This window comes from Phyllobates terribilis, unplaced genomic scaffold (genome assembly GCF_046119375.1).
Source record: "Phyllobates terribilis strain yellow unplaced genomic scaffold, ASM4611937v1 Scaffold_61__1_contigs__length_8056638, whole genome shotgun sequence".
Lineage (NCBI taxonomy): Eukaryota > Metazoa > Chordata > Amphibia > Anura > Dendrobatidae > Phyllobates > Phyllobates terribilis.
In genome coordinates, this window is record NW_027362821.1 from 4,508,362 (window position 1) to 4,580,450 (window position 72,089).

Below are 72,089 nucleotides of genomic sequence, written 5' to 3' on the forward strand. Positions count from 1 at the left end.
GCCTGTCCAGAGACTTCTGCCCGCTCACCTGGGAGCGCTCATCTGCCGCCTGTCTGTTGGTCTTCCTGGAGGCTCCGCCGTCACATGCTGTGACCACCCGTTTATCCAGAGACTCTCGCCTGCTCACCTGGGAGCTCACGTCTACCATCAGCCGCCACAGGTCGTACCAACCCTTTACCCAGAGACTGCCCCGGTCACTTGCCGTGACCATCTGCCCGTTCACCCAGAGACTGCCCTGGTCACTTGCCGTGACCATCTGCCCGTTCACCCAGAGACTGCCCCGGTCACTTGCCGTGACCATCTGCCCGTTCATCCAGAGACTGCCCCGGTCACTTGCCGTGACCTCCTGCCCGTTCTTCTAGAGACTGTCCCGGTCACCTGCTGTGACTGCCTGCCTGGTCGCCACCCGCTCCCTTACAAGGACCGCCCCCTTGTATAGTAGCTCAGAGGTTCCGCCTCCCAGACCCGTTACAGGGAATTTCTATCTGTATCAATGAAAAACAAATAATTAAATTATATTGCGAAAAAACAGACAAAAATAAATATATGAGAAATGGGAGATAAATAAGCTGCAGAACATTGCAATGGAAATACTCCGTCATTGCTGAAAAATCTTTAAGATATTTGCATCATTTATGTGCGTTCTGCGAAGATGAATCAGCGATGATAGCGCAAAATACAGAAAGGCAAATAAGTACACCGGCAAATAATAACCAGTAAAACACAAAATAAATTCAGAAAACCTGGAATGTCACCATATAGATGTCTGCTGGGAATAAACCAGTATGAATTTCATCAATAGATGTAAAACAGGTCATTGCGGAAATTCATTACCCGAAGGTTATTTAGTATTTACACGTCAGATCCAGAAGGCTTCACGCATATTAAGGTGTTTCTGTCTGTTTCCACCCCTTACAGTATAATTAACTTTTTCAAGACCAAAGAAAGAACAATGTGTGAGATCATTATTCTGTATGGACACAAAATGTTTTGATGTCCCGGAGTATGTGCTATTAGAACTGTTGATATTGGAAATCTGCTCCGGTGCTCTCTATGAATCCTACCAATTTGTATAAAACAATGTTGTCCACTATGCTGGAGGAAGGCATTTATTTGTCGGTGTTTAATAACAAAATTCAGCACTGGCTGTTACCTGATTATCCCATTTTACCCATTTTTTATGGGCTCCCCAAAACACACAAGGGTATCTCCTCTCCCCCACCCTTCGCCCTATTATCTCGGGTATGGGTTCATTGAATGAGAATTTAAGCCAATGGCTGGTGAACACTTGTATCCTCTGGTTATTCCAACACCAGGCTATGTGAAAGATACTACGTCTGTCCTGAGGGTTTTTGACAGGTTTGTGTGGCAGGAAGAATATAGGTTTGTCACCAGCAATGTTGTCAACCTGTATTCCTCCATCCCTCACGCATTGGCCGTCATTACTGTTCAACACCATTTAAATAAATATAGTGGATATTCTGTGAATTTAAAAAGGTTCATTATAACATAAAATATTAATTGTCCCACAACAATTTTATGTTTGATTCTAAATATTATTTACAAGTATTGGGAGCCCCCATGGGCTACAAATTCTCACCATCTTTGGCTATTCTGTACATGTCGTGGTGGGAAGAAATCTACATTTTTTCTGATGATAATCCATTTTTTGAGCACATTTTTTGGTTTGGTAGATATGTTGATGATGTGCTTTTGGTATGGAGAGGTGACCCCCAGTTAGTGTCACAATTTGTTTTGTATTTGAATTCTTATTCCTTAAATTTAAAATGCACTGTCAGTGAACCTTTGATTTCCACTCCATTTCTGGATATTTTCCTGACGGGGATAGTAACATCTCATAAAGTGGACACCACACTCTATGGAAAACCTTTGTCAGGCAACACATTACAGTAATGTGTCTTTCAATTCTCAACTTACTCTATACAGTTCGCAGGGATGACTCAGTATAGGTGGAGGGAAGCACTCCCGATGCCGTTCAGCGAATGTGACCCGTGCTACACAAAATATGTAACTTCCAACATAAGTGCTGATCCATCCTCTGTGGATTCTTTTATGCCTAAGTGAGACCTGCCCATATACCCCCTGTGATGACATCACGGGGGCTAGTCTCCAGCCTTCATATTTTTATTAGATATCTGTTTTTTGCAATAACTTATCGTGGGTTGATCGTAGAGGCCCGAAAGTGATCCCATATTTTCCGTTATGATTTTACCTTTCTCCAGAGACCACACACGGTATAGCTGCCGTCTTCTATTTTGTAACTTTTGCGCCACAGCTCCTTAGAGGGGCTTACAGCGACGGTTAAATATCCATATTGTTCCTTAGCGGACCCTGCCACCCAAAATATAGGCCCCATTATTATCGGACATATGGAACTTTAGTTATTTCATATCGGCTTTTGGCCGTCTGCAGGCCTTTGTTACATTCCCTTTCAAGCACTGGGAATACAACCTTCTCAGTTACCTGTAAATCTATCACAAGCCTGTGTTAATTGGGTTTGGTAGCAGCTTTTGGCCAGCATTTGCTTGCAAGGCCCTTCTCATGTGTGTGTTGATTTGTATAGAGGTCACTGGCCAAAGTGTCAGCTCTTCTCCCATGGACAATTAATATAGGGGAGGAGGGAAGAGGAGTCTGAGAGAGAGACTTCTTAATATCTATGACAGGGGACAAGAAAAAGATTTTCAATATTTCCATGACAATCTGTTTTTCATTGATACAGATAGAAATGCTTGCTATACCTATAGCCTCACGATCAGGTTTTCCATCAGACTCTATGCAGACATCTCCCATTGCCATTGATCTGTTATACATTCAGCTCTTGGATATCATGGATTTGTACGTTCCATCTAATCTGATTCACCATTGCAATGCTCCACAGTAATCTCACCAGTGTTTTGTACATACTTGTTTTGTCTGTTTTACAATGATGCATCTATTTGCCTCCCGTTGATATGATAGATAATGCTCGGTATATCTGCGGCTCTATGATCCTTTGCCAGGATATTATGATTTGCACCAGATCAGATGCGGGTGTATTTCCTAACATCGGTGGTTTTCACACGAATTTCCTGCAATAAACAGTTTATATACAGGGTGGGATACAAATATGCATGAACAAGAGTATGAGGTTTAATTCTATGTTCCTTGTATGTAGTATTATTTGGCCACTGTCGTGGTAATATGTGGTCTGGTCATGGTGTGGTGGTATTTGCTCCTTGTATGTAGTATTATTTGGTCACTATGTGGTGATAATATGTGGTCTAGTCATGGTGTGTCGGTATTCTTTGTATGTGGTATTATTTGGTCACTAGGTGGTGTTAATATGTAGTCCGGCCATGGTGTGATGGTTTTTGTCCCTGTGAGAGAAAAGAATCCATTTTGAGTATGTGGTATCCATCTTGTCTTGTAACTTCTGTGTAATGGTGATCAAGTAACACTGATGGGCAGTGAGGTTTCACATTACTATTCACTTCCCTAAGGTTACTATTGGTTCATAGGTCAGAGAGAACTATTCCTTTGTCTCTGACCCTATTTAAAGTGCCACATGTGTTAATAAAGCAGAAGTCTTTCCTAGTACACCATTATAAGGCTGTGCTGTATTGATTTCCTCGAGATCTCGAAAATATAATTTTAATATTTGGAGTTCGGAAGGCATAGAAGAGAGCGTATTTCGCTCACAGAATTTGGTGCCGAAAAGTCCCGGGACTAGACGCGCATTATACCATCCGGATCAAGAGTGAGGAGGACCCTCCAGTAAAAGTGAATTCAAACGCTGCAGCATAGGGTAAGAAGCTTATTCTTACAATTGTATTTCACTTTTACTGCGAGCTGGTCACCTCCAATCCGGGTGAGTTATTTTTGCAATAGTCTAGTCCAAGAACTGGGAAGAGTTACCTATGCCTTCTTGAACTGTGTGCATGTGATCTGATCAGTGTATGACTGTGATATAGTGGTACTTGTACTTAGAGGATTGCTGTGTTGCTGAATCTTGTTTGGCTGATGAGACTGATCATCTCACCAGAGGGGTATCTTATGGACCATTTCCGGGCTGTATTGTAGTATTTGTGGCTTTGTGACAGACTACTATACAGAATAATAGGATATGTGGCTGTGTGCCTGCCTATTGGACCCTTGGCTTTGTGCCTATTGTTGATATTGTGCTAGCACTGATTTTGAGGCAAGTATGGGAAACTTGTTGAGTAAATGAAGACAGAAACCCAATGGAAAGACAGCAAAAAGTAGAATGTGCAGATAATGTGAAGGCAAGGATGCCATAACGGATAGTAAAAGAGTGTTGAAATGACTGAAATTCCCCACAGGGGGGGTCTGGTCTGTATGTGTTCAGGGAGAAGGCTGAGCAGGTAAAGAATGTTAGCTCTGGAAGTAATTAGTGCAGAAAGTGTGAGAAAAGCACTATAAGTAAAAGTATTGTGCAAGTGCTTTTGACAATGGACTGAACGGACTTAATGAGACAGAATTAACAGTACCTCCTCCTTATAATGGACCAGGACAGTGGACATGTACAGTATTTGGGATGGAAAAATAACTGTTCAAATTGCAAGATAACTAAATCTAAATTAAATTCCCCAAATGCTCCTAGTTATAACAAAGACTCATGTGGTAGCTGGTAGTACACCTCCTCCCCCAGAGCTAATTACATAGGATGGGGAGGGGGGAAGAGAGCAGTGAGAGGGGGGGGACTGATAGAGGATACTCTCACATACCAAGGTCCAGTGCTCCTCACACGAGGCATGGCCCCCCTCACAAGGTGATGAAACAACTGCCCTGATGAGAAGCCTGCTCCTTTTGCTAGACAAATTCAGCAGATACAGGGTATATAGAACTGAACATGGCAGGATTTAGAATTGTTAGTAGACGCAAAAGGAGGAGATGTGACTGCACATATTATAAAGCAAGAGACAGGACAGACAAAAGACTATCTGATTGACAGACCTGGAAAAGAATATTTACAGACTAATTAGAGTCAGGGGAAGACTATTGTAAGAAGTTGCAGCGTTGGGCATTGACAAACCAGAGAGGACAATCTATATCTTTAAATGACATCACTCAGGAAAAAGATGAGACTGTAGAAAAATATTTTGCCCGTTTACAGATGACTTGGACAGATATGGGATATTTACCAGGGGACACTCTTAATATACATATATTGGGAGATGCTTTTGTGGATGGGTTAAAGAAATCAATTAGAGAGGGACTTGTAAAAGCCCGCCCAGAGTGGAGGGGGAAGGACCCAAGGGATTTGTTACAAGTAGCCAAAGGGGTGGAGTAAGAGTTGATGCAAACTTGCAGAACAAAGAGAGTAAGTTTTTTTTTTTTTAACTATAGAAAAAGGTGGGGGGAGACAGGAGTGCAGCAGCCCCCACTCACATAGCAGATAGCTGGGAATGACTTTTTCCCTTCATCCTAATTATTGAAAGTCACTAGATAAAAACTATAACGACAGAAATTCAAATTTTAGAGGTTCTATTTCAATGATTAAAATGAACTCCAGGCATATTTTTACATTTTTGTTTTTTCCTTAATAGATACTGGGCAGCCGGGTCTGTATGCAACTAATGTTTTTCTTTGAGAAATCATCAAAGCATTTTATGGTGATTTACTTCGAAAATGCGTTCTTTTCCGCGCCTCTGCACCCAGACTGCCGGGATTTAGTTGTTTTTATTTATTTATTTTTCCTTGGTCATAAACAATTTTCATGGATGACAGTGCCATCACAAGGTGCTCAGAATTCACCGATAATGTCTACTTTTGCAATGTTTTCTCATTTTGAAAATTTGTTGACTCCTCCATATTTGGAGGTTGTGATGTTTTAGTTTAGAGTATGTAGTACGATTTATTACTTTGTCCTGTTCAAGTCTCATGTCAGGAGTCTATCTCACTTTTGTGATAGACCTCTAAAAAGAAACCACAGGTTTATCACCAGAAGGTAGTCTTCTTAGGACATGGCATGTCACAATACACCAGACATTTCACAGAGGAAAGAAAGGTCACAATACAGTAGGTTGCATTACCCAAAAACAGACAACTACAGAGACCAGTGGCCTACTACTCACCTCGGCTGGTTCCTGGTGCCAGGGGGGCACCCTCTTGTGTTACAGCCATTTCTGAGGTTCAAGCCATGATTGAAAAGGCCACAGAAATAGTTCTTGATTACAAAGTCACACTTTACACTCAACATGACTTTACATGGTGGCCTTAGTCAGGTAAATCCTAGGCACATTTCAATGACCCAGCTACTTCGTCTTCAATGTGCCCTCCTTATTTCCTCAAATGTAGAACGTACAGTTTTGAATCCAGTTACGCTTCTGCCATTGGATTCAAAAAGGGGGAAAAGATGGGGAAAATGAACTATTGCTAATGCAGATTTTGAGTTTTTTTGTAGATGGATCCAAATGCCAAGATGCTGGTCGGTTCTACACTGGATATGCTGTGGTCACACAACATGAGGTAATAAAAGCTGAACCACTCCCTCCTCACCTATCGGCACAGGAGGCAGAGCTGAGGGCACTCACTGAGGCGTGTAGAGCGGCAAAGGGTAAGATGGCCAAATGTGTGTGTAGATAGTAGATCTTGCCTAAGTCACATGAAAAAACCTATAAACCACAGAGAGCGTAAGGGCCCTGATGAAGGCTCTCCTGTTACCAACTAAGCTTGGCATAGTAAGAATAAAAGCTCACACTCGAGCTGACACCAATGAAGCCAGAGGAAATGCTCGTGCGGATGCCGCCGCCAAGGAAGCAGCAAAGAGGCCTAGAGTTGAGAGTCTAGCAGCGGTACAGACCGTGACCTCAGTGGCACCTGTCACTCCTGATATTCTTAAATCCCTGCAGAAACAGGCGGTTCAACAGGAAAAGAAGGAGTGGAGACGCAGGGAGCCCAGCTGACTGAGCAAGGTTTGTGGAAAAAGGGCAGTAAGCTCTGCCTGCCGTGAACTCTTTACTCAGTGACGGCCCAGGTAATCCATGGACTAACACATTTGTCAAAAACAGCTATGTGTGCTTTAGTAGACAAGGTATGAGTGGCGCCAGGCACACACAGTCTTGTATGACATGTGCCCGACACAACGTAGGGAAAGCTGTGAAGACCCCGCAGAAACACATCCCTCGTCCGCTCTACCCGTTCCAGAGATTGCAGATTGACTATATACAACTACCACGAGTAGGGGTATACGAGTTCGTGCTTGTGTGTGTTGATCTCTTTTCAGGCTGGCCTGAGGCATATCCAGTGCGGAAAGCTACAGCAAAGGTTGCTGCTCAAAAACTCATGAATGAGGTGGTATGTAGATATGGGGTTCCTGAAGTGATTGAAAGTGATAGAGGTACACATTTCACTAGAGAGATCATGAGAGAGATCTTAAAGTCTTTGGGAATTGAGCAGGGTTTACACACACCTTACCATCCACAGAGTAGTGGGAAGGTAGAAAGACAGAATGGGACATTAAAGTTAAAGATTCAGGAGGCAAAAGAGGAAACCAGCAAACCATTGACCGAATGCTTGCCTCTAACTCTTTTCTCCAAGTAGAAGAACAGGTCTCTCTCCATATGAGATACTTTTTGGTTCAGTACCTAGAACAGGGTTATATTTCTCACAGTCACTTCAGATGCAGAATGACAGCCTGACTAGCTATGTGCAAGCCTTGCATAATCGCCTAAACAGTGTGATAAACAGGTGTATTCTTCCATTCCAGACCCTGAATCAGTGTCTGGAACACATGATCTCAAGCCTGGAGACTGGGTGGTCCTAAAAAGACACGTCAAAAAAAAGTCTTGTTCCAAGATTTGATGGGCCATTCCAAGTTCTTCTGACCACATCAACATTCGGTGAAGCTTGAGGGAGAATCCACTTGGATACACGCCAGCCACTGTAAAAGAGTCACTCCACCAGCAGAATGATGACCTTTTTACCAGTTCTAATGGGGATAGTGGTGGCACTGCCTCTAGCAAAGACATTAAATGAAGTTCTGAATGGTGACTGGGATAATAAATTCATTAGACATCACCAAGTACTTTTAAAAGACATGGACACGAGTACATTACCAAAAGACTGTTGGATTTGCACTCACAGTCCTGTGAGCTGCAATACTATGCCTTATTTAGCCATTCCAGTGACTTTGAAAGAAATGTTCTATTTGCGTAACCGCACTTTTCCCACTAAGCTAGATAACAACAGGAAAGAGAGAGCTGTAGGTTTGCCTGTAGCTGCATGGGTGACAGAGCCGTGGTTGTTGTTTAACAGGAGTGGTCCGCCTCTAAGACAGACAGGAATGCCTTGGGCTTCTAGTCCTGTTGACCTCTCCTGTTATCCGGACTTCACCTCTTGCAGCTGCATCCAGATAAGATCCAGAGACGTCGCTTTCTCTACAGTATTCTGAGTGTAACGGGTCTGTACTGACATCACACAGTGTGTAGCTGAGTATTCTGAGTGTAACAGGTCTGTACTGACATCACACAGTGTGTAGCGGTCGATGCCACGCTCAATCCTGAGCTTCACTGTGTAAATGTCACCTTGGAAAGTCTGATATCAGGTATTATGTCAAATGACACTCAGTATCAGGAAGAGATGATGGACATATTAAGCTCCACCTTGTTGTCTAAATGGATTGCTAGTCTATTCAATAACACTGTTATGAGAGTTTGTACAGTGTATGTGGACATCAGGCCTACAAGTGGTTACCTAATAACTTTGCAGGGGTCTGCACACCGGCCTTCCTGACCCTATCAACCTTTATAGTGCCTCACATCAGAGTAAATGTTAAAGCAATCCCTCTACACACATTATACAGACGAGCTGCAGACAACAATCCCAGACCCAATGGTAAATCTCATCATGTAGAAAAGGGGGTTGCAAATAAGGTTGTGAGCAGCGTATTAATTTACCCATTCATAACCCAGATAGGATAAGCTGGTAGAGGCGACTGATTATCTAGATGACCAGATCTTCCAGGTGCTTGATGTCCTTAATGCATCTAATATAATACAGAAGCAGCTGATTGTAGTCACTGACAACACACCATAGTGCTGAACTACCTGACCGCTATGGAGGGATGTGTCAGATCATCGGTCCCGCATGTTGTCATTACATGGACGTTATGGGAAATCTCCAGGTTAGGACTGATATACAGAAGATAATCGAGATAAGGGATAAGTGATTACAGCAACATGACGCAAACAAGGACTCCTGGTGGGAGAAACATTTCCTTTCCTGAATCCCACTAATTGGTTCAAGGGTCTAGGTGGGGGGCTCTCAGGGATTATATATACATGTATGCAATTATTATTATTCTGCTTGTTGATATATGTAGCCGTAAAAGCGCTGATCTATGTTACATCTAAGTTACTCAGGTTTATATGTAAGGAAAACCGTGTCACAGAACCCCTGATTGTATACTATGGACCCCAGACAAGAAAAGATCCATTGTTGTGATACAATTATAGGTGTTTAGGTAGGAAACTGAGGTGAAGCAGGTAGGAAAGTCCCGAGGACACGACTAGCGCGCTCCTATATACCTACTGAGATGCCATAATTGGTCACAAAAGGGGGGAAATGTGAGAGAAAAGAATCCATTTTGAGTATGTGGTATCCATCTTGTCTTGTAACTTCTGTGTAATGGTGATCAAGTAACACTGATGGGCAGTGAGGTTTCACATTACTATTCACTCCCCTAAGGTTACTATTGGTTCATAGGTCAGAGAGAACTATTCCTTTGTCTCTGACCCTATTTAAAGTGCCACATGTGTTAATAAAGCAGAAGTCTTTCCTAGTACACCATTATAAGGCTGTGCTGTATTGATTTCCTCGAGATCTCGAAAATATAATTTTAATATTTGGAGTTCGGAAGGCATAGAAGAGAGCGTATTTCGCTCACATCCCTTTGTATGTGATATTATTTGAAAAAATGTATGTGACACATTACCTTAAAGAAAAATAAAGAAAAATATACCTAAATAGAGTACTGGATATTTTAAGAAATGTTTAATAGGTTAGAGTAGAGTAGGGCCCGGACAGAAGAGTTTACCTTGTCGTGGCGGCGGCTTACAAAATCTTTTGGCCAAACAAAAGCTGCTGCTATGTATGTGATATGGTGTTCTATGGGAACTGTTAGGCTATGTGCCCACGATGCAGAAATGAAGCAGAAAATTTCTGCAGCATTTCTGCATCTCCCTGGCAGAAAAAAACGCATGCAGATTGTGCATGCGTTTTTCCTGCAGAATACATGCGGATCCACATGCGGGTTCACATGCGTTTCCGCATGCAGATTGACAAGCACTTTCCAGGCGATAGCATCACTTGGAAAGTGAGTGCTTGACAACTAGGTCACACTGTATAAATCCATGCAAACAGCATGGATTTATACAGTGTGAACCGTAAAAATTATAACAAATAAAGCTATACTCACCTCCGAGGCCCCGGCGTGGCTGCAGCGCTGCTTCCTGGCTGGTTCCCGGCTGCCGGCATATCGCAAGACAGAGCGGTGAAGGGCCTGCGGTCACATGACTGTGACGTCACCGAAGGTCCTTCAGCGCTGCTGGCATTCAGAGAGAAGACGCCGGACAGGTGAGTATAAACTTTATTTGTTATTTTATTCTTTTTTCACAGGTACAATGGTACCCAGGTCTGGATGAGAGTCTCCTCTCCTCCAGAACTGGGTACCATCCGCACATAGAGACGCATAGAAGCCGCTTGTAAAAATGTACAGTCGCGGTTTCTGTGCGTCTCAATGCAAGTCAATGGCGGGAGTTCCGCTGCACTTCCGCAAAATTAAATGACATGCTGCGGATTTTTGTACGCAGCATAAACGCTGCGGAAAAATCCGCAGCATGTGCATAGAACATGCGGAATCCCCTTGGGGACCATGGGGTGCGGATTACCTAGCGTTTTACAAGCGTTTCCGCTGCGGAAATTCCGCAGCATAAACGCTTGAAAAACGCTATGTGGGCACACAGCCTAACGGTATGTGCACATGGTCAGGAGCTACTGTGGGTTTGACACTGCGTGCTTATGCAGAATCAAACCTGCAGCGGCCAGGTGTTACAGCATAGTGGATAGGATTTCTAGAAATCCCATGTCCACTATGGAACTCTGTGCACCTATGGAAACTGACATGCGTCGCGTCTTTCAGACCCGCAGCATGTCAATTTGTCTTGCGGGTCCACATGTGGACTTTCTACACAGAATAACATCTATGAGGAAACTCCGCATGTACAAAAAAAAAATCGCGCCACTCAATTGCATAAAATGAGGGCAGAAGCCGCACGACTATCCCGCAGCTTCGGGGCTGCAGGCGTCTCCTGAGCGTGGGCACATACCCTTAATGTGTGATTGATAAGGATGTGGTGCAGAAATGGAGTTTTTCCAAGAGTGGGCGGTGTGACTGTGGAAGGTTCGAGGAGTCGAGGTGGAGCTGGGGTGGAGCCTGGGCGGAGCCTCAAGGGTGCCCGAAATTTTTTTGCCAGCATGGGGTCTGAAATTACTGGTGGCAGCCCTGCTCATATATACATACACTCATATACTAATCTTTTATGATATTAAGGTCTTCTGGAGAGGGCTGCAGAACCCACTGTGGAGGGGACACAGCAGACAGGACTGATTTCAGCTTTCTGCCCCTGCGTGCTGTCCGATGCTGTGGACTCTCCTCCCCCACCCTCACCTCTTTGAGGAAATGATGCTGGCAAAAGAACAGCAGGAGGCAGAAGACCCCCTGTAAGTCCCTGCAGGAGGACAGACACAGCAGCCAATGAGCGCTCTCATCAGTCTGATGGGGAAGCGTTCATTGGCCAGCGGCCTCTCTCCTGCATGACATGCCCCCTTTTTCAATGCCCGCACTCTGCCCAGGGTATCAAAAATCATTACAGGTGGGAGTGGACGGGGTTAAGCAGCATCAGCCCTCAGTCAAGGGGCCCCATAGCAGCTGCGTGGTCTACTGCCTGAGCACTGCGCCCCTTCCTGCATGGGCCCCCCTCCACCTCTGGGCCCGGGTGCAGCTGCATCGGCGGTGTGTCCACCCCTGGCTGAACCCCTTGCTGCGGCTCTGAACAAATGTAATATTATTTACACACAAACGAGTGGTAAAGAAATCAGTGAGACACCTGTGGGATAAGAACGTAAGAACGCCCATTACACCCTCAGATGACTTCCCTCATGGGTACAGTGTCCGAAATGGGGTCACTTTAGGGGGTCGTATGTTCTTCACACCTCGAGGGCTTTGCTATTGGCCGCTCCGTACACCTCGTACACACGGCTCCGCTCCGTACGCCCCGTACACGCGCGGCTCAGCTCCGTACACCTCGTACACACGGCTCCGCTTCGTACGCCCCGTACACGCGCGGCTCAGCTCCGTACGTCCCGTACACGCGCGGCTCAGCCCCGTACGCCCCGTACACGCGCGGCTCAGCCCCGTACGCCCCGTACACGCGCGGCTCAGCCCCGTACGCCCCGTACACGCGCGGCTCAGCCCCGTACGCCCCGTACACGCGCGGCTCAGCTCCGTACGCCCCGTACACGCGCGGCTCAGCTCCGTACGCCCCGTACACGCGCGGCTCAGCTCCGTACGCCCCGTACACGCGCGGCTCAGCTCCGTACGCCCCGTACACGCGCGGCTCAGCTCCGTACGCCCCGTACACGCGCGGCTCAGCACCGTACGCCCCGCACACGCGCGGCTCAGCTCCGTACGCCCCGTACACGCGCGGCTCCGCTCCATACACCTAGTACACGCGTGGCTCCGCTCCGTACACCTCGTACACGCGGCTCCGCTCCGTACACCTCGTACACGCACGGCTCCGCTCTGTACACCTCGTACACTCGGGGCTCCGCTCCGTACACCTCGTACACGCGCGGCTCCGCTCCGTACACCTCGTACACACACGGCTCCGCTCCGTACACCTCGTACACACGCGGCTCCGCTCCGTACACCTCGTACACACGCGGCTCCGCTCCGTGCACCTCGTACACACGCGGCTCTGCTCCGTACACGCGGCTCCACTCCGTACACCTCGTACACGCGCGGCTCCGCTCCGTACACCTCGTACACGCGCGGCTCCGCTCCGTACACCTCGTACACGCGCGGCTCCGCTCCGTACACCTCGTACACGCGCGGCTCCGCTCCGTACACCTCGTACACGCGCGGCTCCGCTCCGTACACCTCGTACACGCGCGGCTCCGCTCCGTACACCTCGTACACACGCGGCTCCGCTCCGTACACCTCGTACACGCGCGGCTCCGCTCCGTACGCCTCGTACACACGCGTCTCTGCTCCGTACGCCTCGTACACACGGCCCTCTGCTCCGTACGCCTCGTACACGCGCGGCTCCGCTCCGTACGCCTCGCATACGCGCGGCTCCTCTCCGTATGCCTCGTACACGCGCGTCTCCGCTCCGTATACCTCGTACACGCGCGGCTCAGCTCCGTACGCTCCGTACACGCGTGGCTCAGCTCCGTACGCCCCGTACACGCGCGGCTCAGCCCCGTACGCCCCGTACACGCGCGGCTCAGCTTCGTACGCCCCGTACACGCGCGGCTCAGCTCCGTACGCCCCGTACACGCGCGGCTCAGCTCCGTACGCCCCGCACACGCGCAGCTCCGCTCCGTACGCCCCGCACATGCGCGGCTCAGCTCCGTACGCCCCGTACACACGCGGCTCCGCTCCGTACGCGCTGTACACGCGCGGCTCCGCTCCGTACACCTCGTACACGTGGCTCCACTCCGTACACCTCGTACACGCACGGCTCCGCTCTGTACACCTCGTACACGCGCGGCTCCGCTCCGTACACGCGGCTCCACTCCGTACACCTCGTACACACGCGGCTCCGCTCCGTACACCTCGTACACACGCGGCTCCGCTCCGTACACCTCGTACACACGCGGCTCCGCTCCGTACACCTCGTACACACGCGGCTCCACTCCGTACACCTCGTACACACGCGGCTCCGCTCCGTACACCTCGTACACCCGCGTCTCCGCTCCGTACGCCTCGTACACCCGCGTCTCCGCTCCGTACGCCTCGTACACACGGTCCTCTGCTCCGTACGCCTCGTACACGCGCGTCTCCGCTCCGTACGCCTCGTACACGCGCGGCTCCGCTCCGTACGCCTCGTACACGCGTGGCTCCGCTCCGTACACCTCGTACACACGCGACTCCGCTCCGTACACCTCGTACACACAAGGCTCCGCTCCGTACACCTCGTACACACAAGGCTCCGCTCCGTACACCTCGTACACACGCGGCTCCGCTCCGTACACCTCGTACACACGCGGCTCCGCTCCGTACACCTCGTACACACGCGGCTCCGCTCCGTACACCTCGTACACACGCGGCTCCGCTCCATACACCTCGTACACACGCGGCTCCGCTCCGTACACCTCGTACACACGCGGCTCCGCTCCGTACACCTCGTACAAGCGCGGCTCTGCTCCGTACACCTCGTACACACGCGGCTCCGCTCCGTACACCTCGTACACACGCGGCTCCGCTCCGTACACCTCGTACACACGCGGCTCCGCTCCGTACACCTCGTACACACGCGGCTCCGCTCCGTACACCTCGCACACACACGGCTCTGCTCCGTACGCCTCGTACACGCGCGGCTCCGCTCCGTACACCTCGTACACACGCGGCTCTGCTACATCCACACTGTAAACCCCTCCTGACCCCACACATAAACTTCAGCTCATCCAGCACCATGACAACCAGCACAGCAGAGTCCTGCATCCACTGAGGCCCCTGATCATGTGACCCCTGACTCCTCCCCTCCTGTGACCTCATCACAGCTCCTGTGCGCACAGAGCAGCCATATAGGTGGTGGCGGCTCTGCAGGTGGAGGTATGTGGAGACCCCATTACTGGGCGCAGGGGGCATTAACCCCTTCAGCACGGAGACTCTTTTGGGGTCTTGTGTTGCCCCTTTATAAGAATCATAAGGTTTTTGTTCTGTTTCCTGTAATAGATACATACGACACAACTATGGAGACAGGAAGGGAGGAAACGTATTGTTCTCATAGTACAGGACCCCTTTACTGCCCACACAGTGTAATACCCCCATTATTTCCCCTTATGCAGGATGTATGATGCCCCCCACACAGTGTATTGCCCCCATTATGCCTCTTAATACTGCATGATGCCCCCCACAGTGTAATGCCCCCATTATGCCCCTTATGCAGGCTGTATGATGCCCCCCACAGTGTAATGCCCCCATTATGCCCCTTATGCAGGATGTATGATGCCCCCATTATGCCCCTTATGCAGTGTGTATGATGCCCCCACACAGTGTAATGCCCCCATTATGCCCCTTATGCAGGATGTATGATGCCCCCACACAGTGTAATGCCCCTTATGCAGGATGTATGATGCCCCCACACAGTGTAATGTACCCACAGTACCGCCTGAGGTCATACAGTTAGAATAGGTCCTGAGGTTTTACAGCTGGAATAATCCCTCTGGAATTGGTTTTACCTTTGCCTGCTCCCCTATATGTATACCCTCGAGCATGTATATGACGCGCCCCCTGGGTCGTGGGATACTCGGTGCCCGGCCGGTCGTTGCTAGGGGAGATGTCACAGTGGCGGTGACCCGGTCCGTGACCCAGGGCGGTCAATAAAAAGGTGATAATTTACAGGGGATTTATAGTTTTTATATAAATGTTCATGACGCCACCTGTGGTATGCGGCTAAAGGGAGCCGCCGCTGCGGAGCAGGTCCTCTGGAGCTGTTGTTAATGCAGCAGAGTTGATTTAGCTCTCCACAGGTAGACCTTAGCTCCAGGGCTGTGCTGACATGTTATAGATGTTGCAATTGTGGTGCGGTGTAGTGCAGGGGGTGATGGCGCAGCAATTATTTCTCAGAGACAGCGGGGTGCAGTCTTCAGGGTTTACTCACAGTTGTTAAGTTCCTCAGGTTACACTTTCCGGATTACAACCACCCACGTCGTGCTGCGTTCACCGGACAGGGGTTCAGCAATCCCTCAGGTATTTCAAGAGTGCCTGACAGGACCCCGTTCTATATGTCCTTCTCAGCCGTCTTCCTGCGCTGGTGTGTGACCCACTACTCGGTAGCGTCAGCCCTCCCTGGGAAAAGGTGTACTCGGACGGCGGGCCGGTGTTTGTAGGGGTGGATGCAGTCACGACCTTGGCCCGGTCCGTGCCCAGGGTGCACACATTAAAAATATGGGCTTTAGTGGAAGAGTGGTTATTTGTCGACTACGCCACCTGTGGTTTCTGGTGAGGACCACCAGCGCTGCAGCAGTCCTCTAAGGCCGGTGTTTTGGCAGCCAGGATGTTATAGCTCCCCGCAGGTGGAGCTAGGCCTCAGGGCAGGGTAGAAGAAGTGCAGTTTTTGAGGAATGGTGGTCACGGTGCTGCGCAGAAATGAGAGAGAAGAGGCGGTGTATGAAGTCATCCAGGTTTTTACTCACGGTAGACTTGTTTTCAGCCACAAAGCTTCTCTTTGTTCCTCACGGCATACTGCGGCCACCAGGATGGGGCTCGGCTGCACCAGACAAGAACCCTGCACCGGAATGTTCCTCTCTCCTACCGTACTAGAACCGCCTCGTGCCCCATTAAAGTCCCGTACAGGTACTGCAATGTCCGTTGAAGGTGACTTCTAGCACTCGGACCGCCTAAGTCCTTTATTGGTGACTGGAGTGTAAACATGGCTCAAGGCTGGGGTTCCTCTGGATAGACGCAGATTAAAGGAATACAGGTGGTGACTCCGCTCCGTCCGTATTCCCCCTGGGATCCACTTCAGCCTCCGGACTTTTCTGACAGAGACATGGAGTACAAAGTCAGATAATCGGGGACCGGTACCCCCTTTTGCGGCAGGAGTCTCTCTGACCCAGTCAGAACAAGGGTAGCCGGTGGCGACTCTGCTCCGTCAGCACCCGTTGAGATCCTTTCGCCTGCGGAGCTCTTCTCCTCTGCTCCCCTCCTAGGCCCTCTTACTTGGACAGAGCTTGCTGTAACTCAATTCTGCCCAAGTCCCCAATCTCAAGGCCCGAGACCGGGCATCGCAGCCTCCTGAGGCATCTGCAGCTTGTACTGTCTGGCTCCTCCAGGGAACTGCGACCAAAGACCCTGTATTAAAGATGGACTCCATATTTATATGGATCCATTGGTGTAACCGTAAAGTGCTTCCTCCATCCTCACTAAGATTCCCCCTACTTTTGGTTCCCCCCATACTCCTCCATTCAGGACCGGGGCAGCACATTGTGCTCTAAACCCCCTTCAGAATGGGAGTGTGTAGTGTTGGATGTGTGGTGGGGTCCGGTGTGGTGCTCCATCCTTACCTCGGAGAGGAAGTACCACACCTCTTTCCATGAGGTGCAGTACACCTGTGGCGACTGAACCCTCAGGGGAGCCACACTGGCGCTCACCCTCCTTGCCCTGAGCCTCGCCAAACAATGTCCCAAGCCGGTATCCTCGGATCTTTCTGGGCAACCTGGAGTTTCCTGGATCCTATGTGGTTACCTTTTTGGCGACTTGAGTACGGATGTGGCAACTGCACCCTGAAAGTACAGAAGCCTTCAGTTTCTAGTTGAACTTTGTAATTGTCACTAGTTAGGGGCTGGTCCCCTCTGCGGCTCAATCCCTCCACCGCCTGGCAGATTCGGGTGTACGGGTGGCCTCCAGCACTGCCCGTACCCCTGGGATCCCTTCCTCGTTCCTGGAGCCTTCCTCCGGCTCCTCTCCTACTCAGTCTGTCCTGGGCCTCTCTCTAGGCCCTCCTCCTGAGCCGAGCACCTGCAGAGCTCCTGCTCCCAACTCTTCCTCTCAGACTGCTCTGACTGACTGACCTGTCCTTTCAAGATGGCTTCACTCTATATACTGTCCTAACAAGTGCTCATCTGAACTTCTTCCTCCACCCACACCCACTACATGGTTCCCCCTACTTTGGTCCCCCCCCACTCCAGCCAGGGACAGGGCTCAGCAGGAAGCGCGACGCATCTTGCCCCTCCTGCTGGTCTGGAGTAGTGTAGTGTTGGATGCAAGTGTTTGGGTCCTGGGCAGCACTCTATCCTTACCTGAGAGTGAGATACCACACCTCTGGGTGAGATGCAGTACCTCTGTGGCAACTGAACTCGCAGGGGCCCCACATATACATCCATGTAGGGGAGCAGGCCTTACTAGATATCGAGGCTTTATACAGTAATATACCGCATGAGGATGGTATCAGAGGAGTAAGACATTTATTGAAATCGAGATCAATGGAGTGTAGCAGACATAATGACTTCATGGAGGATCTTCTAAAATTCACTCTTACTCATTACGTATTGCTTTTTGACAGGAAGTACTTCCACACGCTCAGGGGTACTGCTAACCTATTCCTGGGCTGGTGGGAGGAATCCACAATATTCAGGGATGATAATAAGTCATGACATCCATATATTGGGGTATGATACAAATATATTGACTACATTTTTATCATCTGGTCAGGGACGAGTGAACAATGTTTTGAATTTGTCAGGGAACTCAATATCCATAGAGTGGGCCTGAGATTTATATCAGAGTTTAATTATTACCAGTTGCCGTTCTTGGATGTACTAATCAAGAAAGATTGGGATGGGACCCTAAGAACACACATCTACCATAAACCTTCAAGCACTAATAAACTATTGAAGTGGGATAACCACCAACCCATCTCCATAAAAAGAGGAATACCCAGGGGCCAATTTTTATGGTTGAGAGGGTACTGCTCTAATGTCACAGATTTTAATATACAGGCAATAGACCTGAACATCAGATTCAGGGAAAAAGGGTACTCATGGAACATTTTGGATTTCACGTCGTTTGCAGAAAAATGGGAGAGCCAAACGCTCCTCCATACCAATCCATGAGACCAAGAAAAATATTGGACTACACGAGTAAGAAAAACTTATGACAGAGTGACTGTATCTTTCATATCCTCAGAAAACACTGGGATATACTTGTGACTATCCCGGACCTGAGGGTGCTGTGGGATCTATTCCTACAATAACTTTCAGAAAGGGTTGGTCCATTAGGGACCATTTAGTGCATAATTTCTATAAAAAACCTGCACCCAAGGGGACTTGGCTAGATAGAGGAATCTGCGGTTTCTTTAGATTTGAACGACATTGTACATGTAATTGGATGAGACCATGTAAATGTTTCTTGAGCTCCTCCATGGTTGAAATCTTTTTTCCAGTGGGATTATTCGAACTGTAAAACCTCAGGACTAGTATATATGGTCACATGCACCTGCCCCCTAGATTATGTAGGCAAGATCAAGAGGGAGTCTAGGAGGAGGTTGGGGGGCATTTGGGTGATATATGCCATGGTTGGGAAACCCCATTAGCGAGAGACATGAACAGTGTACATTGCGGTGAAACCGGAGACATCTCCTTTTGTATCATTGTGGTTGTTAAACCCAATGTGAGAGGAGAAGATCACAATAGATGTATCCTCAAAAAAGAAAGTGAGTGGATTGTTAGGGGCCAGTGAATCCAGTCTAAGGGACTCAATGAGAAAATTTCCTATGCCTGTTTAGTGTGAATACAGACCCATTCTGGATTATATTTTTGGATTGTATACTCTACCCATTGCTACTTGGTTCCCTGTGAATGGGGTTTACATATTGTTGTACTTCATCGAGATATCTGAGCTTCTATATCTGAATTATTACTTATCAATTATATTCCACTTATACTATTTCATAATTAACAAGTGTGGTGATCCTTGTGTATCTCTAATTGTGCAATAGAGGGGAAATTTGACCATTTAGGAATATACTGAGGGCCATCATCCCATATTTTTTGTAGTGATAAAGTAGATCTACATGCTTATTGCATGATGGGAGAATGTGCAATATTTGTTTTTAGTTTCCCATGACGCTGATCTCAGAGATAGAAAAATCTTATGTTGGTGGAATGCAATCCAAAACCATTATGCTCTCTGGTGTGGAACGCATGCTTCCGAGACTGTGATGCACTCCGGCATGGAACGCACATATCCGGGCACGTTTGTGCTTTCTGCCCGCCCGTTGTTTTGTGCTGAATTGTGGGGAATACTTGAGAATTTATTTTTGTTCTGTCTTTAGTTGATCCCACTGATACATCAGATTAGTCCTCAGAGAATTATAATTAGAGGAACCCGTGGACACATTAGGATATGTGAAGCTGACCTCCGCTCTCCTCTATTTCCTTTGAATTTATTGTGTGACCTGTATTTCAAAACAGTAGCTCTTGGTTTGTTTCATTTCCATGTGTAAATTGAATTTGACTCGTAGTCTTTGATATCTCTTTCAAACTTAGTTTTTTTTATGTCTGAGATCCATCCTCCAGACTTTGTAAATTCTTTTGCATATTTTGTTTGAGTTTTGTATCCATAAAGGCTTCTACACTAGGCGGAATACTTTCAACTAGTTATTTTCAAGAAACAAATATCAAACGCAATGTGACTTGGTTATCCTATAAGTTTTTTTTTTAAATGTGGACATACACCCTGTAAAACATGCAACTATGTTTATAAAACCGACACATTTGAAGAAAACCTAACGGGACAACAATTTGCAATACACAATTTCATCAATTGTAACACTATAGGGGTCATCTATTTAATAGTGTATAGAGAGTTAACTACAATATGTGGGATGCACGTCAGGTCCGCAAAAAACTATATTAGCAGACAATTATCCAACGCCATCAATCCCACAACATTAAACGTGTCTGTGGTTTCAAGACACTTTTTTCACAAAAACAACGCGGGTGCTCGGGTTCAACATATTGCGGATCGGATAGACAGATTGCTGGGTGGAGCTGGGGAAAACCCACTGTTCATGGTACGCATTGGTACTAATGACAAAGTTAGAGGGAGGTGGAAGGTCCTTAAAAATGAGTACAGGGAAGCTGAAGACCAGGATCTCAAAGGTGGTGTTTTCACAAATACTGCCGGTGCCACCTGCGTCACTAGAAACACGTCGGGAGCTTAGAGAGATAAATCAGTGGCTTAGAAATTAGTGCAGGAAGGAAGGGTTTGGGCTCATGGAGAACTGTGCCGATTTCGCGGTTGGCTACAGGCTCTACGGTAGGGATGGGTTGCATCTCAATAGGAGAAGATGCAGCTTTGCTGGGGGAAAAAATGGTCAGACGGATGGGGGAGCTTTTAAACTAAGATCTAGGGGGAGGGTAGTCATGCTTATAAGGGGTTAGATAGACTAGACAGAGTGGGAGAGTAGGGGCTATGGAGGATCTAGGGGGAGCTGGGATAAGCAAGGAAAGTAAGGAGTTGAGTAGGAAATTTGCTAATTGTATTAAATGTCTACTAGCAAATGCAAGAAGTCTTGCAAACAAAATGGCTGAACTGGAGACTCTTATGTCGGTCAGAGAATACGATGTGGTGGGTATTACAGAAACCTGGCTGGATGAAAGCCATGACTGGGTGACAAATATAGAGGGATACACTACATTTAGAAAGGACAAGAAAGAGAAAAAAGGTGGAGGTCTGTGTATTTTCGTAAGATCCAACTTAAAATCTGTGCTCAATGACAACATTGGTGGGAGCTGCGACAATGTAGAGTCAATTTGGGTAAATGTACATGGGGATGGCAATAATGGAAAGCTGCTAAGAGGAGTTTGTTACAAGCCTCCTAATATAGCTGAACTTCTAGAGGACGAAATGTTGGAACAAATTAAAAATGCAGCAAATAATAATAGGGTCCTTATTATGGGGGATTTTAACTATCCAGATTTTCATTGGGACATAGAATCTTTTGTGCTAAAAGCTGCAAATTCTTATCCACAGTTCAGAACAATTACCTCTCTCAGTTGGTAGATGAACCAACCAGGGGAGGTAATCTGCTGGATCTGGTGCTGTCAAATAGACCAGATACAATTTCAGATCTAGAGGTCTGGGAGCATTTGGGAAACAGCGACCATAATATGATAAGTTTCAATGTAATATTTAATAAAACATTTCAAAACGAAAATGCTAAAACCTGGAACTTTAGGAAAGCTGATTTCAACAAATTAAGGGAAGAACTTAATTGTGTAGACTGGGACCATATCATGGTAACTGGGAATACCAAATGTAAATGGGTGATGTTTAAGGAAATACTACTAGATTCCTGTAGAAAATTTATACCCTGGAATAAAAAGGAACCAGGAATAAAAAGAAACCATTATGGATAAATAAGACAGTACAAAGTTTAATAAGACAAAAACAAAGGGCATTCAAAATCTTGAAGGCCGAGAATACAGAAATAGCATTTCAGTAGTATAAAGACCTAAATAAGAAATGTAAAAAGAAATCAACCTAGCAAAATTATCTACAGAGAAACAAATTGACAGAGACATTAAATTCCCAAAAATTTTATGCATACATCAATGCCAAAAAGAGTAAATCAGATGGTATTGGCCCCTTAAAAGACAATAATAACAAGATAATTATAGAGGACAAAGAAAAGGCTGAGATATTAAGCAGACACTTTTCATACGTGTTTACCAACAAACAGTCTGTTTCAGGGTTCTTTCAAGAGGGCAAAAATCAAAGTTCACCTCCTAATATAAATAGTTTAACACAAAAAGAAGTACGCCTGCGTCTGAGAAAATTAAACATTGTCAAATCCCCTGGACCAGATGGTATTCATCCACGGATACTGAGGGAATTGAGCTCAGTAATTGACAAACCGCTGCATCTCTTATTCTTAGACACTCTTGTAACAGGGGTAGTGCCACAGGATTGGAGGATAGCAAATGTACCGATATTTAAGAAAGGTAAGAAGGTGGATCCAGGTAACTACCATCCAGTAAGTCTGACATCAGTAGTGTGCATAGTTTTTGAGGGCATCATAAGAGATGACCTGCAGAGATATATTGCAGAGAATAATATAATAAATGATAATCAGCACGGATTCATGAAAAATAGGTAGTGTCTAACCAACATGTTGGGGTTCTATGAGGGGATAAGTGCAAATCTAGATGTTGGTAATGTGGCTGATGTGATTTACCTGGACTTTACAAAGGCATTTGATACTGTACCACATAGCAGCCTTATACTGAAGCTACAGAAGCAATGACTTGGGGGAACTATATGTAGATGGGTAAGGAATTGGCTAAATGATAGGAAACAAAGAGTCGTCATAAATGGTACATTCTCTAAATAGGACATAGTCAGCAGTGGGGTGCTACAGGGATCTGTGCTAGGACCAATTCTTTTTAACCTCTTTATTAATGACCTTGGGAATGGGATTGTAAGTAAAGTGCCAGTTTTTGCTGACGATACCAAACTATGTAGGATATTAAAATCTGATCTTGACATTACGATATTGCAGAACGATCTGGATAAGATGACTGAATGGGCAAACACTTGGCAGATTAAGTTTAAATGTAGATAAATGTAGAGTAATGCACATAAGATGGAGTAATCCTATTGCTGCATATACATTAAGTGGGAGTATACTCAGGACTACAGAACAGGAGAAGGATTTGGGTATTCTGGTTACAAGTAAGTTGAGAAGCAGTGCTCAATGTCAAGCAGCAAAATCAAACAAGATTTTAGGGTGTATAAAAAGAGAAATAAAATCCTGCAATCCCAACGTATTGTTACTAGTGTTGAGCATTCCGATACTGTAATATCTGGTATCGGCCGATATTCGCGGTATCGGAATTCCGATACTTAATTCCGATACTTTTACAATATCGGATACTGGAATCGGAAGTTCCCATAATGCCTGCGCTCTGTAGTGTCTGTGAAGGATGACAAGCTGGGTGGCAGCGCTCAGCTGCGATCCAGCCTGTCATCAGAATGCCATCCCAGCGGGGGAGAATTCTCCTGATTGTTTAAAAGCCGGCGGGCGGTATAAAGCCGCCGGCTTTTAAACAATCACACAGCCCCATACTGCTTCCCCGCAGCCTCCCACCCCGATCCTCCGCTCCCCTCGCCACCTCCCATCCCGATCGTAAGTTAGGACCGGGCGGGGAGCGCAGCTCCAAGGAGCGGGGAGTGAAGGACCCGGGCGGGGAAGCCGGCAGTGAAAAGACTTCACCGCCGGCTTTCCCGTTCTGTGCTGCGCTTTCCCGCCGGTTATTTCAAATGAACAGCTGAGGTATCAGGTGATGCCGATCAGCTGTTCATTTGAAGTCGCCGCGGTGCCCTCAGAGGGTTCATGTGAGTTCATGCTTGACTGCATGAACTCACATGAACTTTCCCACGGCCGCACAGGTCAGCCTCACCTCCCAGACCCGTCATGATTAGTGTGTGTGCGGGGTGTGTGTGCGGGGTGTGTGCGCGATGTTTGTGTGGGTGTGCGGGGTGTGTGCGCGATGTTTGTGCGGGTGTGCGCGGTGTCTGTGCGATGTGTGCGGTGTGTGTGCGTGCAGGCAGACATAGGCCGATGTGACACTACTACTCCCATCGGCCTATGTCTGTCCCCCGTCCACTCCTGCCAGCAGGATCAGCTCGATGGGAGCAGTAGTTCCCATCAGCCTGATCCTGCTATTTAAATTGCCCTACTGTGTCCCCAATAAATGTTAAATACATGTCATTGGTGGCCAGTGGTTACCTAAAAGAAATTAGTTCATACATTACCTGTCCCCGCCGATCGCCACCTAAAATAAAGTAAAAAATAAAAAACTACACCTATACTCACCAAGACACCTAATTCCCCGAAGCCATCGATCTCCTGTAATAAAATATAAAATAATAAACCACAACCTTATCCTTACCCCTCCGTAGTAGTCCACGAGTGTCCCACGAAGATCTCCAGTTCAGAGCAGCCACATAGAATGTGACCGCTCTGAACCGCTGCCGCCGCTAGAATGACAGCATAAGCGGGTTCACCGGAGTTCAGGCAGCGCTGCTCCGGTTAGCTGCTTTACGGCCCTGCTGTATAGTGAGAAATTCCCACGGTACAGCAGTGCCGTAAAGGAGGTCTCCGGAGCTGCGCTGACTGAATGCACTCCGGTGACCTCAGTCAGTGGCTCCCGCTGCCGGGAGCGGACGTGTTCCCGGCAGCGTGAGCTTACAGCAGCCATGCACAGCTGTCACCATCTCCAGATGTGACAGCTGTGCATGGGAGATCAGCGCAGGAACGTGGACAGGTAACTATTATTTTTAGTAAACTAAGAATTAAATAAAATTGTGTGTTTTATTTCAAATAAATTATTTTTTTCTGGGTGTAGTGTGTGTTTTTTCTTTTTAACACTTTGTAGGTTAGTAATGGGGGTGTCTTATAGACGCCCATCATTACTAACCTGGGCTTCATGGCAGCTGGCGCTGACATGAACCCCACCACTATTACCCCCTGCCACTGCACCAGGGCAGCGTGGAAGAGCGAGGCTAAGTGCCAGAGTTGGCGCATCCTATGGATGCGCCATTTCTGGGGCGGCTGACGACTGGTGTTTCTAGCCTGGGAGGGGGCCAATATTCATGGCACCCTTCCTGGGCTATTAATATCAGCCCCCAGCTGTCTGCCTAGCCTTTGCTAGCTATTAAAATAGGGGGGACCCCACGTCATTTTTTTTGGGGGGGTCCCCCATTTTAATAGCTAGTAAAGGCTAGGTATTCAGCTGGGGGCTGATATTAGTAGCCTGGGAAGCTCCGTGGGTTTTACCCCCTTCCCAGGCTTCAAACATCTGCCCCAGCCGTCTGCTTAACCTCCGCTAGAGACTAAAATTATGGGGGATCCCACGCCATTTTTTTTTTAAATAAATCCATTATTTTAACACTAAATGACATTTGAGGAGTTAATAAAGATGCAGTCCCTAAATTATTATTTATTTTTTAATTAATTTTTCCCAAAACTTTTGACGTGGACTTCGCCATATTTTTGTATGCCAGCCAGGTACAGCATCCAGCTTCTATGAACGCGCCATTTTCCGGGGCGGCTGCGGACTGCAATTTTCAGCGGGGGGCAGAAAGCTTGGGCCTCCCTGCGCTGCAGATTCCATCCCCCAGCTGCCTAGTTGTACCTGGCTGGACACAAAAATAGGGAGAAGCTCCACGTTTTTTTTTTTTTAATTATTTCATGAAATTCATGGAATAATTAAGAAAAAAAGGGCTTCCCTATATTGTTGTGTCCAACCAGGTACAAATAGGCAGCTGGTGGTTGGGGGCAGCCCGTTCCTGCCTGCTGTACCTGGCTAGACCCAAATATAGTGCAAAGCCCCACGTCAATTTTTTTTTAATTATTTCAGGAAATTCATGAAATAATTAAAAAAAAATTATGTGGGGCTTCGCCCTATATTTGTGGGGCTTCGCCCTATATTTTACTATGTTACTATGTATAAAGGGGATATCGTATCCTTCCGATTTTAGGAATAGAAAAGGCTTATAAACCATTAAAAGGCAGAGATATGAAAAGAAAAATGTTAAATAGAGAGTCACATTGGATTTTTGAATTACAAACTAGAGCCCCACAGGGAATGAACATCAGACAGGATTTAATATTACAGTGCAATTAATTGTATTTGTTTTTGATTTTCAGTGATTTTATTGAATATCTCATGCATGAGTTGTATTTGTGTATTATTGTGACGCTGAGTCACTTTTCACAGCCAAGCTGTGAGACAGAATAGCCGAGGAGTCCGGAGTTAAAAGCCAGGAGGGTACGTCATAAACAGAAGGAAGAGGCTAAGGCTTAGTCAGGTGACGTTATGTTGGTCAGAATACCAGGAGGATAGCGGATCAGAGCAGAAGGGGTTAAACAGACGGATGGTCAGAACAAGGTCAGGCAACAGAATATCAATACACAGAACACTTAGGTACAGAGAAACAAACCTCACACTAGCTGAATGTACGTCTGGCAGAGGTCAGGGAGAAACAGCTAGTTATGTAGCCTGGCAGTCACCTGGAATGATGAACACCTGGAGATAGCCAGTGCCACTCAGTCTCAGATTGGACAGCCGAGCAGGCAATCATCACACTGACAGCTTCAGCACGCCTCTATACCAGATTGGACCACCGAGTTGTCAAAGTAACGACAGCTCCAGCATGCCCCTGTACAAGATTGGATGGCTGAGTTGTCAGTAACTGTATCCCAGACACAGTGAGGGGTGGAACCTTGACTGTACCCCCTCTTCTAAGGGAGGCCACCGGACCCCAAGGCTTCCCAGGAAACTTTAGATGGAAGGCCCTGACTAACTGATCGGCCTTCACATCTCAAGCAGAGACCTAGGATCTCTCCTCTGGTCCGTATCCCCTCCAGTGGATGAGGTATTGGAGGGAATTTCGGACCCTATGAGAATCCACCACCCTCTGAACCTCATGCTCTAAGCCATCGTCGACTGACGCTGGAGGAGGCGGGGATGAGAGAGATAATACCGAAGGGATAAACGCCTTTAATGGGGATTTATGGAAGACATTAGGGATGCGAAGGGATGGAGGAAGCTTTAATCTGAATGCCACTGGATTGACCACCTCAACGATCTCATGTGGACCAATAAACTTTGGACCCAATTTTGCAGACGGCACTTGAAGTTTAAAGTTCCTGGATGACAACCAAACCTTATCCCCGATCTTAAAAACAGGACCCACTGAACGTCTTCTATCGGCCTTCTGTTTTTGGCGAGTCTAAGTGGTCCAATATTCTTCTGAACCTCCTTCCAGACATCTCCAAGTATTTGTACGGCAACTTCCACCCCAGGACATTTAGAACTAATCCTAGAAAATTCACCGAAATGGGGATTCAATCCATAATTACAGAAAAACGGAGAGGTTCCAGTAGACTGTACTCGACTGTTAAATGCAAATTCAGCAAGAGGTAAAAACGAAGACCAGTCCTCCTGCTGAGCTGCCACAAAGCACCTTAAAATTTGTTCCAAAGATTGATTTGTCCTCTGTCTGACCGTTGGTCTCAGGGTGGTAAGCAGATGAAAAGGACAAGTTAATCCTGACCTTATTACAAAAAGCTCTCCAGAACTTGAAGACAAATTGTACTCCCCTATCAGACAAAATGTTAAGAGGGATACCACGTAACTTACAATATGAGAAATAAACAACTTGGAGAGTGTCTCTGCATTAGGTAATCCTGACAAAGGAACAAAATGAGCTTGTTTGCTGAATCGGTCAACTACCACCCAGATAGCAATTTTCCCACCAGACAGAGGCAAATCCATGATGAAATCCATGGACAAATGAGTCCATGGCCTTTCTAGAATTGTCAGTGGAGCCAATTCCCCGGACGGCCGGATGTGACTGACTTTAGCGCGTGCGCAGGCATCACAAGCAGGTACAAAATCTTTGATATCATTATGCATGGACAGCCACCAAAAAAGTCTGGTAATGACTTTCCATGTAGCAGTAACCCCAGGTTGACCACTTAAGACGGAATCATGAAATTCTTGTAACACACACAATCTTAGGTACACAGGCACAAATGATTTAGATCCTGGAGTGTCCGGAGAAGCCAATGACTGGGCGTTATGGATCTCCTTTTCCAATTCTGAGGTTACCATAGAAACCACAATACCCTGAGGAATAATGGAGGATGGAGGTTCTGGAGGAGAAACTGAATCGAGACTACAAGATAATGCATCAGCTTTCTTAGACCCTGGTCTGAATGTAATGCCTCTGTGGGAGTTTATCTTTTAGCTGATTCAATGTAAGCTAGATTCTTCTGATCAGTGACCACAGTAACTGGATGAACCGCTCCTCCAAAAAATGCCTCCATTCCTCAAAGGCTAATTTTACAGAAAGTAACTCACGATTCCCAACATCATAACTTGTTTCTGCCGAAAATTATTTAGACAAAAAAGCCCATGGACGCAAGTTAGTCAGAGTTTTGGACCCCTGCGACAAAACCGCCCCCACTCCGACCTCCGAAGCATCCACCTCTACAATGGATGGCTCTTTGAGATCCGGTTAGATCAGAATGGGAAGTGGCATGAAACACTCTTCATTTTTCAAAAGCCCTGATAGCACTCTGTGACCACACCTTGAGATTTGCCCCCTTACGTGTAAGGTCAGTAAGAGGTTATACAATCTGAGAAAACCTCTTGATAAATTTCCTATAATAGTTGGCGAATCCCACAAAATGCTCCAAAGGCTTGAGATCACGAAGCTGAACCCAGTCAATTATGGCCTGTACCTTCCAAGGGTCCATCTTAAACCCTTCTGCTGACAAGATGAACCCCAAGAATGAAATTTCCTGAACAGAACAAACACATTTCTCTAATTTAGCACACAAAGAGTTCTCACTTAATCTTTGTAACACAACACGGACATGTGCATTTAATAACCCAAATGGCATGACAAGTAGTGTTGAGCGAATTTGTTTGGCATTTAAAATTCGTGTTTGTGTGCAGGGTTCCGACTTTTTCGCGCCAAAAAATCAGCTCCGAAATGCTGAACAAATTCGCTCAACACTAATGACAAGGTTTTCAAACAGACGCTCAGACCTTAAAAACGCTGTTTTCCACTTATCACCCTCCCGGATGTGTATCAAATTGTAGGCCCCTCTAAGATCAAGTTTAGAGAACACCATAGCTCCCAGAAGCTGACTATATAGGTTGTGGATGAGTGGAAGTGGGTACGTATTTTTAACCATGATTTTGTTGAGTTCTCGGAAATCGAGGCAAGGATGGAGACCCCCATCTTTCTTTTTTTTACGAAGAATAAAACGGCAGCTACAGGAGAGGAGGAAGGACGGATATGACCCTTCTGTAAACTTTTGTTAGCATATTCTTGCCCATTCAGGCCCAGACAAATTGTAAAGGAGAGCTTTAGGCAATTTGGCACAAGGAATAAGATCAATAGCACAATCATAAGGATGATGGGGAGGTAGTATCTTCGCCTCTTTCTCCAAGAACACATCTCCAAAGTCCTTCAGGTACCTCGGCAGATCCTTCAGACTAGCGGAGTATATTTGTTCAGTTTTTAGACATTTCTTGCAACAATTAGGGCCTCATTTAACAATCTCCCTCTGACACCAATCAATAACAGGATTGTGAATCTGCAACCATGGAAGCCCTAGTACCAACCCAACAGGTAAATTATCCAACACAAAACATGAGAAGGATTCAAAGTGGAGTGCTTCCACTTGAAGCATTAAATCCACTGTTACCTTCTTGATTAAATTCCTAGATAATGGTGTCTTGTCAAGGGTGAAGATTTGCATGAGTTTTTCTAAACAAACTGTCCCTAACCCTAACTTCAGAACCAGTCCCAATTCAATAAAGTTAGCAACAGACCCACAGTCAATGAAAACCCATGTTGATAACACCTGTTTCTAAAAGTATAACACTGTATTTATCAGTACTTTAGAAGAAAAAGGTTCCTGGGAGTCTGGGTGACCTCCTTGGCCATCACTCACACTCAGACGTTCTCCTGATGGTTTGCTAGCTTGAGGGCAAGTAGGGCAATTCTTGATAAAATGTCCAGAGAGACCACAGTACAGGCAGAGTCCGAGATCTTATCTACGTCTACAACACGAAGACTGGCAACTTTAATCTCCAATGGCTCCACCTCCGGTAAATGGACCTGCTCCGGTGAAATATAATGGGCAGCTTGTTGTTCCTCACATCTCTCATGGATTCTACAGTCCATTTGTATGGCTTGGGTAATGGCCTCTGCCAGGGAACAATGAACTTCATGGAGGATCAGGGCATCCTTAAGGGTTTTGGAAAGGCCTTTGTGGAACTGGCACCTGAGAGCTGCATCGTTCCACAGAACTGCAGTGGACCATGGCCGGAACTCAGTACAGTAGTCCTCAGCTGCACGACCCCCTTGAGCCAGGTTCATGATCTTAGCTTCAGCGACCTGGATCCTGTTGGGTTCATCATATACCAGTCCTAAACTGTCAAAGAAGGCGTCAACAGAAAACCGTTCTGGGGCTTGTGGGGACAAGGAAAATGCCCAAGTCTGAGGGCACCCTTGCAGAAGGGACATGATTATTCCCACCTGCTGGAACTCCTCTCCTCACGATCCTACAGCTCTCCCTGAAGACCCTAAGCTGGTTTTTTTCTCCAGAAAATTTAGCAGGGAGGTCTAATACAGATTCGGGAGAGACCAACTATACATCAGAGGGTACTAACGTCACTGTCACTGCCGGCAGTGGAGGGTTATCCGAGATTTTCATTAGATTAGTTATCTGACCCTGCAACTGACATTGTGATGACTCCAGACTCTGGCATTTCTTAGCCAGATCCTGAGTCATCAGCTTCAAATTCACCATATGGTCACAGAGCGTGTGAACAGTCTCCATACAGATGAAAAAGAAAAACGTATTGACCAGACGTAATGTGACGCTGAGCCAAGTTGTGAGACAGAATAGTCTAGGGGTCCAGAGTAAAAAAACAGGAGGGTACATCATAAACAGAGGGAAGAGACAAAGGCATAGTCAGGTAACATTACGTTGGTCAGAATACCAGGATAGTGGATCAGAGCAGGAGGGGTTAAACAGATGGATGGGCAGAGCAAGGTCCAAGGTCAGGCAACAGAATATCAATACACAGAACACTTAGGCACAGAGAAACAAACCTCACACTAGCTGAATGTACGTCTGGCAGAGGTCAGGGAGAAACAGCTCAGTTATGTAGCCTGGCAGTCACCTGGAATGATGAACACCAGGAGATAGCCAGTGCCTCCCAGTCTCAGATTGGACAGCCAAGCTGTCAATCAACACACTGACAGCTTCAGCACGCCCCTGTACCAGATTGGACCACCGAGCTGTCAATCAAAGTACCGACAGCTCCAGCATGCCCCTGTACAAGATTGGACAGCTGAGCTGTCAGTAACTGCATCCCAGACACAGTGAGGGGTGGAACTGTGACAATTATCTTTTTCTTCCATACAGTACAGGGTCAAATTGTCTGAGAAGTACTCAGAAATCAGTGGACACCCAGGAAAGGGAATGATATAAAAGTATCACAGAGACTCACATGTTGTAAATCAGGAATAAGCATTGGTTTCCTATGTCGGCACTTGGTGGTATGCCATCACAACTGTTTTTATGAATTTACAATAAATGTGAGGTTTTAACAATATAGACAATGCTGGAGAATCCATCTCTCCTCCTTTCTCTACTTGAAATGTCCCTGACCAAGGCGGCTCCATGCGGTGATCTTCAGACAAGATGCATTGAATAAACAGTGAGCTGACCTCCCTCTCCATTTTCCCATTATATGCATGTTTTCCCTATAGTGACGAATATTTATTTTTGCTAAAACTATGATATTTTCACTTTAAAACTTTTATTAAACCTTTTTTATAAACTTTTTTTAAACAACTCCCATTAGTGCGATTATACAACATACAAACCTTTGATTGCTCAGGTGATGCACTGTACTACTGTAGTGCCGTGTATTATCACTGCCTGTCAGTGTAATACTAACTGCCCCATACACATGAGATAAGTGTTGGCTGAACGGTCATTTGGCAGACGGCTATCTCTCCCGACTCCCCCATACATACAAATATTCCAGCTTTCCTGTGGTCTGTATGACTGACTGCATTTGTAGGGAGGCCCCCAAATTCATTATATAGTCGACCAAAACCCCCAAAATCAGTGCTTTCATTCAACTTTTGTCTAATGTTTAAGGGTGGCGTTAAAAGGTAACTTATTGGATGCTGCCTCTGGCCCGGCCTAATAATTGCAGGCCCAGAAACCATTATTAAGCACTATTGAGCATTTGGGAAAGAAGGGGCATTGGGCCGAACTCTTGTCACACCTTCTTAGATGGCATGTTTGCTTTTTGCAGGAGCAAGTGGTTAAGCTGCCAGGGATTTTGTTGCAGCCGCATCTGTGCCATCCCTGCGGTGTACATCTATGTTCTGGTGCCCAAAAGAGTTCATATAAAAATAAAAACCAAAAACAAATGTTTAACGTGTTAAAAAATAAAAAATGTCTTCTGCTTTTTGCATGTTTTTTCTTTTTACAAGAATTGTTGGTGACAATTTTATTTTAAAACATTTTAATATCTGCTTTTTTTTTTCTTCTTGTAATATTGGAAAGCCTAAGGCCAGAAATAAACCCCATAATACACTGTACACGTAGACTTTGGTATCAAATAATTACTGTCCGCGGTGTTTGTGCAATCAAAACAAATTTTATAAAAACCTCAAACTTCTGTGTGTGAATCAGACATGAGCTGTAACTTGATAGAAGATTGCAGTCTGGGGAAGACAGGAAACATTCATACAGACAGCCGGTGGTGATGTGTTTGTGGTGCCCCTGAAGGTTCAGTCGCCACAGAGGTATTGCATCTCATCCAGAGGTGTGGTACCTCACTCTCAGGTAAGGAAGGAGTACGGCTCAGGACCCTAACACCTGCATTCACTACACCACATTTCAGAGGGCAGGGAGAGATTGCTCCTATGGGAGAGCACAGTCCCTGGTCCCTGGCTGGAGTGGGGGAAACCACAAGTAAGGGGGAACCATGTAGTGGATGGGGTGGAGGAAGTAGAAAAGAGGAGCACTTGCTGGGAGCAACATAAAAGAGGATGGAACCATCTAGAAGGGAGCAGTAGTGTCAAGTGGAGAAGTGACAGAGCAGAGGCTCTGCAGGAGCTCTGCTCCAGGGCTGGGCCTAGTCGGGAAGGTCCAAGCCTGAGTGGAAACGAAGAGAGAGGGGCAAGGGAGGCTCCAGAAGGAGAGAAGGGATCCTAGGGGTACGGGAAGTGCTGGAGGCCACCGTACGCCCGAATCTGCAGGAACGTGGAAGGATCAAGCCGCAGAGGGGACCGGCCCCTTAACTAGTGGAGAACTACAAGGCTCAACTAGAAACCGGAGGCGTCTGTACTTTTAAGGTGCAGTTGCCCACAACCACAGTTAACAAACCAGAAAAGGTAGCTACATAGGGCCCAGAGGACTGCAGGTCGCCCGCCAAGACCCGAGGCTACCGGCTTGGGACACTGACTGTGAGACGTAGGGCAGGAGGGTGAGAGCCAGCGCAGGAAGACGACTGAGGAAGGCACACAGAAAGGGGTCCTGATAAATGCTCTGGAAATATCTGAGGGTGGACCGAGCCCCACTCTGAGTAAGCACAGGACGACGAGGTCCAGTACATTGGCGCCTGTAACTTGAACTGCAACAACCGTGAGTAAAGACCCTGGGACTGCACTATACTGAGTCTGTGGTTATTATTGCACTTCAACACCCTGCACAACCACCAGCATCCACACTCTGCCCTGAAGCTAACTCTTCCTGTGGGGAGTCACACTATCCTTGCTGCAAAACCACTAGCTTCAGAGGACTGTTCCGCAGCAGCGGCCCCCCTTTAGCCGCATTCCACAGGTGGCGTAGTCGGACTCTTTATAAAACCTATATATAAATTCTCCTTGGATTGACCACCCTGGGTCATGGACCGGGTCACCGCCACTGTGACTACAACCCCCAACATCTACCGGTCCGGCACCGAGTACCCCACGGCCCAGGGGGTGCGTCATGTTCAGTGACGGTTTGTGGCTAAATATGTTTTTAGAGCCGTAGTAGAAGTTGTTTCCTCATGTAGTTATTTCTCATGTCACGTGTAATGAATATCTCCTGCAGTATTGCTAATGCCAATTCCAGTATCGGAAAATGAGACGAGAATTAGCTTTATGGAAGATAAGTCTATGAGAAACGTATTCAGCTGCAGACTCCGAGGAAGAAATTGCTTGTTGTCTGTGGCCTAAAATATAAAGGTATTATTACTAGATGTAAAGAAAAAACTAAATACTGTAAAATAATAAATCTCCTTATATGTTTCCCCTCATTATCTCCAATAGTTGTATTATACCAACAGGATTTTTATGATGTTCCATCAGCTCATCTTCTCGTCATTCAGGTACCTACAACACCGGATCCTCTCAGTGGAGATCTTCTATATAAGAATATTTTCCTGATTTATCCATCAAAGATGGATATGGATAGAGACAAGATGGCGGAGAGGATATTACACCTCACCCTAGAGATCCTCTTCCGGCTTACTGGAGAGGTGAGAGATTCTAATGGCGTCACATTACATCATTCTTATCTATGGGAATAACAGATGGACAAAACTGGAGAGGTGAGGACTCTGGAAATGTCTGTAGTGAGATTTATTAATGTGTCTCCATAACCAGGATTACACAGTAGTGAAGAAGACCTCTAGTGAGCGCTGTCAGGCCCTTGTGTCTGAGGGATGGGGAAGACCCCTGAGCCCAATCACGGGGCCTCCTCCTCAACCCCTGATGCATGAGGACATCAATGACCAGAAGATCCTAGAACTCACCTACAAGATGATTGAGCTGCTGACTGGAGAGGTGGCACTGCTGGGAATGCGGGGACATTATACAGTAACACTATGAAGGGATCGGGGGGATGACTGTATCATTGTATGTGTCAGGTTCCTATAAGGTGTCAGGATGTCGTCATCTATTTCTCCATGGAGGAGTGGGAGTATTTAGAAGGACACAAAGTTCTGTACAGGGACGTCATGATGGAGATTCCCCAGCCCCTCACATCATCAGGTAATAGACAAGACTAAATACACACGGCCTACAATTATCTGTATGAAAATAATTAATTCAGTCCCAGTATGTGTTTCCTCCAGATCGATCCAGTAAGAGGACAACACCAGAGAGATGTCACCGTCCTCTTCTTCCACAGGACTGTAAACAAGAAGACCCCAATGTTCCTCAGGATCATCAGGTAGATGGAGAGAAGGTGTCATGAGATCTCCCCTATGATGTGTAGATGGCTGTGAAGGTCTTGTGTTCAGTCTTGCTTTATCCACCAGTATTTATATTTGTGTAATGAGAACGGTGGAGATGACGGGATTAGAGCTGATCATAGATGTGACTTCTCCATCTGACTTTTATAATATTTGTTCCAGAGTGAAGATCAGACCCATATTAATACTACAGAGACATATGTGAGGGGTGATGAGCGGTGTAAAGAAGAGATTCCTACATATGACTACCCAGGTGAGTAGTAACCACTAAATGCAGAGAAGTCACAGATTCTTCTCAGTCACTGGCTGTGGCTGTTTTATCAGTGGTGTAGTCTGGCCGTATCACAATCGTGGATCACCATTTTGCAGCTTGACCACAACATTCTCCTCTGTCCGAAAATGTTCAAATTACTTTGTGAAATTGTGAAAGCCCTTTTCTATAGAACTTACAACCTGGAGGATCCACCTCCCCCTGGGCAGTGGTGTACCGCCAATGGCGGCAGACCACGCGACTGCTATGGGGCCCGTGAGCCGGGGGGCCCCATAGCAGTCGCTCCCCTTCTGTACACCCCGCGCCGCTGTTTGTTTGCCGCCACCGCCTGCCGGCACTGTGTTCAGGCATGGCCGCGCACTGTACGGCTGTGTCTTGTAGTAATGATAATGATGGCAGGGGCGACACTGCACCTTTAATTGTGCTTGTGTCTTCCCCGCCGCGGGCGGCGGCGGCAATCAAACAGCAGAGCGGGGGGTGCAGGAGAGACACCCCGATGGAGTGGGGGCCCTGTGCTGGCCCGGCCGCGTCACAACTAGGAGACATTGCCCTGTGCGCCGCCGTGTCTCCTAGCTGTGACGTCACGCAGTGCACGCCCTGCACTGCTACTTACCACCGGAGAGGAGCTGGAGGACTGGAGCCGAGCCGGGAGTGTGTGTGTGTGTGTGTGTGTTTGAGTGAGTGTGTGAGTGAGTGTGTAGGCAGATATTGTGTGATGTCTGTTTATATGTATTTTTGTGTTTCAAATGTGTTTATGCGTGTATATGTCTGTTTAGGTTTGTGTGTGTGCGTGACTGCGTGCGGCCTCCCGCTGTCTCTGGGGGGGCGCCGTGCGGCCTCCCGCTGTGTATAGATGGCGCCTTGCGGCCTCTTGCTGTGTATAGATGGCACCGTGCGGCCTCCCGCTGTGTATAGATGGCGCCGTGCAGCCTCCGGTTGTGTATAGATGGCTTCGTGCGGCCTCCTGCTGTGTATAGATGGCGCCGTGCGGCCTCCTGCTGTGTATAGATGGCGCCGTGCGGCCTCCTGCTGTGTATAGATGGCTACGTGCGGCCTCCGGCTGTGTATAGATGGCTATTTGCGGCCTCCTGCTGTGCATTGATGGCTACGTGCGGCCTCCTGCTGTGTATAGATGGCACCGTGCGGCCTCCCGCTGTGTATAGATGGCTACGAGCGGCCTCCTGCTGTGCATTGATGGCTACGTGCGGCCTCCTGCTGTGCATTGATGGCACCGTGCGGCCTCCTCCTGTGTATAGATGGCTACGTGCGGCCTCCTGCTGTGTATAGATGGCTACGTGCGGCCTCCTGCTGTGTATAGATGGCTACGTGCGGCCTCCTGCTGTGTATAGATGGCACCTTGCGGCCTCCTGCTGTGTATAGATGGCACCATGCGGCCTCCTGCTGTGTATAGATGGCACCGTGCAGCCTCCCGCTGTGTATAGAAGACTACGTGCGGCCTCCCGCTGTGTATTGATGGCACCGTGCGGCCTCCCGCTGTGTATTGATGGCACCGTGCGGCCTCCTGCTGTGTATTGATGGCACCGTGCGGCCTCCTGCTGTGTATAGATGGCTATGTGCGGCCTCCTGCTGTGTATAGATGGCTGTGTGTGGCCTCCTGCTGTGTATAGATGGCTACGTGCGGCCTCCTGCTGTGTATAGATTGCTACGTGCGGCCTCCCGCTGTGTATAGATTGCTACGTGCGGCCTCCCGCTGTGTATGGATGGCTACGTGCGGCCTCCCGCTGTGTATAGATAGTACCGTGCGGCCTCCCGCTGTGTATAGATGGCTACGTGCGGCCTCCTGCTGTGTATAGATGGCTACGTGCGGCCTCCTGCTGTGTATAGATGTCACCTTGCGGCTCCTGCTGTGTATAGAAGACTACGTGCGGCCTCCTGCTGTGTATTTATGGCACCGTGCGGCCTCCTGCTGTGTATAGATGGCTACGTACGGCCTCCTGCTGTGTATTGATGGCACCGTGCGGCCTCCTGCTGTGTATAGATGGCTACGTGCGGCCTCCTGCTGTGTATAGATGGCTACGTGCGGCCTCCTGCTGTGTATAGATGGCTACGTGCGGCCTCCTGCTGTGTATAGATGGCTACGTGCGGCCTCCTGCTGTGTATAGATGGCACCGTGCGGCCTACTGCTGTGTATAGATGACTACGTGTGCTCAATATTAAGTCATACAATTAATGTAAGGCTATGTGCCCACGATGCAGAAATGCTCTGGATTTTTTTTGAGCGTTTCTGCATCTCCCTGGCAGAAAAAAACGCATGAGAATTTTACATGCTTTTTTTCCTGCCAAAGACATGCGGATGTGAAGGTTTCTTCACATGCATTTCTGCATGCGGGTTGACAAGCGCTTTCCAAGCGATTTTAGCATCACTTGGAAAGTGCTTGACAACTTGGTCACACTATATAAATCCATGCAACCAGCAACCGGCATGGATTTATATAGTGTGACCGTAAAAGAATGGTAAAAAAATAAAAAATAAATATACCTTCTGATGGCCTGCCGACGTCAGCGGTCGCGTGACCCATCACATGACTAAATTACGTCACGGCAGGTTTTCAGACCATCGCGAGCTGCTGGCAAGCCAGGACGCATCGGATAAAGACACCGCGGGCCATCAGAAGGTAAGTATAATATTTAATGTTTATTTTATTCTTTTTTTACAGGTTCTATGGTATCCAGGTCCGGAGGAGAGTCTCCTCTTCTCCAAACCCGGGTACCATCCGCACATTGAAATGCATGGAATGTGCATCTACAGATGCAGTGATGCGGATTCCATGCGTTCCAATGCAATCAATGGTGGCGAAAACGCAGCACTTCCACAAAATAATTGGTAGTGCTGCGGATTTTTCCGCAATGATAATTCGCAGTGGAAATTTCCGCAGCATGTGCACAGCACATGCGGATTATCATTGGGGAACATGGCAGACCTTCTACCAAGCGTTTTTTAAGCGTTTCTGCAGCGGAATTGCCGCTGCGTAAACGCTTAAAAAAATGCATAGTGGGCACACAGCCTAAAAAAAATTATTATAATTAATATTCTGCCAAATTAATTTCACGTGAACTCTCACATGATCTATCTCAGGGGATCATGTGATACATCAGGTGTGTGTGTGTGTGTGGGGGGGGGAGCACGCCTTCTAAACTGCCCGGGGCCCTTGCTACACTTAATCCACCCCTGTGTGTTGGGCTCACCATACTTTGTCCTGGCAGTTGAGGTGGGGTATAGTAAGCAGGGCTGTGGAGTCGGTAAGCTAAACCTCCGACTCCTCAATTTCCATGACATCGAATCCAACTCCGACTCCCTCATACACTGCTCATGTTTAAGTGATAAATTTACTGTAGCACAGATTCTTCTCAGCTAAAAGTCTAGACTCTTAGATCAGGAATAGGACATACATTTATAGGACATTTCAGAACTTTCCCAAATTCTTATGAAAAAATATTCCCCACAAACTGTATTGAACTACTGCACCCAATTTATTATATATTTTAGGAGTCGGAGTCGGTCCATTTTATACCAACTCAGACTCCACCAAAATGGGTTCCAACTCCACAGCCCTGACAGTAGGGTCATTATACTGTGCATGTAGAGGCTAATGAGGAGGAATGCACCATGGGGGTATCATACTGTGTTTAGGGGGGGGGGGCACTTTTGTTGGCATCACATTTTATGGGGCAATGAAAGAGGGATCTAGGACTTCAGCAGGAGGAAAATTACTATATAAAGGCTGGAAAGTTGTGAGATCTGCTCTTCTGTGACCCTGACAATTATTTACTTTTTTTTTTTTGCGGGGGGGGGCCCAATTAGAACTTCTGCTATGGGGCCTCATGATTCCTATGTACGCCTCTGCCCCTGGGATTAGAAGACACTGTCCGTTACCTGCCCAAATCTGTAAGCTACAAAGCCAAATGACAGTTTACGTAGAATGTGCTGACAAGTTAGAAAATCGCTTGAAGAAAAATTCTGATGGGCCTGTAAGAGAAAGCGGAGGGTAATGATGCTGTTCCTTCCTAGATCCCTGATATCTTATTGGATGAATCTACCTTCTCTTCCTTCTGTGTTGCTGAATGTGCTCATATGGTCCCTACAAGACCAGGTCCAGTCTTTCTGGCCAAACTTCACTTTTATGATCGACAACATTAAATGTGCAGTGAGGGCCAAGTGTGAATTTCTGTCCAATAACAGCACAGTTTCCCTTTATCCTGACTTTTCAATTTCTTTTAAAACCAACTAACTTCAAACAGGATTGTGATAAACTATACAGAAAACATTACACCTGTGACATGATATATCTCTAAGCTGTGCGTGGCTCATGGCTGTAATATACATTTATTTACGCCTGCAGAAGATGTGTTGGCTCCAGCCCTGGTTTCATGGATTCACTCCACGTCATAAATTCCATTATGTTTTCAGTCCTAAGGAATTCAGATTACTGCACAATCTCTCCTGAAATGGGGGCGCTAATACTTTCTCTACTCTTCTGCTCAGGACTCATAGTATCTCCAATGGTCCACCATAAATGAGTGTGACTCCAGTTTAGTGTTGGATTTCTCCCCTCATACATACGTTGTTGTTGGGGATGTTACATGTTTTTATATTCTTTCTTTTTTTTACAGGTTCATTCTCTATGATAGTTTCATTGTGGTGGGATCGGCCGGCCTCACTTATGTGACTCTGTAACTCCCTGGTAGTCTTTCAAAAAGATCTCCATTACGTCTTCCAAATGCCCAAGATCTAAATTTAAGACACCTCAGCTCTGCAGTATTATAAAAAGTTCTCTTTGAACATCTAATATTTCTTCTTGAATCTCATCTGACTGAAAATATTGTCCCTTACGATAGTTTAGATTGCCAAGAGCCACCGAGCCCCATACTCTAATTACCCCAGAGAGGTTTCACCACTAGTTACTCATTTTTCTCTCATGAAGACTGTTGAGTTTGATCATTTCAGTAGATGTGTTATTGTGTATAGTCACAGTTTTTGACTTCAGTAATCCTCTGATTTAACCCCTTCCTGCAGCCAGTTTTGTGTTCCTAATCAGGGCCATTTTTCAAATCTGACATGTGTCACTTTATGTGGTGATAACTCTGGAATTCTTCACAAAGGATAATAGGAAACAAATGAACCTTACAAATTATTTTCCAACTTTTCAATCTGACAGTACCCTATATACGGTAGTACACTACTGTCTGGGCACATGGCAGGTTAAGAAGGGAAGGAGCGCCATTTAGCTATTAGGAATGCAGATCTTGCTGGAATAGTTTGCAGACACAATGCATTGGGGGAACTGGTCTTGGTCACCTGGAAGCTCAAAAGATGACTACCACAAACAGGCTTGCCTTATCTACCCCGTTTACATATTTCACAAATTACTTTGCTCATCACCCTTTAACCCCTCTACATGGATCTGGACTAACACAGAGACCCCTAGGCTTGGGCCACGGTGTTACCTGCTGTTCTGTGGAGTGAGAAGGGAAGAAGAATAGTCAGGTAGCCGGGTCAGAACCAGGAGGGCAGAGAACATACAAAATCAGAAGACACAAGAGTAGTCAGTAAACGGGCCGAGGTCACAACAGGAGAAAAATACACAAGCCGGGAGCTGAGCACAGAGGACTGAACCAGAGGAGAACAAGGCTGTATCTGGCAGCTTCCAGCAATATGCTTCCAGCTTTAGTAGGGTGTGGTGCTCTCCAGTTAACTGAAGCAGGGAGCAGATTACTCCAGCTGGACAACACACACACCCATACTGCCAGACTGGATGGTACTACTGGTCCCAGTGACCCTAATCATAGTGGCTGCGAAGAGCCTGCGCCTTTCAGGGCTTCTGGTTCTGACGTCTCTTCCATCACCAGCGCCGCCTGCAGAATGAATAAGGCGTCTGGTGACAGAAGCTGACGTCGCAGGAGCAGATCCCAGAGGAGATGGGACCCACCATTTGCAGAAGCCCTAATATAACAAAATTACAGAAAACCAGAGCAGTAGAAATCCCCATAAAGTGACTCCATTTTGGATATTATAACCCTCAGTGAATTAATCTATAGGAGTAGTGACTATTTTGACTCCACAGCCACTTTCCAGAAATTAGCACGCAGTGGATGATGGAGAGTGAAAATTGCAAATATATCATTTTATTACCCAACACATAGTGCCCAGATTGTGCTCCAGGGGACACACACCGTAAATTAAGTGGGTTCTTCTCACTATAGTAATGCCAAATACATGGAGGCTAAATGTGGTTTGGGCACACTGCAAGGCTCAGAAGTGAGGGGGAGATCTGACTTTGGGAGAGTGGATATTGCTGGATTGGTTTATGGAAGCCATGTTGCTTTTCAAGAGCCTTTGAGCCACTAATAATGTGGAAACCTCTGTTTTTCCACTGACCGATGATGGACCTGAGTGGGGACTTGTTATTTGTGAGATGAGTAGAAGTTTTTATTGGTATTATTTTTGCCTACATAACATTGTTTGGTGGCTTTTTATTCCATATTAGGGAGGCAGAATGAAAAAACAGTTGAACACCTCGCTCTACTGGTTCATCCTATGAGGTTTTCTATTAGACAGTCATTGTCCTGGTGAATAAGTGATTTTTTTTATATAACTTGCCTTTTTTTATGGACAGTTTAAGTAGAAATGTTCAAAAATATAAAATTCAAGGATTTTTATTAAAAAATAATAATTGGTTTTATTCTTGGCAGATGTCTGTACCAGGAGATCAGAGGGACAGCTGATATCTTCAATTTTTAAATCAGATAATTTTCAGATCCAACAGGATACAATTGAAGTGAATGACATTTCTCCAGATTTACCATCATCCCTTCACAGCAAAGATCTGTCATCTGATCCTTTGCAAAAGGTCCTGTCATCTGATTCATTACCGATTATTAAGGAAAATCAAAGTCACAAAATAAGCACTAAAAAACGAACTGCTCCTAATGCAAAGAAGCCATTTTCACGGTCAGAATATAGAAATAGTTTTCCTCCCAAAAAGTCTTTTCTTAAACCTGAAAAAATTCACACAGCAAAGAATAGATTTTCTTGTTCCAAGTGTGGGAAATGTTTTAATCAGAAATCAGATCTTGTTCGTCACCAGCGAACTCACACAGGAGAGAAGCCATTTTCCTGTTCAGAATGTGGGAAATGTTTTGTACAGAAATCATATCTTAATATACATAAGAGAACTCACACAGGGGAGAAGCCTTTTCCGTGTTCAGAATGTGGAAAATGTTTTAACCATAAATCAAATCTTATTATACATCAGAGAACTCACACAGGGGAGAAGCCTTTTCCATGTTCAGAATGTGGAAAATGTTTTAACCAGAAATCTAGTTTTCATAAGCACCAGAGAAACCACACAGAAGAGAAGCCATTTTCCTGTTCAGAATGTGGGAAATGTTTTACAGTGAAATCAGCTCTTATCAACCATCAGAGAACTCACACAGGAGAGAAGCCATTTTCCTGTTCAGAATGTGGGAAATGTTTTACAGAGAAATCAACTCTTATCAAGCATCAGAGAACTCACACAGGAGAGAAGCCATTTTCCTGTTCAGAATGTGGGAAATGTTTTACAGAGAAAACAAATCTTATCAACCATAAGAGAACTCACACAGGGGAGAAGCCTTTTCCGTGTTCAGAATGTGGAAAATGTTTTAACCAGAAATCAAATCTTATTATACATCAGAGAACTCACACAGGGGAGAAGCCTTTTCCATGTTCAGAATGTGGAAAATGTTTTAACCAGAAATCTAGTTTTCTTAAGCACCAGAGAACCCATACAGAGGAGATGCCTTTTTCATGCTCAGATTGTGGAAAATGTTTTGGACACAAATCATATCTTTATAAACATCAGAGAACTCACACAGGAGAGAAGCCATTTTCCTGTTCAGAATGTGGGAAATGTTTTACAGAGAAATCAAGTCTTATCAAACATCAGAGAACTCACACAGGGGAGATGCCATTTTCATGTTCAGAATGTGGGAAATGTTTTAACCAGAAATCGGATCTTTATAAGCACCAGAGAACCCACACAGGGGAGAATGCCGCAACTACACCCAACTAGTCTCTGTAGAGACTAGAAAGGCCCTAGCTGCACAACTAAAAACACCACCGCACACCTAACTACCTAATAAGTCATTGAGGAGTACCTCCTGAGGAACCAGAGGGGAGGCTTCAGCACACTCTCAACAAGGGGAAAGGAAAGTATGAAGTAAAATACGAAAACTCTGAGTGAGAAACAAAAACACATTCATATAGGGCAAAGAAGGCAAGCTAAGGTGAACGAAAAATAAAAGGAACAAGTATAATCTCCCAGAAACCTAACATTGTTAGAATTAAAAGGTACTTGGAGGGAAAGCAAACTGACTGGTAGGATAGTTTCACCTTTGTTGTGAAACTTATAAAATTCACCGGCACCAACTGTAAATGTAAAACCCGTCCATTTATAATGACCATGTACAAGATAAAGATTCCCAACTCACATCAGGACCACAAGATCCCAGGTACTTTCAGCTGCATCACAATGAACTTAATTATATGTACCAAATGTCCAACTGGGAGTCTGTATGTAGTGGAGACAGGGCAAAAACTTAAAACAAGAATAAATTTTCATCGCCACACAATAAAAGAAAAAAAGAATAGATCTACTCGTGGCCAAACGTTTTTACGGCCACAACTGCTTCTTCCTCTCCCATACTGATAGTTCTGCTTCACGTCACTTGTCTTATCCATTGCATTATTCCTGTGCCCTGTTGTGTATAAATATGTGACTCTTCAGATTTTGTATTATACTATGTCTACTGAAAAGATCTGAGTAGTCTCGAAAGCTTACTGACTAATGGCTAACTGAAAAGATTGTATCAACCACTGAGGACTTTCAAATGTTAATGTTTTTCTCCAAACAGCAATTTTAAGATCTCTCCACAGGTGTTCAATGGGATTTAGATCTGGATTCATTGCTAGTCAGAACTGTCCAGCACTTTGTTTCCATCCATTTTCTGGGTCATTGTCATGCTGGAAGACCCATGACCTAGCATGCAAACCCAGCTTTCTGACACTAGGCACTACATTGTGACCCAAAATCCTTTGCTAATCTTCAGATTTCATGATGCCTTGCACACAGTCAAGGTACCTGACCAAAGGCAGCAAAACAACCCAAAAACATTTTTGAAGCTCCACCATATTTGACTGTATGTGTTGTAAATTTATTGATTATGTTGCTCACCTTGGACAGAGGAACATCCGGATCTCTAAAGATGGACTTATAACTTTGAAATTATTGATATTTTTCAACAATTTTGGTTCTCAAGTCCTCAGACAGTTCTCCTTTTTCTGTTTTCTCCATGCTTAGTGTGCCACGCATATGCACACAATGCAAAGATTGAATCAACTTCTCCCTTTTTTATATGGTTTTAGTTGTGATTTTCATATTGCCCACACCTGTTACTTGCCACAGTTGCGTTTGAACAAGCTTCACATGCTTGAAACAAAGTTGTTTACCCACATTTTTGGCAAGGCCAAATCCTCGTTAGTATAGTGGTGAGTATCCTCGCCTGTCACGCAGGAGACCGGGGTTCGATTCCCCAACGGGGAGGTTTCTTATATAGAGACAATTATTTGTCACAACTTGTGCAGGAACCAACTAGAGGAACAACCCTTTTAGACTTAATATTAACTAACAGGCCAGACAGAATAACTACGGTGCAGGTGGGGGGGCACCTGGGAAATAGTGACCGCAACATTATACAATTCCACATGTGCTTCAGTAGGGTGCCCAGCAAGGGAGTCACAAAAACACTGAACTTCAGGAGGGCAAAGTTTGATCAGCTAAGATATGCCCTTCACCTTATAGACTGGGATAGTATCTTCAGTAATGGGAGCACGGATAGAAAATGGGAAATTTTCAAAACAGTCCTACATACTCACTGTAGAAGGTACGTACCTTATGGGAATAAAAGGGCTTGGAATAGGAGGAAGCCAATGTGGCTAAATAAGGAAGTCAAGAGGGCAATGAAAAACAAAAAAAGGGCTTTCGGTAAACTTAAACAAGAAGGCAGCGAGGAAGCGCTAATATCTTATAGGGAAAAAAACAAAATCTGTAAGAAACAAATAAGTAAAGCAAAAGAGGAGACAGAGAGACTAATTGCCAAGGAAAGTAAAACGAATCCCAAACTGTTCTTTAACTATATAAACAGTAAAAGGATTAAAACTGATGGAGTTGGCCCATTGAAAAATAACCTGGGTAAAATCATAGAGGGCGATGAGGGTAAAGTTAACCTACTCAATAGCTTCTCCACTGTTTTCACAAAAGAAAACAATTTATCGGAGGAAATGCAGAGTGATAAAGTAAACCCTCCGCTAAATATCACCCACCTAACCCAGGAGGAAGTTCAGAAACGCCTAAATAATATCAAAATAGACAAGTCACCAGGCCCAGATGGCATACACCCCCGGGTACTAAAAGAATTAAGTAATGTGATAGACAGACCGCTGTATCTTATATTCAAGCACTCTTTATGGACAGGGACTGTCCCACTAGACTGGCGCCAAGCAAATGTGGTACCAATATTCAAAAAGGGGTCTAAAAGTGACCCTGGGAACTATAGACCAGTCAGCTTAATGTCTGTTGTGGGTAAATTGTTTGAAAGATTTCTTAGAGATGCTATTGTAGAATATCTTAATGATAATAACTGTCTAACTCCATATTAACATGGATTCATGAGGGATCGCTCCTGCCAAACAAACCTGATCGCCTTCTACGAGGAGGTGAGCTCACAGCTGGACCGGGGAGAGTCTGTGGATGTTGTATACCTTGACTTCTCCAAAGCGTTTGATACCGTGCCACACAAAAGGTTGGTATATAAAATGAGAATGCTTGGTCTGGGGGATAATGTGTGCAAGTGGGTAAATAGCTGGCTGAGTGATAGAAAGCAGAGGGTGGTTATCAATGGCGTAAGCTCAGGGTGTGTCAGAGTTACTAGCGGGGTGCCTCAAGGGTCTGTCTTGGGCCCTATATTATTTAATATATTTATTAATGATCTAGTGGAAGGGTTGCATAGTAAAATAGCAATATTTGCAGATGATACTAAACTTTGTAAAGTAGTTAATACAGATGAGGATAGGGCACAGCTACAGGAGGATTTAGATAAATTGGGGAGTTGAGCCAAAAAATGGCAAATGGGGTTCAATGCCGATAAATTTAAGGTCATGCACATGGGAAAGAAAAACAGCAGTCACCCATACATATTAAATGGGAAACCGTTGGGGAAATCTGACATGGAGAAGGACCTGGGCGTCTTGGTTAATAGCAAATTAAATTGGAGTGCCCAGTGTCAGGCAGCAGCTGCGAAGGCAAATAGAGTCATGGCATGCATCAGAAGAGTAATAGGGGCATATGATGAGAACATTGTTCTTCCTCTGTATAAAGCGCTGGTAAGCCCGCACTTAGAATATTGTGCACAGTTCTGGGCTCCGGTGCTCAGGAAAGACATATTGGAGCTAGAGAGGGTACAAAGGAGGACGACTAAGGGAATGGAGGGACTAGAATACCCAGAGAGGTTGTCAAAATTAGGCCTATTTACGTTGGAAAAGAGAAGGCTTAGGGGAGACCTCATAAACATCTATAAATACATCAGGGGGCAGTACAGAGATCTCTCCCATGACCTGTTTATACCAAGGATGGTGACAAAGACGAGGGGGCACACTATGCGTCTGGAGGAAAGGAGGTTCCTGCACCAGCATAGAAGGGGATTCTTTACGGTCAGAGCCGTGAGACTCTGGAACTCTCTGGGAGAGGAAGTGGTGATGTCCAACTCACTTAATGAGTTCAAGAGAGGCCTGGATGCCTTTCTTGAGAACAATAAAATTACATCTTATGCTTAGTGATAGTTAATTAATCCAGGGATTTAATCTGACTGCCAGATTGGTGTCGGGAAGTGAATTTTTCCTCAATGATGTAAATTGGCCTATACCGCATGTTTTTTTTTTGCCTTCCCCTGGATCAACGCTGCAGAATAGCTGCAGTGCACAAGAAATAGGCTGAACTGGATGGACGCTTGTCTTTTTTCGGCCTTATAAACTATGTAACTATGTATGTAAGGTGTCAACAATTTTGTCCGACCTATTTTATGTGGTTTTGTGTGAAATTATGTTTAATTTGCTTTTTTTTTTCTATGTTTTCTTGTGTTGTTCCAATACACGCAAAGGAAATAAACATATATAACAAAATGTGTAATTCAGTGGTTCTTAACCGGGGTTCTATCGAACCCTAGGGGTTCGGTGAGTCGGTCTCAGGGGTTTGGCGGAGCCTCCGTCACGGAAGTCAAGACACACCCGACTCATTAAGTAAATTCGTGATGACACGCCCCGCTTGGCCATCACTTGCTGCAGATGATCACGTTACATTAATTGGCCAATCAGTACTGCTGGGAATTTAGTGTGCTCAGTAGTCACCGTGTGACTGTCATAGTCGTACGTTGTGTGGTTTCTTTCTTAATATTTTAATCCATACTAACTATGTCGAGCAAAAAAAGAAAGTGGTCAGACGAATATGTACAACATGGATTCACATGTATCACGGAACGTGATGGGAGTCAGCGTCCTATCTGCATGATTTAAAATGCCAAGTTGAGCAACTCTAGTCTCGCACCGGCAAAACTGAAGGAACACTTCTTGAAGCTGCATGGAGATGGGGAATACAAGAAAACAACGCTTGCTGAATTCAAGGTGAAAAGAGCCAGATTCGATGAAAGGGCCACTCTGCCTTCTCTTGGATTTGTACCCGTGAACAAACCGATCCTCACTGCAGATGGCGAATCTGATACTCGGCACAGCGGCCGAAGGTAAATTATCCCAAATTTCTCTTTCAAATGACACCATCAGTGACAGAATAGAGTGCATGAGTAAAGACATCTTGGCTCAAGTAGTCGCAGATGTAATTTCAAGTCCGGCAAAATTTAGCCTTCAACTCGACAAGACCACAGACGTTTCTAATCTAAGCCAGCTTGCTGTTTTCGTGCGCTATATGAAAGACAACATGATAAAAGAAGAGTTTTTATTTTGTAAGCCTCTTACAACAACAACTAAGGCAGCCGATGTGAAGAAGCTTGTGGATGACTTCCTCAGAGACCACAATCTTTCATGGTATATGGTTTCTGCAGTTTGTATGGACGGAGCTCCAGTCATGCTGGGAAGAAAGTCTGGTTTTGGTGCGCTAGTAAAAGCCGATGCACCACACATCATTGTTACGCATTGTATTCTGCACAGGCATCCGTTGGCAACAAAAACCTTGCCTCCAAAAATGGCAGAAGTATTAAAAACTGTAGTGAAATGTGTGAACTATGTGCGAAATAGTGCTCTGAGGCACCGCATCTTCAGTGAGCTGTGTAAAGAAATAGGCTCTGAATTTGAGGTACTCCTGTACCTTTTCTAATGTTCTGTGGTTATCCGGGGGACAGGTGCTGAATCGTGTTTTTGCAATGCGTGTGGAATTAGCCCTGTTTTTGCAAGCGCACCAACATTGTCATGCAGATTGCTTCAAAAATCATGAGTTCATTCTCATTTTAGGGTACATGGCTAATATATTTGCAGCTCTAAATCATCTCAATCAGCAGATGCAGGGTGGTGGAGTCAACATCATGGAAGCAGAAGAAAACCTCAAGGCTTTTAAAAAAAAACTACCGTTATGGAAACGACGAACAGAGAACAATAACTTCGCAAACTTTCCCCTTCTGGACGACTGTGTAAGTAAGATCGAAGATGTGTCTGGAATCGGAGACATTTCTGTATCCATGGAACTGAAGCAAACAATTGCCACGCACTTAGATGAGCTTGCAAAGTCTATCAACGGATATTTCCCTACAAGAGAGTCATATCCAGCATGGGTGAGACAGCCGTTCACGTTCGCTGTTGAGACAGCAGATGTCAATTATGAATACCCCGACGAAATCATTGAAATTCAGCAGAGCCAGGTTCATTTTCGACTCTTCAGAACAACAACACTCAACGTTTTGGTGTCGACAGTTGGAAAAGTACCCAATTATTGCTAAGAAAGCCCTGGAATTTTTTATACCATTTGTTACAACATATCTCTGCGAATAATCCTTTTTGAGGATGCTGGACGTAAAAACAAAGAAAAGGAACAGACTTTGCTGTGAAAATGACATGAGAGTAGCACTTGCCAAGGTGAAGCCACGCATATCTGAACTGGTCTCTCAAAAACAGCAGCAGAAGTCACACTGATTTGCAGGTATGTAATTTGTTGTGAGTTCATGCACTGTGTTGGTTTTGTTCTTTGATCAAGGTGATGTTCATGCATGGTTCATTTTGTGTACCAGTAAAAAAACATATACCTATGTCTTGAATTTGGAAAAAAATCATATTTGATTTATCACTAAAGAAGGGTTCGGTGAATGTGCATTTGAAACTGGTGGGTTCGGTACCTCAAACAAGGTTAAGAACCACTGTCCTAGGTTGTGTAAGGCGGCGGTGTTCACACCTTGCAGTAACTGAGGCAGTGACCCAAGCAAGTCCAACATAAACCGCTTTTATTTCAGCAACTCACGGGTTAACAGAAAGTCCTCCGGTTCGCAGCCGGGTTAACAAAGTCCATACACAATGTTTGCCGCGGGCAACGGCCATGCCGGCCGCTCAGAGCCTGACAGGTGCAGAGGGTTCCCAGGCAGGGGTTCAGCCACCCTCAATCCTACTTAGGTTTCCTGCTGTGCTCCTAGCAGGTTCCAACATAGAACAACACTAATCCTTAGTGTATGGGTTTTAAAGGACCTGTGGCAAGAGCCACTGGAAATCCTGGGTTGGAGGGAGGAGGCTGCCCTACTGCCTCCTGTGACCTCCTCCCAGAAATGAAGTCCCTGCCAGGTTTTTACTAATCTGCCTTAGCCAGATAGCCTGACTAGGTCCATGCTCACCTTCATTCCTGCATTGCAGCCAAAGGTGTGTCTGTGACTGCAATGCACTCCAATGGTTTTAATAGGTCTCTGTACACATTCTGGGGGAGATATAATGTGTTATGCACATGCCCGGACTGACTGGCGTGTGCGTGATTAGTGATCCCACTGTACCATGAACCGGGGAGTGCCTGGAGGGGCGTAACTAAGTATCAACCTGATCCGACCAATGTCGCACGGTGGCTCAGTCGACTCCGTGCACCAAGGAGGAACCGAGCAGAGGGACCAGGTGCTACTCCAGGTCAGACCCCGGACCCGGCTGTTGACCCACACCGGGTGATACAGGAACAGGCAGGTTAGACTGGGTATTGGCAGGCACGACTGGTATGCAGACAGGTGGGTACTGGTAAGCACGACTGGTATGCAGACAGGGGGGGTACTGGCAAGCACGGCTGGAGTGCAGACAGGGAGGCACTAGCAGGTTGGAGCGCAGGCTGGATAGGGTCCAGTACTGACTGGGACTCAGGAACAGAACCGCAGATGTGGTAGACAAGCGGAGCAGAGAGGAACCACTCGAGCAGTGGGCAAGACAGAGCAGAGAGATACCGTCGGACCGGTGAGCAAGCACAGCAGGGCGAAACCGCAGGTGCGGTGGGCAAGGCAAAGCAGAGCGAAACCGCTGGAGCGGTGAGCAAGGCAGAGCAGGGCGAAACCGCTGGAGCAGTGAGCAAGGCAGAGCAGAGAGGAACCTCTGGAGCGGTGAGCAAGGCAGAGCAGAGAGGAACCGCCGGAGCGGTGAGCAAGGCAGAGCAGGAAGGAACCGCCGGAGCGGTGAGCAAGGCAGAGCAGGAAGGAACTGCCGGAGTGGTGAACAAGGCAGAGTGAGGCGAAACCGCCGGAGCGGTGAGCAAGGCAGAGCAGAGAGGAACCGCCGGAGTGGTGAGCAAGGCAGGGCAGAGAGGAACCGCCAGAGCAGTGAGCAAGGCAGGGCAGAGAGGAACCGCCAGAGCGGTGAGCAAGGCAGGGCAGAGAGGAACCGCCAGAGCGGTGAGCAAGGCAGGGCAGAGAGGAACCGCCGGAACAGTGAGCAAGGCAGGGCAGAGAGGAACCGCCGGAGCGGTGAGCAAGGCAGAGCAGAAAGGACAGGGCTCTGTTCACACGGAACAGACTGGAAGGGACAAGCAGAACCAGATACACACAAGGTACTTGCAATGAAGTAGCGAGTGGACTCTAAACTCACAAACAGAAGTGCAGAGACAACTAGTTGGAGTTAGGTGCGGGTTCAGATACTGCAGGAAAAGGAAAGGTACGGACATAGAGAAAAAAAGGTTACAGGCTAGGAGACAGTTCAGACAGGAACTGACACTGCAACGAGATACAGGAACAGGTCTGGGAATACAGCCCCCAGAGATGGCGCAACAGACAACAGGCTAGGAGATAGTTCAGACAGGCCTGGGAATACAGCCCCCAGGATGGCGGACAGGCAAGAAACAAAACAGGACCTGGCACTTCAGAGGCAAGGAGCCATCTGAAGGCTAGAGTTGCTCAGGCCCCAGCTTCAGGGTGGAGCTGGTTTAAATATCAAGTGACTGACAGCAATAGGCTGGGGACGCATCAGGGGTGTGTCCACAGCAGCTACAAGAATCAGGAAGTAACCGGGCCGCCACCCTAAGCAGTCAGAACAGAGGCAAGCACATAGTGTGAACAGGAGCAAGATTTGCAAACTGGACTGAAGGGTAAGATTGTGATCTTGCATAGTGGGAGATAGTGCACTATGCAAGCATGCCGCCAGGGATGTTACAGTACCCCCCCCCTTTACGCCCTCTCTTCTTCAAGCCTGCAAGGGTCTTCCGCAGAGAATTTGGAGGCCAATCCTCTTCAAGAGGATTACCTCTTCTGTCCACTAGAGGAAACAACTGGTCTCATCATCTTGGTAACTAGGATGCTTCCTCCCATCAAGCCATCCTCAGCAACAGATTAAGTGGGTGAAGTACCAGGAACAGCACACAGGAAAGTCTCTCTCCATTTGTTATCAGATAGCACCCCGGTGGATTCAGGAGACAACTGTAGGTCCTCTGCCTGGTTGGAGGGGTGCAGAGACTCGGGGGTAACCATCGCCTTGACGTACACTTTGCCAAGCTTACTGGATGAAGTGGGCGGCGTACCAAGTACAGGGTGTAGGAAAGTCTCTCTTCCATTGTTATCAGGTAGCACCCCGGAGGATTCAGGAGACAACTGGAGGTCCTCCGCCTGGTTGGAGGGGTGCAGAGACTTGGAGGTAACCACCGCCTTGATGGACGTGAGGCCACATTTATTAGAGATGGAGGCTCCTTGCTTTGGGACCATCTTCAGGCTGGTTTCAGAGATGACATGTCTGTGAGGCGGGACTGTACCTGAAGCCAGATCATTGGTACAATCGTCGAGACTGTGTGGGGACATTGCCTCTGCTTCTCTTCCTTCGGAGACTTCAGTGCACAGCGAGTCAGCGACTAGCAGATCTGGTGAAAAAGAAACTGCTGATTGTCCTGAAGATATGGGAACTGGACACCCCTTGTTCCTTAGCAGTCCCCCAGGATACACCATGCAAGGTCTCCAGACCTGAGCGGGCACTAGATCTCTCGGCTCTGGACGACTTGCGGGTAAACCAGTCAGCACCTGGAATGAAAGCTTCTTCAAGTATAATGCTCCAATCTGGAGCTTAATTTGTACAGACATATTTTGTCTGTTTCTGCGTAGGGCTCGTACTTCCGCTGACAATGCCCAAACCGGCTTCTGGAGTTTTCGGACGGGAATCAAACACTGACTCTTCAAGGCTTTATGCCCGAAACTTCCGGTTAATCCGAGGCTTTCACTTGTCACGGAGACAGTCATGGTCATCTGTGGAGAGGAAACACTAACGCCAAGGGCAGCCTCTCCTACAGGCCTAATGTCTTGGGATTCTCCAACCTTCGCTGGACAAAGACAGTCAGGGGGTCCCAAACAACCGCAGCGGGACCGCAATCCGATTTTGTGACTGAGTTCCGGCCTCTGCTTTGCCTGACGAACATGGTCAACCTTCATGGATTCAGTGCAGGTAGCTGCTTCTACAGGCTGGGGAACAGGAGGTCTTTGGGAGGACAGAACCTGGCGTGATGGCTTACCTCTTTGCCTTTTACGCCTGGATTGCCTCTTGAGGTTGGGAAGAGAAGTATTCTGTGGAGCATAGTCATCCTGTGTGGATTCTGGGTGGGCAGCAGTCTCTTCAGGCTGGAGAACTGGTGAGTTACCCACACACATTACCCATCGGGGCTGCTCCGGGATATTGGGAAGGGAAGCTTTAGCAGAGGCTTCAGGATTGGGGTCATTGAAGACCATTAGAAAGGCCACCAGGAAGGCCTGCAGGTCAAAGATGATAGGATCCCATGCTTCACATAGGGGGGTGATCCATTTCAAAGCATCACCCGCTAGGTAGGACATCATAAATGGCACTTTAACCCGATCGGTAGGAAAATAGTGAGGATAGAACTTGAAATGCAGCATGCATTGCTCCACAAAAACACGACTGCGTTTTCGATCCCCATAGTACCGTGGTGGATCTGCAAGAACGAGTGCTGATAGCTCCATTTGGACTGGTGCGTAAATCGCCTGGACCTCAGCTGGCGAAAAAATTTTTTCTTGGTGCACGTATTTGCCAGACAACGATTCAAATGTCTCAGAGAGCGAAGGGCCGTGGGGCTCAATGGGAACCATGGCCTGAGCAAACTGTTATGCACACGCCCGGACTGACTGGCGAGTGTGTGATTAGTGATCCCACTGTACCATGAACCGGGGAGTGCCTGGAGGGGCCTAACTAAGTATCAACCCGATCCGACCAAGATCGCACGGCGGCTCAGTCGACTCCGTGCACCAAGGAGGAACCGAGCAGAGGGACCAGGTGCTACTCCAGGTCAGACCCCGGACACGGCTGTTGACCCACACCGGGTGATACAGGAATAGGCAGGTTAGACTGGCTCACTGACAGGTTGGTATTGGCAGGCACGACTGGTATGCAGACAGGGGGGTACTGGCAAGCACGGCTGGAGTGCAGACAGGGAGGCACTAGCAGGTTGGAGCGCAGGCTGGATAGGGTCCAGTACAGACTGGGACTCAGGAACAGAACCGCAGATGCGGTAGACAAGCAGAGCAGAGAGGAACCGCTGGAGCGGTGGGCAAGACAGAGCAGAGAGATACTGTCGGAGCGGTGAGCAAGCAGAGCAGGGCGAAACCACCGGTGCGGTGGGCAAAGCAGAGCGAAACCACCGGAGCGGTGAGCAAGGCAGAGCAGGGCGAAACCGCCGAAGCGGTGAGCGTGGCAAAGCAGGAAGGAACCGCCGGAGCGGTGAGCAAGGCAGAGCAGGAAGGAACAGCCGGAGCGGTGAACAAGGCAGAGCAAGGCAAAACCGCCAGAGCGGTGAGCAAGGCAGAGCAGAGAGGAACCGCCGGAGTGGTGAGCAAGGCAGAGCAGAGAGGAACCGCCGGAGCGGTGAGCAAGGCAGAGCAGAGAGGAACCGCCGGAGCGGTGAGCAAGGCAGAGCAGAGAGGAACCACCGGAGCGGTGAGCAAGGCAGAGCAGAGAGGAACCGCCGGAGCAGTGAGCAAGGCAGAGCAGAGAGGAACCGCCGGAGCGGTGAGCAAGGCAGAGCAGAGAGGAACCGCCGGAGCGGTGAGCAAGGCAGAGCAGAGAGGAACCGCCGGAGCGGTGAGCAAGGCAGAGCAGAGAGGAACCGCCGGAGCGGTGAGCAAGGCAGAACCGAAAGGAACCGCCGGAGCGATGAGCAAGGCAGAGCAGAGAGGACAGGGCTCTGTTCACACGGAACAGACTGGAAGGGACAAGCAGAACCAGATACACACAAGGTACTTGCAATGAAGTAGCGAGTGAACTCTAAACTCACAAACAGAAGTGCAGAGACAACGAGTTGGAGTTAGGTGCGGGTTCAGATACTGCAGGAAAAAGAAAGGTACGGACATAGAGGAAAAAAAGGTAACAGGCTAGGAGACAGTTCAGACAGGAACTGACACTGCAACGAGATACAGGAACAGGTCTGGGAATACAGCCCCCAGAGATGGCGGAACAGACAACAAGCTAGGAGATAGTTCAGACAGGCCTGGGAATACAGCCCCCAGGATGGCGGACAGGCAAGAAACAAAACAGGACCTGTCACTTCAGAGGCAAGGAGCCCTCTGATTGTTACAGTTGCTCAGGCCCCCAGCTTCAGGGTGGAGCTGGTTTAAATATCCAGTGACTGACAGCAATAGGCTGGGGATGCATCAGGGGTGTGTCCACAGCATCTACAAGAATCAGGAAGTAACCGGGCCGCCGCCCTAAGCAGTCAGAACAGAGGCAAGCACATAGTGTGAACAGGAGCAAGATTTGCAAACTAGACTGAAGGGTAAGATTGTGATCTTGCATAGTGGGAGATGGTGCACTATGCAAGCATGCCGCCAGGGATGTTACATAACGTCCCTTGTACACAATCCCGGTCACTGCCTCACAGTTGAAAGCTCCTCCATCCATCTGACCATTTTTTCCCCAGCACATCTGCATTCTCCCCATTGAGGTGCAGCATGTCCCTACCGTAGAGCCTGTAGCCGACAGAGAAGTCAGCCCAGTTCTCCATGAACCCAAACCCTTTCTTCCTGACAATTATCTCCTTAAGTTCCCGCTGACTTTCTAGTGACGTAGTGGAATCAGCAGTATTTCTGAAAACACCACCTGTACTTCAGCTTCTCTCCTAATTCCCTGTAATCATTTTTAAAGACCTTTCACCTCCCTCTAATTTTGTTATTGGTGCCAACGTGTACCATGACTGCTGGGTTTTCCCCAGCCCCACCCAATAATCTGTCTATCTGATCGCATGAGGGGCATACAAAATGTGTGTGTTCTCGTCTTAGTTGTCTGCCGCCAAATTGTATATAGGATCTATACGGTCGGAGAAATCACAAATGAACACTGAGTAGTGTCTCAAGTAGGCTTTTTATAGGAAAAATCAGGGACCTTTCCACACATTACCTCATTGCCTTATCTCATAATTATGGCTGACATCTGTCGCTAATGGGTCATTATTTTAATATGTAAACAATTAAGTCAAGCTGACTCTCAATTAAATCAATTAAGTTCGTCTTGCACGTAAGGTTCAAAGAATTATTGATTTACCAGGCAATAGGATGTTGCAACTAAACTGTCACAGGATTTAAAATTTTAATAATTTTATAAGGACCTACAAATTTAGGTGCAAACTTTCTAGATATTATCTTTAAGCGCACATTTTTTGAGGACAACCACACAAAATCCCCCATCCTAAAGACAGGAGCCTTCCTAGGTCTGCGGTTAGCAACTCTTTTGGCCCAGTCACTATCTACCAAAAGATACCTTTCGACCTCCCTCCAGGCCTTAAAGAGGTTGTCCACTACTATTAACAATGACCCCATGGATTTAAATTGTGCCAAGTCTTTTTGTAAATACCTTGCTTGTTCTTTATTGCCTGTGAGCGGCGCTATTGCTGGGCGCTCACCAGGCATCACGTGACCCCGGCTGCAGCCGGCTCCGACATCCGCTGATGTCATGTCAAGTTCCGGCTGCAGTCGGGCGGGAGCAAGTGATGCACTCCCCCTTGATTGATGGGCTGTGGTCGGGGTTTCACCGCACATCACAGCCCAGCATCCACCGCGCACTTTCCCTCTTTGCTTCAGTTGGGAAAGAGCAATAAAAAATTGAATTGCACTCGGACCAATGTTAATGAATGAGTGACATCTCATCTGCGATTTTTTTTTTCTCAGATGAAATCGGGCTGAGAAAATATTCACAGCATGCTGCGATTTGCCACGTATCTCGGACGAGACTCGCCAATGCAAGTCAATGGGTGTGTGAAAAAAATTGCACATCACTCGGACCACGTGAGTGCCGTCCAATTTTCACGCACCCGTCTCTTTAAAAGCTGGCAATTCATCAGCCGCATACAGTTACACTACATCGGCGCCCAACAATTTAGAATAGAAAGAATAGCTATACACATAGAATACATGAATAGAAAAATGTCAGTCATGTATATAATTAGTACAGTGACAGTGTTGGTTACTGTACTTGTCATTTATTGTTAAATTAAAGGATTTATTAAAAAAAAATTGGTGTGGGGTCCTCCGTAATTTTATAGTCTAGCAGAGGTTAAGCAGACAGCTGGGGCAGATGTTTAAAGCCTGGGAAGGGGGTAATACCCACGGAGCTTCCCAGACTACTAATATCAGCCCCCCCCTGCTGAATACTTAGCCTTTACAGGCTATTAAAATGGGGGACCCCCAAAAAATGACGTAGGGTCCCCCTATTTTAACAGCTAGCAAAGGCTATGCAGACAGTTGGGAACTGATATTAATAGCCTAGAAAGGGGTCATGAATAATGGCCCCCTCCGAGGCTAGAAACAGCAGCCCTCAGCCGCCCCAGAAATGGCCTATCCATAGGATGCACCAATTCTGGCACTTAGCCTCCGCTCTGTCCACTGCCCTGTAGCGGTGGCAGTGGGGTAATAGGGCTGGGGTTGATGTCAGCTTATAAGGCCAGTTAACATCAAGCCCAGGTTAGTAATGGAGAGGCGTCTGTAAGACACCCCCATTACTAACACCATAGTGAAAGTGATATGTGAAATAACTACAACAACACCATGAATAAAATATTTTATTTGAAATAACACAGAGACCTTTTATTGTTCTAAATTAAACCCTACTTACCATAACGCCCATTCCAGCTGAAGCCAATGTCCCCTGCAATGATAGTTAAATAATAAAGCAACCTCATCCTTACCTAACTAGAAACACTAGCGATCTTAGGCCACGGTCCCACTATCAGTATATGGTCAGTATTCGGTCAGCATTTTTTCTCAGGAGTGGGAGCCAAAACCAGGTGAGGAACATTTAGAGAAAAGGTATAATGGAAACAAGTCACTAATTCTGCATTTTTCCCCCATTCCTGAGAAAAGATACTGACCGAATACTGATAGTGGGGCCGGGGCCTTAGAATAAAAAACTGCATTGATATCAGGGGTATAGATTTGAGTAACTAACTCAAAACCAATGAGGAATAAAGTGCAGATTTTTGGGGGCACATGATACAATATATACAGTTGAAATCAGAAGTTTACATACACTATATAAAAAGACACATATGCATGTTTTTCTCAATATCTGACATGAAATCAGAATAAACCTTTCCCGTTTTAGGTTAATTAGGATTACCATAATTTTTTATATTTGCCAAATGCCAGAATAATGAGAGAGAATGTTTTTAAGCCATTTTTATTACTTACTGCAAAGTTAAAAGTTTACATACATTTCATTAGTATTTGGTACCATTGCCCTTAAACTGAATGACTTGAGTCAAACGTTTGGTATATCCTTCCACAAGCTTCTCACAATAGTTGGTCGGAATTTGGGCCCATTCCTCCTAACAAAACTGATGTAACTGATCCAGGTTTGTAGGTCACCTTGCTCTCACCTGCCTTTTCAGCTTTTCCCATAAATTTTCAATAGGATTGAGATCAGGGCTTTGTGATGACCACTCCAAAACATTGACTTTGTTATTCTTAAGCCACTTTGTTACTATTTTGGCAGTATGCTTCGGGTCATTGTCCATTTGGAAGACCCATTTCCGCCCAAGCTTTAATTTCCTGGCTGATGTCTTGAGATGTTGCTTCAGTATTGCCACATAATCTTCTTTGCTAATGATGCCATCTATTTTGTGAAGTGCACCAGTCCCTCCTGCTGCAAAACAACACAATATGATGCTGCCCCCCCCCCTATCATTGATAGTTGGGATGGTATTCTTAGGCTTCCAAGCTTCTCCCTTTTTCCTCCCAACGTAACAATAGTCATTATGCCCAAAAAGTTGAATTTTAGTTTCATCAGACCACAGGACGTCTCCAAAAATTAAGGTCTTTATTCCTGTGTGCATTTGCAAACATTAATCTGGATTTTTTATGTTTCTTTTGAAGTAATGGCCTCTTCCCGGCAGAGTGGCCTTTCAGCCCATGTTGATATAGTACTTGTTTCACTGTGGATATTGACACAATCTTACCAGCTTCCGCCATCATCTTCACAAGGTCTTTTGCTTTTGTCCTTGGGCTGATATGTATATGTCGGACCAAAGCACGTTCATATCTGGGACACAGAACCCGTCTCCTTTCTGAGAGGTATGATGGCTGGACATTCCCATCTTGTTTGTACTTGTGTATAATTATTTGTACAGATGAACGAGGCACTTTCAGGTATCTTGAAATTGTATCCAAGGATGAGCCAGACAAGTGCTAGTCCACAATTCTCTTTCTGATATATTGGCAGATTTCTTTAGACTTTCCCATGATGCTGCACAAAGAAGCAGTGTGTTTCAGGTGTGCAATAAAATACATCCACAGGTGTGTCTCAGTAGCTTCTAAACACATGACATCATCATATAGGCAGTCCAGAATTGTTTAAAGGCATAGTAATCTTAGTGTATGTAAACTTTTGACTTTGCAGTAAGTAATAAAAATGCCTTAAAACATTCTCTCTCTCTCATTATTCTGGCATTTGGCAAATATTAAAAATTATGGTAATCCCAATTGACCTAAAACAGGAAAGGTTTATTCTAATTTCATTTCAGATATAGAGATAAACATATCTTTTTATGTAGTGAATGTAAACTTCTGGTTTCAACTGTATATATTTACTTAAGTATAAGAAATGCCCAGTGGCATAAAGTAACCACACCGATCAAAATGAAAAAACGTGCGTTTCGCACCTAGCTTTGTCAATGGGTGATGGTGGACTGAACAACCAGGCTATTTACACACGTAGGAGCCAATCAAAACAGTTGTAACGCAGGTGGATTCCTGCACATACATAATGAATGGGACATCATCGAAGAAGCGGTAGTGGCTTCAGACGCTATCCTCAGATGGCCCGCTGTTAAATAGTTAATTATGGATATTCATTTTATTCTTAAATCTGAGTTCTATGCATCAGCCATCGTGTCTAGTTGACATGCGCTATTTGTGTGTGTATTTTTAGTTCACTACCATATGTAGAACAGGTGTGCCATATGACTGGCTATAAAAGCCCATGGTACAGAAAGGGGGGGCTCTCTTGCTCTTCCCACTCCACAAGACACAGAAGAAGGATCTTCATGCTGAGAAGCAGCTGACATGTAGGCCTGGACATGTGTTGGACAAAGACATGATTTACCAGCCAGGATCCAAGGAAAGATGGACACTCATGATTGAATCTCTTTGTAACTACTTCATCTATTTTATATTCTGTTTCAATTATTTTTAATGGACAATCCAAGAATAAATAGATACATTTTTTATAAGAAAATCTTGATATTGATACTTTGCGAAGTCCTCAGTAGAGAAAAATAATACAGAAAGAAGTATTATTTAACAATGGTGAGCCAGCCAGTCCTGATTTTTAGTTTTTTTAAGTGAGTAAGTGAATTTCTTTCCTGAACAAAGGGGGGAGTCCTGACTAGAGATGAGTGGTGTTCGACTCGAACTGTTTGCCAATCTCAAATTCGAGCTGTTTTGGGCGTCGTTCGAGCCGTTCGGCGAACACGAACGATTTGAAAAAAAATCGGCTGTTCGAGGTTATGTTTCATAACTGTTCGTGCCCCAAAATCATAACTGGATTTTTTCTCATTAATGCTGAAAATTAATGTTAATACGTAGTTTGAGTGTACAGCGGGGTGGGGGGAGGGGCAGGGGATGGATCTCTGCAGGAATAATGAAGATCTCCATTTTTTTTTCTCTTTCCCGCATTTACAGTGGGGAGGTGCAATCTGTCAGCCTATCAGCAGTGCACACACGGAGCGAAGTGCTTTTTTTCACACAAGCAAGGGCTTGTGTCATTGGCAGTGTATGTCACATGTCCTTGCCCTATAAGACCCAGCCATTTTCCCCATCGCCACCATTTTCTCACTGCTGCAGCTGCGTGTTAGACGGCACCGCTGTTGCTGTGTGTGCTATACCTTGTTAATTTCAAGCCAATTTTTGCACAAATCTACAGATAGCTTGGGAATAGGGAAGAGTTGTGATTGCAGTCCTTTTAAGGACTAGGTTACAGCATTTCCTATGACTTTTATCAGGCAGGTCTGTGCTCTTAAATAGATAGGTTGGGAGTAAAGACTAATTGTAATTGCAGTCCTTTACAGGACTAAGTTACATAAGTTCCTATCAGTTTTTGACAGGCAGGTCTGTGCCAGTGCTGTGCAAGTTTTTTTCACAGCATTTGGCTAAATCTAGCAAAGCTAATCCTTTTTGGCCTATTGCAGAGTGTGTTAGTCAGTGGAGTAGCCTATCTGTGTTGCAAGCTACACCACCTGTGTATAGAATACCAATTTTTTTACTGCACCTAGTGAAGTAAAACCTTTTGGGCATAGCATCATTCTATTAGTCCATCTATACTGAGCTCCATCAGGTTGCAAATTCAATATAATTTTTATCTGCATCTAACCCAGCTAATACTTTTGGCCTAATACCACAGTTTGGCCACTCAGCTCTGCTCGGTTCCCATCCATTGTTTTTTTGTGCAAACAACTCCAGAGTTGTGAATTAGTTAACCACCAAAATGAGTGGAAAAAGGCCTGCTGCTGGTGGAAAGGGGAATAGGCGTGTTGGGAAGGGGAAAAAAGGTTGTGTCCGTGGGGTAGGTGTTAAAGCAACAGTAACATCTGCAGAAGAAAGACCATCTTCCAGCCAAACTAAAATGTCTACTTCTTTTAGCGGACAATGCGATAAGATCCCTTTCTTATGGCCACGCCAATTGCTACAAATTCCAGATGAGGCACAAAAACAGCAGGTGCTACAACGGATATCAAGTGCTCCTTTAAGTGGGCTCTCCTCCACCTCAACTTCAACATCACAAATACTCCAGTCCTCAGAGGTGTCACCCCAATCGCACTTGCTTCCTCACAGCTCCCAAATCTCCAGCTGCCCATCTGAGTATGGGGTAGAACAGATGGTTGAGTCTGCAGAGCTGTTTACTCATACTATACCCTGGGAATCAGAGGTCTGCTCCAGAGCTTCTGTGAATCCAGACGAGGAAATGATCTGCACTGATGCCCTGAATCTTTGAGTCGGATCCAGGACCAGACGCAGAAGGTTCTGACCATAATGTAGACCCTCATTCCCAAACTGTAAATCCTGTTGGTGGAGACAATGAGGAAGACGATGATGAGACTCAAATACCTGATTGGAGCGACAACTTTAGTTTTTTGTCAGGGCAGGAACAGGTTGACTCTGAGGACGACGGGTGTGATAACACACAGGGTGATGATGATGAGGTTGGAGATCCCACTTACTGTCAACCCACAATCAGCCAAGAGATGAGGTCAGCAGAGGAGGTGGAGGAGGATGTTAGTGACGACGAGGTCAGGTTGCGCCTTCCTGGACAGAGACGTAGTACTGGAAGCACGTCAACAACTGCATCCTCAAACACAACTCTGCCTCTGACCACAAGTCGTGGTGGCTCTTCAGGTCGCATGGGTGCTAAGCCTTGCATAGCCTGGGCATTTTTTCAGATCGATAAAGATGACCCAACTCGTGTTATCTGTAACATTTCTCAGCAAAAGCTAAGTAGAGGCCAAAAAATACATAGCTTGAGTATTTCTTATTCACTCTCGTCTGGACTACTGCAACTCTCTTCTAATCGATCTCCCTCTAAACAAACTCTCTCCTCTCCAATCCATTCTAAATGCAGCAGCCAGGGTCGTATTTCTATCAGGCCGCTTCACCAACGCCTCTAACCAGTGCCAGTCATTGCACTGGTTACCCATTCACCACAGAATACAATACAAAATCATCTCTCTCACCCATAAAGCCCTCCACAGTTCTGCACCACCCTATATCTCATCCCTCATTTCTGTCTATCACCCCTCCCGTGCCCTCCGTTCTGCAACTGATCTAAAACTAACATCCTCCTAAATCCCAACCTCGCAGGGGGAGGGGATTTTTCCACCTACCTCCACCCTTTCTGGGATAAATTCCATACTGGAAATATTTTTCAAAATGCACAATATACATCTCTACATTATCTGCTAGAGTAGGTAGGCATTGTGGACCTATGGAGAATACGGCACCCTGATGTTAGACAATATTCCTGTTACTTCGCCTCCCATCATTCTTTGTCAAGAATAGACCAAGCTATTGGCTTTGAATCAATCATACCCTATATTAAATCGGTGAGGTATCTGCCAAGGAGTGTCTCTGACCACTCGCCTATACAGGTACAACTGCAGATAGGTGTTGTGAGGTCTCCGGGGGAATATACATGGCACATCAATCCTTTTTGGCTGCAACTAATTGGTCCTACTCTTAGCTCTAGAATCTTAGAATATTTTCGTTTTAATGATGGGTCGTCATCTACGAGATTTATATGGGATGCTATGAAAGCATATGTACGGGGAATATGCATAGGGGAGATCAATAAGATAAAATCCAAAATAAAGGAGTTAACCCAAAAATTGCAACAGAATGTTTGCGAAAAAGAGGCACAAGTAGAATGAAATGGGAAAATGCACAGAAAATATTGCCTGATCATTTGCTATCATTAGCTTCTCAGAAACAACTGTTTGTTAAGCAAAGATACTTTATAAAGCAAGGGTCTCAAACTCGGCTGGGTAGATGGTCCGCATTCTTTGCATGACAAAATGACATTTTTAGTGATATCATTTTTTTTTCTATACACCTTTTGAATTTGTCCTCATCTTGTATTAACCCCTTTACAGCCCATGACGTACTAATACGCGTCTGTGCCCTGGGCTTTAAGAGTCTGACCCGTATTAGTACGTCATGGCGATCGTGCGCGCACACAGGCTGTGCGGGCGCGATCGCCGCCGGGTGTCAGCTGATTGTCACAGCTGACACCCGGTACTATGTGCAGGGAGCGGTCCCGCACCGCTCCCGGCACATTAACCCCCGCAATGCTGCGATCGAAGTCGATCGCAGCATTGCGGTGGCAAGGGGAGGTGATCGCAATACTCACCTCCTCTTCCGGCCTCCAGCGCTGTCTGCCGCGGCTTCCCGGGTGTTGCCATGATGACCCGATGTCGTCATGACAACATCCGGGTCACCAGACAGCAGGAAGATTGTTTGGTCATGCGCAGTGCTTGACTGAACAATCTTCTCACTGTGCAGCGCTGACTGCCTGCATGGCTCAGGGATGGTGCTCCATTCCTATGCTATGCAGGTTATCAGAATAAAAAAAGTGAAAGTCCCAGAGTGGGACAAAGTAAAAAAGTGTTAAACCTCTCAGAAAGTGAAAAAATAATAAAAAAAAATTGTAAAAATATAAAAAAAAAAATAAAAAAATTAATCCACCAAAAATAAAAATATAATGTACCCATCAATAAATATTATTATGAAAAAACAAAACAATTAAAGTACACATATTTGTTATCGCCGCGTCCGGAACGACCTGACCTATAAAACTGTCCCACTGGTTAACCCCTTCATTGAACACGGTAGAAAAAAAAAAAAAATCAAAATACAATGCTTTATCATCATACCGCCAAACAAAAAATGGAATAACACGCGATCAAAAGGATGAATATAGATAAAAATGGTACCGCTGAAAACGTAATCTTCTCCCGCAAAAAACAAGCCACCATACAGCTCCATAATCTGAAAATTCAAAAAGTTATAGCTCTCAGAATAAAGCGATGCAAAAAAATAATTTTTTCTATAAAATGTCTTTTATTGTGTAAAAGCACCAAAACATAGAAAAACGATATAAATGTGGTACCACTGTAAGCGTACTGACCCGAAGAATAAAGCTACCTTATCAATTTTACCACACGCGGAGTATATTAAAAAAAAAACAAAAAAAAAACAATTCCTGAATTATAGGTTTTTGTTTATTCTGCCTCCCAAAAGCTGGAATAGAAAGCGATCAAAATATGTCACGTGTCTGAAAATGGCATCAATAACAACGTCAACTTGTCCCGCAAAAAAAAATCCATCACATGACTCTGTCGGCCAAAATATGGAAAATTATAGCTCTCAAAATATGGCGATGCAAAAACTAGATTTTACAAAACATGTGTCTTTTAGTGTGTGACAGCTGTCAATCATAAAAACCCGATATCATTCTGGTATCTCTGTAGTCGCACCAACCTAAAGAATAAGGTCATCTAATCACTTATACCGCATGAGGAACGGCGTAAAAAATAAACACTAGGGCTGGGGTTGGGGTTAGGGTTGTGCTAATGTTAGGGTTGGGGTCAGGGTTGGGCTAGGGTAGGGTTAGGGTTGGGGGTAAGGGTTGTTTTTTTTTTATAAAAAAAAAAAGAAAAAAAGATGACGATATGGCAACTAGTGTTGAACACCATTGCTCGCTACTTGAGTTTGCATCAGGTACTCGGGTATGCATTGAGTATCGCGGGTGCTCGAGTCTCTGCCCCATATGCTTGACAGCCAAAATAACCTCGCGGGGATTGCCTGCCATGCTCGAGCGATCCCCGCATGATTTTTTGGGGGTGTCTAATAACCGTGAAACATGCGGGAGGGGACTCGAGCATTTCACTTGAGCACCTATGATACAGGGTGCATACCTGAGTACCCGATGCAAGCTCAAGTAGCGAGCACGTGCGCTCAAGACTAATGACAACTTATTCAATATGATGACCTAATGTCATCAAATTTTGTGTCGTACCTCTGGGTTCAAAATGTTCACTATACCCCTTGATAAAATCCTTGAGGGTTGTAGCTTCCAAAATAGGGTCACTTGTGGGGGGTTTCAGCTATTTAGGCACATCAGGGGCTCTTCAAATGCGACATGGCGTCCGCTATCGATTCCAGCCAATTTTGCGTTCAAAAAGTCACACAGTGCTCCTTCCCTTCTGAACTCTGCCGTGCGCCCAAACACTGTATTTTCCCGACATATGGGGTATTGGCGTACTCAGGAGAAATTGCACAAAAGTTTTTGGGGTCCATTTTCTCTTCTTACCCTTGTGAAAATAAAAAAATTGGGGCTAAAACATCATTGTTGTGGAAAAAGTTTGATTTTTTTATATTCACGGCTCCATGTTATAAACTTCTGTAAAGGACTTGGGGGTTCAAGGTGCTCACCACACATCTAGATAAGTTCCCTGAGGGGTCTAGTTTCCAAAATGGTGTCACTTGTGGGGGGTTTCTACTGTTAAGGCACATCAGGGGCACATCCGCTAATTATTCAAGCAAATTTTACAATCAAAAAGTCAAATGGTGCTCCGTCACTTCCGAACCCTGCCGCGCGCCCAAACAGTGGTTTTCCCCCACATATGGGGTATCTGCTAACTCAGGAGAAATTGAACAACAAACTGCATAGTGCAATTTTGTAACGGGCCTGGGAGGCGGAACCTCTGGGCTACAATACAAGGGGGCGGTCCTTGTAAGGGAGCGGGTGGCGACCAGGCAGGTAGTCACAGGAGGTGACCAGGACAGTCTCTGGGTGTACGGGCAGGAGGACACGGCAAGTGATCGGGGCAGTCTCTGGATAAAGGGTAGGTACGACCTGTGATGGCTGAACCTCCAGGTAGGCTAGCAAGGCAGATGAAGAATGTGTGCTCCCAGGTGAGCAAGCGAGAGTCTCTGGAATAGCAGGTGGTCACAGCACGTGACGGCGGAGCCTCCAGGTAGGCAAGCAGGCAGGTAACGGAGAAGCGCTCCTAGGTGAGCGGGCAAGAGTCTCAGGAATAGCTGGTGGTCACAGCACGTGACAGCGGAGCCTCCGGGCAGGCAAGCAGGCAGGTAGCGGAGAAGCGCTCCCAGGTGAGCGGGCAAGAGTCTGGAGTAGCTGGTGGTCACAGCACGTGACAGCGGAGCCTCCGGGCAGGCAAGCAGGCAGATAGCGGAGAAGCGCTCCCAGGTGAGCGGGCAAGAGTCTGGAGTAGCTGGTGGTCACAGCACGTGACAGCGGAGCCTCCGGGCTGGCAAGCAGGCAGGTAACGGAGAAGCGCTCCCAGGTGAGCGGGCAAGCTGGTCCATAGACAGACTGACCGGAGTTGTAAGGCAGACCGTCGGACCTCAGGCAAGCAGGCAGGTAGCTGAGGTGCGCTCCCAGGTGAGCGGGCAGGCTGGTCCTTAGACAGACTGACAGGAGTAGTAAGGCAGACCGTCGGACCTCAGACTAGCAGACAGGTAGCAAGTAATCAGGCAGGAATCTGACAGGTAACTGGCAGGTAACTGGCAACGGGACCTGAGGGCTGAAGCACAGGTGAGACACAGGTGCAAACAACATTGCTCGGGCACCTCCATTTTGGAGGAGGTGCCTTATATATGATGAAGTCCTCCGGCCATTGGCCGGGGACTCCTTAGGACGGCGCGCGCGGCCCCTTTAAGAGGAGGGGAGCGCGCGCGCGCCCTAAGCACAGGGGCCGGGAAGGAGCGCGCGCTGAGAGCAGAGCGGGAGGAGGACGCCGGGAAGGAGCGCGCGCTGACAGCAGAGCGGGAGAGGGACGCCGGGCACGGGGCAGAGCGGTGAGGGGAGCAGCGTCCCTGCCTAGCAGAGGGCAGGGACGCCGGCACTACAAATTTCTTCTGTTACCCTTATGAAATTGAAAAAGTGGGGGCTGAAAAACATTTTTGTGGGAAAAATGAGAAAATTTTATTTTTACGGCTCAATGTTATAAACTTCTGTGAAGCACCTGGGGGTTCAAGGTGCTCACCACACATCTAGATAAGTTCCCTGAGGGGTATAGTTTCCAAAATGGGGTCACATGTGGGGGGTTTCCAGTATTTAGGCACATCAGGGGCTCCCCAAATGCAATATGGCGTCCACTAATTATTCAAGCAAATTTTACATTTAAAAAGTCAAATGGCGCTCCTTCCATTCCGAACCCTGCTGTGCGCCCAAACAATGGTTTTCCCCCACATATGGGGTATCTGCTTGCTCAGAAGAAATTGAGCAACAAACTGCATGGTGCAATTTCTCCTGTTACCCTTATGAAAATGCAAAAGTGGGGGCTGAAAAACATTTGTGTGGGAAAAATGTGAAAATTTTATTTTTACGGCTCAATGTTATAAACTTCTGTGAAGCACCTGGGGGTTCAAGGTGCTCACCACACATCTTGATAAGTTCCCTGAGGGGTCTAGTTACCAAAATGGGGTCACTTGTGGGGGGTTTCCACTTTTTAGGCACATCAGGGGCTCCCCAAATGCAATATGGCGTCCGCTAATTATTCAAGCAAATTTTACATTTAAAAAGTCAAATGGCGCTCCTTCCCTTCCGTACCCTGCCATGCGCCCAAACAGTGGTTTTCCCCCACATATGGGGTATCTGCTTACTCAGGAGAAATTGATCAACAAATTTTGGGGTCTATTTTTTCCTGTTACCCCTGCGAAAATAAAAAAAATTGGGTCTAAAGTAACATTTTTGTGAAAAAAGTTAAATGTGAATTTTTTTCTTCCACATTCCAAAAATTCCTGTGAAGCAACTGAAGGGTTAATAAAGTTCTTGAATGTGGTTTTGAGCACCTTGAGGGGTGCAGTTTTTAGAATGGTGTCACTTTTGGGTATTTTCTGTCATAAAGACCCCTCAAAGTGACTTTAAATATGATGTGGTCCCTAAAAAAATGTTTTTCTAAATTTTGTTGGAAAAATGAGAAATCGCTGGTCAACTTTTAACCCTTATAGCTCCCCAGTAAAAAAAATTTTGGTTCCAAAATTCTGCTGATGTAAAGTAGACATGTGGGAAATGCTATTTATTAACTATTTTGTGTGACATATCTCTCTGATTTAAGGGCATAAAAATTAAAATTTTGAAAATTGCAAAATTTTCAAAATTTTTGCCAAATTTCCATTTTTTTCACAAATAAACGCAAGTGATATCGAAGAAATTTTACCATAATCATGAATTAAAATATGTCACGAAAAAACAATCTCAGAATAAGGGAGATCCGTTGAAGCGTTCCAGAGTAATTACCTCATAAATTGACAGTGGTCAGAATTGTAAAAATTGGCCTGGTCATTAATGTGCAAACCACCTTGGGTTGTAAAGGGGTTAATGACTCATCCTGGTCCTCATCTTGTAGTAATGCCTCATCCTGGTCCTCATCTTGTAGTAATGTCTCATCCTGGTCCTCATCTTTTAGTAATGACCCATCCTGGTCCTCATCTTGTAGTAATGCACCATCCTGGTCCTCATCTTGTAGTAATGCCCCATCCTGGTCCTCAACTTGTAGTAATGCACCATCCTGGTCCTCATCTTGTAGTAATGCCCCATCCAGGTCCCCATCTTGTCGTAATGTCCCCCATTCAGGTCCCCAACTTGTCGTAATGTCCCCCATCCAGGTCCCCATCTTGTCGTAAGGTCCCCCATCTAGGTCCCCATCTTGTTATAATGTCCCCATCTTGTAGGAATGTCCCCCATCCAGGTCCTCACATTGTAGAAATGTTCCTATCCAGGTCCCAACATTGTAGATATGTCCCAATCCAGTTCCCCATATTGTAGATATGTCCCCATCCAGGTCCCCACATTGTAGGAATGTCCCTATCCAGGTCCCCACATTGTAGATATGTCCCCATCCAGGTCCCCATATTGCAGGAATGTCCCCATTCAGGTCCCACATTGTAGGAATGTCCCCATCCAGGTCCCACATTGTAGGAATGTCCCTATCCAGGTCCCCACATTGTAGATATGTCCCCATCCAGGTCCCCATATTGCAGGAATGTCCCCATTCAGGTCCCACATTGTAGGAATGTCCCCATCCAGGTCCCACATTGTAGGAATGTTCCTATCCAGGTTCCCATATTGTAGGAATGTCCCCATTCAGGTCCCTATATTGTAGGAATGTCCGCTGTTCCATTCTTCAAATACATATATAAGAAAAAAAAAGTCTCTTCTCACCTGTCCTCCGTTCCCTCGGTGTCCTTTCTGCATATGCGGGCGCAGGCACCATAGACCCCTTGACGATCGCGGCCTGGTCCAGGAGCTTCCGGCAGCTGCGCTTTAGTTCAGTGTATTGCTGCACAGAGACCAATGCCTGCCACCGGCCTATCAGAGGCCAGCAGCTGACATCTGCCCATGTTAGTGATGTCATGCACCTCTGCGCTGGGACGCGGATGTCCGCTGCTGGCCTCTGATAGGCCGGTGGCTGGCATTGGTATTGTATCATGCAGAGAGCCGGTCTCTGCGCAGCAAAACACTGAACTAAAGTGCAGCTGTCGGCAGCTCCTGGACCGGGCTGCGATCGGGGTCTATGGTGCACACAGGCCGCATGAACCAGTCTGAAGGGCCACATGCGACCCACGTGTTTGAGACCCCTGGTTTCGGATGAGTCTGTCTCTCATACTCTGCTGACCTCACCCCTCCTTGGATAAACCCCCTTCCCACTGCCCCCTTTACTTTTTCCCTGCCCCTCTTCAGGGACGCCTGGAGCTGGTGCTCACACACTATCATACAGGTCACCACTCAATAAAGGTAATATTAAGCAATTAAAGTAGTGAAAGAGGTTAAAACATAACCTTTAATGAATACGTAGGTAAAAAAGATATAAAACGTCACTAGGACCTAAAATCCAGTTAATGCCTGCCAATGGTAGTAAAACAAAGCTACCTATCATAAATATGTACTCGTTATAAACAGGAATTTATATGGCATGAACACCAAATGTATCCAACCTGTATATTTAACAAGACAGTGGCAAGAAAAATGATAGAGCTGTCAATAACACATCTCAATAAGCGTGCATCATATCCGACGACCAGTCCTCACACTGTACTCACACAGTGGGTCCTCACACTGTATGCAGGAGGCTGTGTGGGTCCTCACACTGTATGCAGGAGGCTGTGTGGGTCCTCACACTATATGCAGGAGGCTGTGTGGGTCCTCACACTATATGCAGGAGGCTGTGTGGGGACTGATACTGTATATAGGAGGCTATGTGAGGGCTCATACTCATATAGGAGGTTATGTGAGGGCTCACATTGTATATAGGAGGCTATGTGGGGCTCACACTGTACAGTATATGGAAGGCTATGTGGGGCTGTAAAAAGGAGACTATGTGGTGGCTCCTGTTCAGCAGCCACAGAATATTCATCTGACCACTGGACCACGGTTCTACAAATTGCTCGTCTCTATATACCAGTCATACTGTATATTCTCCTATATATATTGTACTGTATGTGGTATACTATGTATACTATGTGCACGGACATCAGATGAAGCACTCAAGATAATTAGTGACTGCTACATCATATACTATTATGTGGAGTTGAAGTTTACAATGATGATTTCATTGATCAAGTATGTTTGAAAACATATACAACATAATAATTCATA

The 72,089-nt window shown here is 46.2% G+C and overlaps 1 protein-coding gene across 1 annotated transcript; it reads left to right on the forward strand.

The window, feature by feature from the left end:
- Positions 1–14,792: 14,792 nt before the first annotated feature.
- Positions 14,793–45,789, forward strand: LOC141192444 (uncharacterized). Its single transcript, XM_073661975.1, has 7 exons — positions 14,793–14,857; positions 34,744–34,893; positions 35,021–35,200; positions 35,284–35,407; positions 35,491–35,588; positions 35,773–35,863; positions 42,593–45,789. Exons 2-7 carry the CDS (start codon positions 34,816–34,818, stop codon positions 43,951–43,953), a joined length of 1,932 nt encoding a protein of 643 aa, XP_073518076.1. The 5' UTR covers positions 14,793–14,857; positions 34,744–34,815; the 3' UTR covers positions 43,954–45,789.
- The last annotated feature ends 26,300 nt before the right edge of the window (positions 45,790–72,089 follow it).

Bases quoted from the DNA above. Each gene is read 5' to 3' on its own strand.
- LOC141192444 (XM_073661975.1), top strand. From the start codon at position 34,816: ATGGATATGGATAGAGACAAGATGGCGGAGAGGATATTACACCTCACC. The intron at 34,894-35,020 runs GTGAGAGATTCT...CTCCATAACCAG, and splicing joins TCTTCCGGCTTACTGGAGAG to GATTACACAGTAGTGAAGAA. The intron at 35,589-35,772 runs GTAGATGGAGAG...TATTTGTTCCAG, and splicing joins ATGTTCCTCAGGATCATCAG to AGTGAAGATCAGACCCATAT.